We start from the raw sequence: 72,089 nt of genomic DNA, 5'->3' as shown, positions 1-72,089 counted from the left end.
ATCTACATCAACTTTTTGAACTTTTTGTTTAAATACAAATAAGGATGTCCATGGCTAATTTAGTTTTTTTTTTTCATAACAAATTCATATACATTTAGGGGCAGATTTATCAAGGGTCGAAGTGAATTTTAAGGAATTTTTGAATACTTCGGATACTTCGAATCGAATAGGATACTACGACTTCGAATTTACTTCGACTTCGATTCGAAGTAAAAATCGTTCGAATATTTGACGATTTGATAATCGAAGTACTGTCTATTTAGAAAAACTTCGACTTCAATACTTCGCCAAATTAAACCTGCCGAAGTGCTATGTTAACCTTCTAGAGCAGTTGTCGAAGTGGCAGATTTACTAAGGTTCGAGTGAATTTTCGAAGTTAAAAAAGTTCAAATTTCGAAGTAATTTTTTGAATACTTCAACCATCGAATAGGATACTACGACTTCGAATTTACTTTGACTTCGATTCGAAGTAAAAATCTTTCGAATATTCGACCATTCGATAATCGAAGTACTGTCTCTTCAAAAAAACTTCGCCAAATTAAACCTGCCGAAGGTTGTAATTTAGAAAAAGTCCTAGGTCTAGGTAGATTTTTCTACCATGCAACATTATCATGAACATTTGAGAACATTCTCTGCTGCATTATCCTGTTACATTTGTGCTTTCAAAATAATAGGTTGACACACATTTGTAAACATAAGAGCTTCATTAAGTAGTACTTGACATTTGCAGTTTGGAAACTTATTATTTGGAATTTAATGGGTTTGTTTGCTGCTTAATTTGTCAGCATGAGGTGTATCATTATGTTCCAAAAGGAAACATGGAAAAAGCTGATTCTTTTTGCATTTTGCTATAAAGAACAATCACTGGTATTAACTTGTCTCTATAATTTTTTCATTTTGAAATTATTTAATAAAATGTATGAAATAAATGCATTTAAAGGTACAAATGTTAGTCTGTGTTTTTGTTAGAAATAATATATGCAAAAGTAGGTGGAAACACAATAAATGTTAAAAAATAGTTGGGTTAACCTATTAATATTCTGTATTTATATTATACCACAGGAGTCCTGACAGGCAGATCAGTGGAGAAATGGGGTCCTTGTGATAACTTTTTTTTTAATTCTACAGGTATGGGATCCGTTATCCAGAAACCCATTAAACAGAAAGCTCTGAATTACGGAACGGCCGTCTCCCATAGACTTATTTCCTTTTTCTCTGTAAAAATAAAACATTACTTTGTACTTGGTCCAAACTAAGGTATGAGCAATCCTAATTGGAAGCAAAACCATTTTATTGGGTTTATTTAATGTTTACATGATTTTCTAGTAGACTTAGGGCTCTTACTGACGAGCGTTTTTACCTGCGCTCCCCTGCGTTCCGTTTTTCTGCGTTCAGCCGCATGGGAGCGCTGGAATAGATGCATTACATTTTTTCCAATGGGGCTGTACTCACACAGGCACGTGTAGGCGCGGAACGCAGGTTGAGACGCAACATGCTGCATTTTTCCTGCGTTCGGCGCCTACACACGCCTGTGTAAGTACAGCCCCATTGGAAAAAATGTAATGCGTCTATTCCTGCACTCCCCTGCGGCTGAACGCAGAAAAACGGAACCCAGGGGAGCGCAGGTAAAAACGCTCGTCAGTAAGAGCCCTAACACTCCTGCAGATCGGTTAGATGCAAGAGCTAATTTAGCACAGATAAACTAACTGAATAAGATAGAACTAGATGATGATAACTGATTAGAATTTGGTTGGGTAGAAAATATCACAAGCTACGACATTCACTGAAGATTATAGTTGAGAATCAGATGTAAACTCTTTTAATATTTTAAATATTACTACAGTTGCAAGTATCTATGAAATATAACAACCGTGGCTCAATAATGCTGAATAATGTTCTCAAAATAATCTTTACAAATGTTATTTCATGCATTTTCCCATTCTGGCCTAAAAAGCAAATTTATATTTTTGGAAAAACTTTGCATGTTAAAATATTTAAGCAATACATTCAAGATAATGCAAAAATATGTTTGCTAAATATTTCTATGTTCCAGTCACTATTTAGCAAAACTAAATTATTACAGAAAAGATTTTCTCTTCCAGTAATGTGACTTCCTTATATTTGTTGTGTGTGCTAAAAACTAATCATTTGGACAAAAGTTAATTGTTAAAGCTTTGATCACCATTTGACACAAATTTCATTATTTTGATCTTGTAAGTCATTCACAAATTTGCAATTATAATTAATTCTGATGAGATCATTATTTTTGTTGTAAATAATAGAGAGTATAAGGCTTATTATTAATTATATATAGGTATGGGATCTGTTATCCAGAAAGTTCCGAATTATGGAAAGACTCCCGTAGACTCCTTTTTATCCAAATAATCCAAATTTTTTAAAAAAATGATTTCCCTTTTCTCTGTAATAATAAAACAGTAGCTTGTAATTGATCCAACCTAAGATATAATTAATCCTTATTGGAAGCAAAACCAGTCTATTCTGTTTATTAAATGTTTAAATGATTGTCTAGTAGACTTAAGGTAAGAAGATCCAAATTACAGAAAGATCCATTATCCGGAAAGCCCCAGGTCCCGAGCATTCTGGATAACAGGTCCCATATCTGTACTTGTATAATTCGAAATATTAGGGTGTAAAGGGAAGGTTAAAACTAAGTAAGCTTTATCAGAAGGGTCTATATAAATACACCAGTAAATCCTCAAAGAAATGCTGACTCTGTCAAAAGAAACACTTCTGTATCAGATTTCCTTCTTTCAGCTTAAACCTCAGTCTGGAGAAAAGGTATAGGTTACATAGGAAAAGAGCTCTGTAAAATAAAATGAGGTTGTTTTCCTGTGTAATAACTACATTGTATACTACAGAGCTTATGTTATCTGGTATTTAACCTGTGCTATTCATCCCTATTTCAGCTATTTTCATGGCTACATAGTACATAAACTGTGGTATTGTTTATGAAGATAACACACCAGTTTCACCAGTGCACGGCAAAAGTGACGGCAACAGTACTTTAAATTTTAATTAATTTAAGACACTTTTAAATTTTTGATGCTACTCTTAAAAGTAACTACCTTTATAAAATAAACCCCCATATTTAGATGGCAGGTTTACAATTGCCTTTTCATACATTTTTTTTTTTTTTTTGCAATATAGCCTCTTATTCTAAAGTTTTTAATGGAGTTTACATTAAATCACAATAGTATTATAAAGGTAAAGGACCTGTTATCCAAAATGCTCGGTACATGGCTTTTTCTGATAATAGATCTTTGTGTACTTTGGATTTTTATACCTTAAGTCTACTAGAAAATCATTTAAACATTAAATAAACCCAATATGCTTTTATATATAATAATGTAATATTATACAGAGACTTACAGAAAAAAAAGGAAATTATTTGTAAAAAATTGGATTATTTGGATATGGGAGATGGCATTTCAATAATTCTGGGTTTTCTGGATAACGGGTTTACAGATGACTGAACTCATATCTGTACATACAACAGATGAAAGGTAAAAACATTTCTTATGAAAACATAGTACAGGTGTGGGACCTGTTATCCAGAATGCTTGGGACCTGGGGCTTGGCTTTTCATATATTTTGATTTTAAGGAAAGGATTAACATGGCATAACAACAAAGCAAAACAACTGAAAACTATTTTATGGCCACACAACATGGAGATTTTGGATTGCACTCTGGTTAGACACTGCATAATTGAACCATCTTTTAAAATAGTCAGCCTTTGTCAATAGATGCCAAATTGATTTAAAATATCATATAAAATGCATTCTAAAGTTTTTAAAATCTAACATTTTCTGACTGGTGCATATAGATAGATACAGTAGATAGATAGATAGATAGATAGATAAGATAGATAAGATAGATAGATAGATAGATAGATAGATAGATAGATAGATAGATAGATCTAGTAATGTTCTAGTAATCTAGTAATGAGGGAATAAAGGAGGGTCCAGAAAGTCAAGAGAGTAATTAGCCTTAGGCTCATATGTAATTTAAATGCGTTTACTATAAAAATATTACTTGCACAACAGAGCTTTAGTAAGTTAAGTGGGGAGATCCCTGTTAATTTATAAAGTAAATTGCAGGTTTCAGGGGCAGCCCCTTTATCAGGCATGCCCTGGTGTGCCCCTGAGGCATTGCAGTTTACCTAATAAATTAGCAGGGGTCTCGCCGCTAGAAAAAGTTCTGCCGTTTTTCTATACTGGCCTTGTGTAAAAGTGGAGAGTCCCAGTAGTTCCCAAACTAGACCAAATGTTAAGTTACTGAGTTGCTTGTTAGTTGCTTGCATAAGAGATATCCTAGACTCAGAGATTATATTATTGTTTACCCTCTTTAGTATTTCAGATAAAGTTGGTATGGAAGACGTTCCATTTGGCTGCAATAGCAAGCCAAGTAGATGTGATAATTTGATTAACTAGAGCTTGGCTGTTGCACAGGTTTGCCCAGAAGAAGAATAATTATTTCTTTAGCCACATAAAATTCTAGTACACAAAATCGAGTTTTATCCAATCTGTGCTAAACTTATATGTACAATTAATCAGTTTGTTCTAAGTGAACTGCAGCTCTCCCCAGTGATACTAACAAGTTCAATAAAATATCTACTATTTATAAATGTAAAGCAACTGTAAAGCCATCCAGAACTATTCTTGAGAAAGCACAAAGTGCAAAATGCATAGATGTTTGCTCTGCCCAAGTCCCGCTGGAAGATTAGGTGTGGTGACACAGGACGCGGCCTTACATGTTGTGATAGCATACCTGTAGACCCCAGCCAGGAGTTAGATTTTTAAAAGTTAAATAGATTTATTTATAGGGGGGTTCTTAATGCTATTTTGAATTGCAAAGTAAAGGATTTATAAGGACAACTCTTACGGGCAGATTTATCAAAGGTCGAAGTGAATGTTCGAAGTTAAAAACGTACTGTCTCTTTAAAACATCGACTTCGACCATTTGCCACCTAAAAGCTGCCTAAGTGCAGAAGTAGATCGAAGTAGCGCTACTTCGACCCCAAAAAACTTCGACCACCATTCGGTTGGTCTTTTTGAATTCGAAGTTCGAAGTTTTTTTAACTTCGACCTTTGATAAATCTGCCCCTAAGTAAGTGATCATATATAGATATAAAAAGTGTTTTATGCCTAAAAGTTCTATGTGCAGGAAATCCACAAAGCTGGGATTGTGCAATTGTTTTAATTCTTTCCTGATAATTTTAAGAGAAATGCTGTGACATAATCAGTTTGTATAATGGATTTCATAGTAATGTCTGATTTGTACTGTTAACTGTTCACCATGAAAATATCTTGTGAATAATTAAATAAACCTGGGAATTGACTTTTATTATAAATGTGTGGTGTTCTAATATAAAGCAGTGCTAACCTGGAAAATGGCACATAAAACTATAGTAGACAGCTTAAAAGTGTTGCTACTTTCAACCATATGGGCTGAACAAATGGGCAGTCCCCAAGAAATATTGAGTAAGGTGCAAGGAACAGTTCCTCCAACATGTTAGTGAATAGTTTGCATTAAAAAAATATCTCCCAAAGCTGCAGCTAGAGGTGCAACATTCATATAGTTACCCAGTATATTTTAAGGGAAAGTTCACCAGGAACTCCCCCCCCCCCAAAGTAAAGTTAAAATACATTTTAATAGATCTCCTGGAAGAGGGTGAATAGGGTCAGACTGTGTCCAGAAAGGACAAGTTTTGAACAAAATCAAGATATATTCCTGCGCTATCAAAATTCCCCAACATTCTGGTCTTCTTTCCATTTTATCATAATTTGACCAGATCAGAGCGATTGGCCCTCCGTGAATTACAGTCTATGAAAGGACTGGTGTTTAAACCAGCAGATAAGGAAGGCAATATAGTTGTACAAACTGAGAACCAGTATATTGGGGAAAACGTACGTCAATTATATAACCCGGCTGACTAACAAAGCTTGGGGTCCGTTTACTAAAGTGTGGTAAAAATATGTGCACAAAATATAGACAAATTTATCGCTGAATATGTTTTCTCCAGTTTGCTAACCTGGGGTTAATATAAATTTGCAAATTTGCAAGAATATGTATTCGTCAGTTATCGCATTTGCTGAAAATACCGCTACGTACACATTAACAGCCAGTTTACTTAACAGCGAAATGTGTGAAAGACAAAATTAACGCCAGAATATTCGCCAAATTTTACCGCCTTCTAGATAGTGGTGGTAAATTATTTTTTCCATCAGAAAATTCGAAAGGGAACAGGAATATCCCATAGTACTCTGTTTACCCATCATTCTTTGCTGTAGCCATTGCTGAGGATCTTTTGGCTTCTGCTTCTATTTGCTGCAACAGCAGCAGTTTCAGCTCAGAGGCGTATTATTGGCAGCGACTGTATATATTTTTTATATATTTGATTTCTGTAACTTTATGATCCTATTGGCAGTGGGTTCGGTTTCATTGTGATTGGCTGCATTAAACTGTGCATTTATATGATGCAAAGAGATTGACTGGTATGATTTCTTGTTCACATGATTCTATTGGCAGAAGGGTTTGTGACAGGATGGATGAAGTATTGGTTTATATGATGCATATATGTTTGATTGGTGTTACTCTGGTAATGTTGTTGGATGGTATAATCATCAGTCAAAGTTTATGAGTTTTGAAGATGCATTTCTGGCCATAAATGCCACAGTAAAATTTGCCATAATAACCACCATAAAACAAGAATATTTTATAGCATAAATATTCTCAGAAAATTTGCAACGCACTAAAATTACCGCTAACGTTAACCACTGATTCGTTAATGTAGCTACCGCAAGTGATCAAAATGACTTCTGAGCTCATCGCTGTTTAGTAAACTTAGTTGCTGTGAATATTTTGGTGGAAAAATATTTGCAGCGATAACATGCAGAAACATACAGTCAAATTTACCGCACTTTAGTAAACTAACCCCCTTGTGTTCTGACCACACATGTGTCTACATGAGACAATTAGACGTTCTGATCCAACAAGCACATCGGGAAGGGTTAATTACAACAAGAGAGAATCTTACCAACATTTGAACAACACCAGCAGACTATAAGTGCAGTGTAGGCACCAAAATGCAGTAATACCAATGTATGTGGGGGCAAATGGGCTGGGGTGTCCTCCAACAATTTAACATATATACACAACAAGAATGGGACTATAAGTCCCTGCCCATGTGACCCCCACCAGCTCAATTGTAAATAAATACTTTGAATATGTAAAAGGCAATATTTATTATTCAACACTATGCCATATATCAAGTTAAAACCAATTAAAACCAAACTAAGCAGCGCTGCATGTACAAAGGGATCCCTTGTAATATTATCTAAGTGTATCACAGCATGAATGGTAGTCGAATATGCTGTAATGTAGAAATGGCGTATCTGGAACCAAGCCGTAGCACTCCAATCTTATGCCACAATTTCAGTCCGTTGAGCAAGATAAACAGTCCCAGACCTCCAATATTGATGTTAAATTGGTTGTGGCCAAAGCGTAATGCTGAAGTATCCCTAGGTCTAAAATGCGCCAAAGTCACCAAATATATTTGAGGCACCCAACCAGCATGGACCACCTCGAAAAATCAACCCCGTTAGATATTGGGGGGGGGATGCACTTGCCGTGTAGCCGGAACATTCGTAAAGGCACCCAATCAGATGTGGGTGAATACAGATATTTAGAATAAGCCTCAGTGGGATGTCCACAAATGCAAATATCTCCCAGCGTGCCCGCTGAACAAATATAAAATATATTACCGACCATGCGGAAGTCCGTGAACAGTTTCACAATGAGTCCTTAAGGTGACGTGTGAAGATGTCTCCGCTGCGGTTCCGTGGTGAGCGGTGTACGGCAGTCCTGGCACTTTAGACCTATGTGAAGGGATCCTCACTTGCTTAGCGCGCGCTGCACCTCGACAGCCAAGCCAAGCTATCGAGGTGCAGCGCGCGCTAAGCAAGTGAGGATCCCTTCACATAGGTCTAAAGTGCCAGGACTGCCGTACACCGCTCACCACGGAACCGCAGCGGAGACGTCTTCACACATCACCTTAAGGACTCATTGTGAAACTGTTCACGGACTTCCGCATGGTCGGTAATATATTTTATATTTGTTGAGCGGGCACGCTGGGAGATATTTGCATTTGTGGACATCCCACTGAGGCTTATTCTAAATATCTGTATTCACCCACATCTGATTGGGTGCCTTTACGAAGGTTCCGGCTACACGGCAAGTGCATCCCCTCCCCCCAATATCTAACGGGGTTGATTTTTCGAGGTGGTCCATGCTGGAGGGGTGCCTCAAATACATTTGGTGACTTTGGCGCATTTTAGACCTAGGGATACTTCAGCATTACGCTTTGGCCACAACCAATTTAACATCAATATTGGAGGTCTGGGACTGTTTATCTTGCTCAACGGACTGAAATTGTGGCATAAGATTGGAGTGCTACGGCTTGGTTCCAGATACGCCATTTCTACATTACAGCATATTCGACTACCATTCATGCTGTGATACACTTAGATAATATTACAAGGGATCCCTTTGTACATGCAGCGCTGCTTAGTTTGGTTTTAATTGGTTTTAACTTGATATATGGCATAGTGTTGAATAATAAATATTGCCTTTTACATATTCAAAGTATTTATTTACAATTGAGCTGGTGGGGGTCACATGGGCAGGGACTTATAGTCCCATTCTTGTTGTGTATAAATCTTACCAACATTTTACACCCTTTCTAAGGTCCATAAAAGGTTACAGAATCCCACAGAGTTGGCCCATTGTAGCCACGATAGGCAGCCTTTGCGAAAAAGCCTGTATTTTCATTGATTATTTTTTACAGAACTTAGTTCTGGCATTGCCATCCCATATACGTGATTCGTCTGATTTAATATTGAAATTACAGGATTTGCAATTATGCCCTGGAGAATAGGGATGAGCAAAATTTTTCACCTTGTTTCGCTGCGGAAATGACGCCCATAGACTTGTATGGCGTCGCGTGTCAAAAAAAAATTTGCCGCACATCAAAAAATGTTGATGCCCATAGACTTTAATGGGTGTCTGCGACATTTCGGCAAACTTTTTAAGAAACAGGTCTAATTTGTTTTTTTGGGGTGGTGGGAGAGAGAATTTCAGCCATAGGGAAAACAGATCTCAGAGGACAACCCAGCTACCATTTTAGGTTGGTGGCGCTTCATTGATGACATGCTCTTTTTTTTGGCGTGGCTCAGAGGCCCAGTGCCTGAATTACATTGAAGGCTTAAATCAAAATGTTCTGCAGATCCCACTGACCCATTTTCCCCTACCTCAGTTGATTTTTTGGATGTTAGGATTCAGATTGATCAGGATGTGGGTATACAAATGGACCTTTTTTGGAAAGCAACAGCAACAAATTCCTTGCTGCCACCCAAATAAATTAAAAGTGGGAATACCAAACGGACAATCCCTCAGATTAAAACAAATCTGTAGCACCCTACAGGCTTTCAAACAAAGAGCAAATGAACTGTCAGATAGATTTCACAATCAGGGATATAGTATGTCTCTTACGGAACAGGCAAAAGCTAGGGCTGTCCAGCATGATAGAAAAGCACTACTCCAACCTAAGTATAGAACAAGGAACAATCATTCGGCTTACGTCTCATCACTTCCTTTAATGGACATTGGTCAACTGGACATACAGTTGTGTCTAAACATTGGCATGTTTTAACAAATGATTTGTCCCTGCAGAAATTTGTTGGCCCCGTACCACGTAATACTACATACTACGGGGGAAAAATATCGGGACTTATTGGTACATTTTCAGCAGGCTACTGAATCTTTAACAGCAGGAGTGAAGTTCCAGGGTACCTACCACTGTGGAAATTGCAATTTCAATTTGCCCATGGGTACAATTGGGTGATTAATTTGTGAACCCCCAAAACGGTGAGGTATTTCGCCTACGACAGTACATCAATTGTCATACACAAGGGGCTTTATATGCCATACAGTGCCCGTGTGGACTGACTTATGTGGGCTAAACATCTTGGAACATGCCGGTGACATAAGAAACTATGAGGTAAGATTGAGAACTCTTAATAAGGAAAAAGACATCTATCACTTGTAGCGTCACACTTTTTTTTACCATCATTACTCCTGGGAGGACTTGATGAGGGTCTGGGGCTTAGAAAGTTTCCTGTGGAAACAGAGGTGGAAATCTCGAACAAAAGTTATTGTGCTCTGAGTCGGTGGATTTTTAGATTGTCCACAAAGTGCCCTGGGGAGGAATTGAACTTTTCTGGGGTTTGTTATCTAATTTTAGTTGTTACATAGGATTTGATATTAATCTCTTTGTAGTAACCTTGTAACACATAAATTAGGAGAAGACATACTTCCTATATATATATATAAATATATATATATATATATATATATATATATATATATATATATATATATATATATATATATATACACACACACATACATATTTTGTTGCAGTTTATTTTTTGTGGGTTATTTTTATGCTTTATTTATATTATCCCTTTTTTTTGCATATACCTGTATATAATCTTTTTTTTTTTGTTCTATTTTTTTTTTTTTTCATTTAAATGGATTCTATGGTTATGGGTGATAGTGTATCTAGATTGCGCCAAACTTCTCCGTGATAGGTACATACCAAATATATGGGTTTAGTAACTTGAGTTATATATGAACATTGGTATTTGTGACATAGGCTCTACGGGTTGCCTTAGTGATGACTTGGGAGTTCATGATGTCCTTGTGTGCATCTGTGCAGTCCAAGCCTCATTTTGATTCAGTTACTATAACTGGGTGAATCACGTAGTAGGTGTAGTAAGATGGCGATGAATCTTTTTCGCGTTTAGTATTCACCACTTATATGGGTGTAGTAAGATGGCGCCGAACCTTTTCCCCGTTTAGCATTCACCACCTGTATGGGTGTAGTAACATTTAATTAACATCGCATTTGTGATTTCCATTTTGGTTAGTGTGCTTGGAACTGGGTGGGGGGGGCTTTGGTGAGGGTTTGGGTGTGTTTAGTGATTTCACATATAAGTGTGCAGTTCAAGCTTCGCTTTGATTTGGATCTGATGATTGGGTGCATACAAAGACAAGCGTCATTGTGATGGGATTAGTCTCAGGTGTTTTTTTATAATGGATTGAATATCTAGCCTATTTAAGGTTTCTGTAAAATAAGGACATTTATCCCCTTTGAAAAAGCTATGGGCGAAATGCGCATTGGGGTGGATTTGCAGCAATGTTAAAGTGAGGACTAAAGGATTGTGCAGTACCAGGTGGTTGCCTTAATTTCTTTCATTATAGGCTCTCAATTTTGTGAAATGATTTATTTTTGCTTATGCCGGAAGGCAACTGGGGCATTGGGCATACATTTCTGATTGAACAATACTTATCGCCTACTAGTATTATTTGCATGGGAATCTTTTTGAATCCCTAACAGTACCCGGGTACTCAATTTAAATGTGTTATTTTACCTTTAGTGAAACAAATGGATTGATGCTACACCTACCATTTTGCTGCTATGTCCAATTTTTTAATATGTATGTGTATTTTAAATTTGGAATAAATAAAGTGTGTTTTACCTAATATATTCCAAGTAGTGAGACCCCCTGTTTAAGTAATTCTCCGCTATACAGCTTATTTTCTTCTCAAGTGAATAGTTTAGAAGGAGTGTAATTTATTTGGCATATGGTACAAGTACTAGTTTTTCTTTGTCTAACACGTCATTTTTTTGGCATCATTAGATATGGATTACCAGTCAAATCAAATCTGGTGTTGTAGGATCTGGCCCAACTTGGACATATTTGGATGATAAGGTTGAGGTCCTCTGCAGGGTTTGATGTGCTAGTTAATTATATGAGAAATTCGACATTTTTGCTGAAGACAGTTCAACAATTTTATACTAATGTCTTTGTCATGGGGGGAATCATATGGAAATAACAGTAATAATGAACAAAGAGTGTAATGGATTTCACACATTCTATCTCCTATTCCTCCTGCATTTTAATGCAAATATGGTTAGGTTTAGCAATTAAGAAATGATTTGAGAAGTTTAAAATTTATCCCGTAAAATAAGGAGCATAAATATAAAAATATGTAGGTGTACAAAACAAAAACTGCTGTTATAAATGCACAGCTCCTCAGATACTGTATGCCTGTCATTAACAGAAAACAAAGAAAAATGAGGGTAATGATAAAGAATACCAGATTTCAAAAATAGGAAACAGACAAGGACAGCAATAATTGGGAAGTGGGGGTAAATTAGCGCCCCGAGGTGTCGGAATTAGCTAACTGCCATAGATATTAGGCTGGAAGACACAGGAGGTTAGTAAACAAAAGCCAAAGGCAGCAGGGTGCAGGCAGAATGAATAAATAAGCAAAATGTAATTATAGATTGGAATCTGGAGAGTTACAATTATGCAGGTGAAAGGACAGATACCACATACATTAAATAATAAAAACTTTAATATATGAGGAAGTGAGAAATCGCAGTGGGCTGTATAAAGATGATGTGAGATCAATATGAAAGTGATACCACATTGGATTTTTTAATTTTTTTAAAGGAAGTGCAATTTACCGAGCCCCGTTAAATTTAAGGCAGTGATCCCCAACCAGTGGCTCATAACCTCTTGGATGTTGCTTCCAGCGGCCATAAACAGGTGCTTCTTTTTGAATTCCTGGCTTGAAGACAAGCTGTAGTTGCATAAAAACAATGTGTATTGCAAAACAACATCTCCTGTAGGCAGCAAGTCAACATAGGGGCTACCAATCCAATCACAGCCCTTATTGTGCACCCCTAGGAACTCTGCATTATTATGAGACTCTCTAACGTACATTTAAATATGGCTCACAAGTAAAAATGTTTGGGGACCCATGATTTAAGGTTATATATAGAACATGACCCTAGGGAACTTTATTTGGAATTGGGCTAGACTGAACACCATCATTAATAAAACAAATGAAACATTACAGCTTGTATCTTCCCCATACATGTGGATCTGAAAAACTTAACACTGTTGATTAAATAATAAACAAGTGCATTTACATAATTCCCATTGTACACCATTCTCTGCCTTTATGCTAATAATAATTTGTATGTTGAAAAAAACAAAAACAAACGTTGAGTTCAAGCTTTATGTCTATGTTTGAAACCTGCTTATCTGCTATTTGATCCAGAGAAACAAAAAAAAGTCATCCAACCCTTTCTTGAAGCTGTTTAATGTTTCTTCCAGTACAGCCACTTTAGGGAGAGAATAGATTTTTCCAGGGTCGGACTGGGCTGACGGGACGCAGAGAAACAGGGTAGAGAGAAACCCTCTACCCTGATCTACCGGCCCCCATAAAAAAAAATCAATAGTCAAAAATCAATAATATGTGGCACACGTGGCACCAGTGTTCGTGCATGCACACCACACACCGGCGTTTGCGCATGCGCGGGGGCCCCTGGAAGTTAAAACCCAGTGGGACCCCAATCCTCCAGTCTGACCCTGGCTTTTTCTGATTTTAAGTTGGATCTTCCTTTCTATATTATTTTACAACAAGAATTAGAGACAAGAGAGAGTAGGGAAAGAAAGTAAGGGAAATTGGGGTGGGGGTGCCATGGTGCAGAGCTCAACCTGAGGAGAATTAACAAGCATTCTCTGGAACATTCAAATAGTATCATCAATTGCTATTGTGGTGGGGTCAGCCAGCCAGAGGCCCCATACCTTATCAAATTTATCCAGGCAACCCCTTCTTAAGTAGGTCAATTTGTATGGATTGTCTTTTATTTTATTCTAATTAGATTGTGTCTGTTAGAATGACCTACATGTTAATAAAGCAACAGAAAGTTTATTATATGCCCCAAATTTACTGTAAAATATACAGTATATACAGTATATAGTCCCAAAGAAGGAGCACTCACACAAAAATATATCGTCTGCCTGGGTGCTGGTAATAAATAATGTAATGGTCCCAAGAACTACAGCGCTCAACAGGTCTTGTGCAATTTACAAACCCAACATTTTAGTCAATATGACAACAAAACCTGTAGAGTTCTGTACTTCATGGGAATATATATATATATATATATTCATCCTGACAACGGCTCCATGTGAGTCGAAATGCGTTGATGCACCATGCACTAATAAAAGCCTTTTGCTATACATTTGAGGAGCTAATGCCGTGAGTGCTTTCACTGGACTGATGATATATATATATATATATATATATATATATATATATATATATATATAGCGATAGGACAGCCCTCTGTCTTAAATAGCAGCCCAGGTGCAAGGTAAAAAATACATATATAAAAAAAGACCAGAAACACCGGGATTTTCTTTTAGCAAAAAAAGTGTTATTGTATGCATAACTGACGTGACGTTTCACTTAGCTTTCTACAGCCAACTTTTTTAGTCAGGGGGAGCATGGGGTGCAATTGGACCAGGGCCCGGACCCCACAGGCCCCCCCCCCCGTCAGATTGCGCACCACTGATTCTTGCTGCACTCGGCTGCAGCCGCGGGAAAAAAATGGCACGGGGGGGGGGAGGCTGCATGGCACGAATCAGGGCCAGCCCCCACCTAATAGGTCCTTTTCTTTTAATGATTCACCTAACTTAGTCCCTTTCTGTGAATTTTTGTGGATAACAAATCGATTTAACTCAAGACAGTCACTCAGTGGCTAAAAAAGCAAATACAGTTCAGTCTTGCATAAAAAAGAGTTTTTTTCCCCAAAGAAAAGATCAACAAACCAGAAGTCACATGTTTAGACTTAAGGAACTGAGCTTTCATTTGTAGCACAAAGGTAGTTCTTCATGGCGAAGGCAGTCAAGTTGTGGAATGCCCTGCTCCATTCATACTGCTACATGCTCTGGTAGTTAACACTGCATTTATGAATCTAATATTAATATTTTCTACTTGTTTATCGAATGTTTAAAGGAGAAGGAAAGCTACGGAGGCATTTTATTGCCAATATATTAGCTGCAACAGTGCAAGCTAGAATGCTATATTTATTCTGTAGAATGTTTTACCATACCTGAGTAAAAAGATCTAGAAACTCTCTGTTTGTTTAGAACAGGAGCTGCAGTATTAATGTGGTGTGACATCACTTCCTGCCTGAATCTCTCCCTGCTCTGGGCTCAGATTACAGTAGAGAAGGGAGGGGTGGGGGGAGCGGAGCAAACTTAGCATGCTCTTGCCCAGGGCAATGAGGTTTAAGCTGAAGGCAGGAAGTCTGATACTGAAGCCCATGAGTACACAATAGAAGGAAAGAAATTCAGTGTTTCTTTTGACAGGGGACTCAGAGCAACATTACTTTGGGGGTTTACTGGTATATTTAGATGGACCTTTCTGATAAGGCTTACTTAGTTTTAACCTTTCCTTCTCCTTTAAGTTAGTTTTGGCAAAGTTCTTGCCAATGAAAAATTCACAGGTCTCATTTTGTACCTTCTGCATTTTCTTTAATTGGAATTGTGTAGACCATGGCCTAAGAATGAGGGTATATAACACTCTTTAATTATATTTGTTCTTTGACCTTGAGTGTGTATGTGTGTGGTTAAAAGTGGATGTACCCTATTTCAAGTATCACACTGTGCACAAAACACCTCCACAGGCCCTCCTGATTTCACTTTCAAAAATCATTTAAGGTTAGTGTATGCCAAAAAATGTAATTTGCCATATGTAAGTTCAACTACAATATACTTTGTAGATGTACATTAATTTTTTAAATATATCTCATTATTTTTTTGTTGCATTTAATACAAAGCTGTGAACAGCATTTTATAGCTTAGAAAAAATCTATATATGAGCATTCCTTTAATATAAAATGTATTATTTGACCCTAATTTCCGTCCTCATCCATCAAATGTACATTTTCTATAACCTTATGAAGTAAAACAGAAAACATTAGCTAAAGGAATTGCATTTTATAAAAAAAAATACTATCAGATCAAAGCAGCATATTTTTAATTTACTTACTGTTGACATAGATTTCTATCAGCTATCACTTTTCTCTTATCATACCGATGAAATAGAATGTGTGCAGTGAATAAAAAGGAAATTCCAAGCACAGCTATCTGTCATAGTCTGCAAATGTTCTATCTGTCATCAGCAGAAACTTTATTTACTTTCAGTGTTTTCTCAGCAACAACGGAGTGCACTTGTCTCCTGTTTTTATATTTTTTATATGTAATTTTCTGCTAACAGTGCAAACACACATCTTATCTAAAGCTTTTAATGGTTGTGTTCTAAAAATGTAAACACAAACGCATGTTTTTTTTAACCTGGGAATTTCTACTGAAATACATTTTTAACATTTAATTCAATGGGAGCCAAACTGCTCTTAGCTAGAATTGTGTCCAAACAACCCAAGGGGGATTTTCCGTAAGATCGACAGAGAGACAGTTATATGAAAACATGGATGATAATTCGATAGCATGATAAGATGTGCCCCACAGAAGAAAAAAATGGTAATATGCTGTTTGGAAGATATTTACATGCATCATAAAGAGCTTTCAATAAGCATACGCTATTATTAAATACTTTGTACTCTGTTCAAATAAAGCTGTCCTGGTTAATATCCTGATTGGACCTTATAGTTCTAGTCATGCTGAGGGTCAATTTGAGTTACTAAGTAATATATTAAAATCCAGGTAGTGACTTACTGTAGCTAAAAAGCTTATTTGCCTGGATGATTATATAGAAGAATATACAAGACTTTTCCTATCACAGATGCTAAACTGCACCAACAGCGAACAATTAAAGCAGAGATCTCAGTAGTTGCCAATAGCATCTGAACTAATGCAATTTAGCAACCATGTTAGTAACTCAGCCACACAGTGGTTATGACTTTGGTGAAAATCTGGTACTGATTGCTACTGTGGGTCCCAACAATTGAAATATTTCAAAAAGAAACAGCACGACAACAGTATAAATACTCATAGCCAGTGCGACTATCATCAGACTGGACCGGTGGTGCACATGGACCCCGCAAGCCCAGACCCACTGCTTACCCTGCTGAGAGATAGGGTTACAGTGGGTGTAAGCAGAGGCAAGGGAAAGAAGTTACATGGTGCTGCTTGGAGATATGTGCTGGAGAGGGGGGTGCAGCATGGAGGTACTTGTTGGGGGTTGCAGTTGAGAGATTCTCAACATATGGGAGGCCTCCATAACTGGGTTGGTCCCTTGAGGTGGCAGACTTTGTAGACCCCTGACACCTCAGTCTAACACTGAGTAGGATATAGCTTGATTAATAGTTATCGGTTAAATCACAAAGAATAATGTAAACCTATCTTAGTAAATTAACCCTCAGAAGTAAGAAAAGACAGAAAAGAGTAATTTTAAGCCAAGGGGAAGAAGTGCAAGAACATTAATTGCTCATTCAAGCAGTAATTCTTCCTGAAATCAAGTAGTGGAAAGCAGTGTTGGTGGTCATGAGCTGTGTTTTTTTTTTCCCCACTGCCATAGGATGCTGCCAGTGGTGGATTGATAATATGTGAGGCCCCCAGGCTACACTTTCCACAGGGCCCCCCCTGCTGCTGGACCTGGTCGGGTGCCGTGCTGCCCCTCATGCACGGCCAGTACCTGCTTTCTGGCTGGCTGGGAGAAGATTAGGCATGGTGCATCTGCCTCGACGTGCTGGTGACGTCACTGTCACTTGCCAATTTTGCCGCAGCTGATGCAGCTTTAGAGAACATCTTTATAAAGCTGTGCCTGTAGTGCCTGTGCAGAAGGGGGCAGCACAGCATCCTACTGGGCCTAGTTGAGTTTTTTTAAACAAAATAAAAACACAAACAGAAAAAACCCCATGGGCCCCTCAGCACTGTGGGACCCTAGGCTATAGCCTATGTTAGCCTATGTATTAATCTGCCCCTGGATGCTGCAGCAATTCAGGGAGAGGAAGTCAGTGTCTAAAATGGCAGTGTTTTTACACTTTGCCTGTTGCCTTCCCATAAGTAAATGGTCCCTATAATACCAACACAAAAAACACACAATAAATGAAGCACCATTGTGATGTATTAGGCACTTAGTATATATAACAGATTAAATGTAGTGCTGACTTAATGTACAGTATTATGAACATAAAACTCTGGTCACCTTAATCATTTCTGACCATAGAATGCCAATAGAATGAATGTACTGTTAACTTTATGAACTGTAATCCATGTAATCCATGGAAGAATTGATACAGTGTTAATAATACCTACATTAAAAATGCCCAAGGAATATGGTTGATTTAAAATGATGGTCAGGTTCCTTTATTTAAGTTCTTATGAACTGCAGCTCACACCAAACCCTAACAGCTAGATATATAATTGCAATGTTGACAACAATTCCCAAGGAATCTAATTACAATTGTTATCTGGTCAGATTCCTCTCTCCACTGAGTCTCACTACCTTTGGTTATATAGGCTATAGATAGGTACATGTGTCTTATATATTTCTGTAGCTAGCTGTACATCCTGAAATGTGTGCCCATCTCTGCCTCACCCTGCTTTTATTAACACATTCTCTAAAAACCAATATGACATTGCAGTATCTGTGCATTTATCAACACATACATTACATAATCCACTACTTAACCTTTACTCAATAATTCAATATAGTTTAGGGATTCTGCTATTCAACACCTAATATTCAGAAAGTTTTGCTTTCCATAGACATTTTTCCCTTTTCTCTGTAATAATAAAACAGTATATTTTACTTGATGGTAACTAAGCTGCATGAATCCATATCTGTGGCAAAACAACCCTACCGGGTTTATTTAATATTTAAATAATTTTTAGAAGAGTTAAAGGATCTTGATCCACATTATACATTATAAGATCCCTTATCCAGAAAACAACAGGTTCCAAGCATTCTTCTGAATAATAGATCTTATACTGGTACTGTGTTTTGTCTCTCCATTCAAATGTATCTCTATTGGTAGAATGAACACTCTGACATTAGTTTGTACATTGCACCCTATTTGAATTTCTACAGGTCTCTACACACTATTTTGGCACACATAGACTTTAGGCCGCTTCCTGAACACAGTGATGCCTATGACACTTCAGTTCTTTGTTGCAATTAGTATTTATTTGGTGTGCTACTACAGGAACCCTTATTCCTGTGCAGTATGTCTGGCAGATAGGATGGTGTCACAAGGTGTCGCTGCCTCGTAACTATTTGATATAGGCAGAGCCATGTGCTCACAGCCAATGCTGATTTCCATCTCACTGAGGAGAAAGTGATTAGAAGTGCTGTAACATGTAGGGGCTAAAAGAAGGAGTGGAGTGTGAGACTTTGCCTGGCAAGGAGGTGCAGATATTTACAGGGTAGTGGTCATTAATATGATGTAAATACATATTTTAATTTGCCTTTAATTTTAAATAAAGTTCTATGTTTTATTGCAAACAGTGTGTTTGATTTGTTTTTCCTAATAGAGCCACCCGCAGGTGTATTCTCAGATCCCATTAGGTGAAAGCACTGCCATGAGAGGTAATTCCCAGTACCCTTTCACTTAACAAAGGGGACCCGGGATCTGGTTTATGGTAAGTATGTACAACCTTGGCCCAGGGGGTGTCCAAGAGGGTGTTACATGATGATAAACGAAGACTGGACATCTATAGTTGCTGTGCTATAACTGCCAAAAACAGCCTTTTTGTGTACATGCTATACCTAAAGTCAAGTAAGCTGTATGTGCTCGTGTACATTCAACAAAGCTTCCCTTTACTATACAAAGATCTACATCTTATGTCTTTTACAAGTTCTGCATATTATAAACATATTGGTTTTAAGGAGGAAAAACTTTGCTGCTGTTAATCAAAATGTTCCTTACCGAGAGCAGAATGATACAGAATAACATACATATTACCACAGCATGTCGTGCTCTTTCACAGTTGCTTTTTGGAGTTCTTTTAGATCCCTTTTGTCAAGTGCTATGTATTCATTAAAAAAACACTGAAAGTTTATTAAGCCGAAACAATAAAAGCAATTAAATTGCTGCCTTAGAAATCCCCATGCTGATGGTGAAAACTTGTTTCAGGACTTTACCTTATTTTGTGGCAGATAATAAAATGTTTAAGTCAAAATGTTTGTACATGCCGATAGCTTTCCCCATGTGTTTACAAAAGTTTATTGTGCAGTTTATTTTCAATTTAGATTATTCATAAAAATAGTGCTTACACTGTATTTTGGTTTTACTGTGCACAGTTATATTGATAGCTGCCGTGGAGTGTGTTCACTATTTAATGTGTTCATATTTTTGTTTGATTTTTTCTAAAACCTCAAATAAAAAACTAAATACAGACACTCACTTGGTATTCTGTTTTTTTTAAACATTTAAACGGTCATCCCTCTAAGCTATTATCATTGCTGCTATGACTGACCAATTTTTAGTTTTACAGCACTTGCAATTGTAGATTGTCATACAATAACTAAATTCATGGGTTGTAAATTCCATCCTTCTTTATGTTTATGTTTTTTAAGTGTTCCTGCTGACTCACTGGGACTAGAACTGTTCTAAACTTTTGTAATGTCAGCCACAATAATTTGTATAGTAATAAACATGGTTAACACTGAATGTATTTTCTAAAATGACTCAATACAGCCTTGCTTTAGGATTGCCATTGCTTATGTGTGAACACAAGGATGGAGTATGAATGAACAAAGAAGCTGTCTTAAAACTCCTTGTGCAGAGTAGCTGCTTTATTCAGATTATTACTTTACTGTGTTTTCAGTTAATTATCTAATGATACCAAATGTGTGGTTTTATATATATATATATATATATATATATATATATATATATATATATATATATATATATGCTGTATATTGTTCCTATAAAGTTTCCAGGGCTTGCTGATGCTGTGAAAATAAAGAAAAATTCATTGTCAACATTTTGGTCCTGTTTTGGAGACATTGTTATGTCTGCTAATCATATGTGTGTCATATATGTTCAGTGTTCTGAACCTGTTTGCAATAAAAGTTGCACTGTAGTGGCCTAAGACTCTGTGGGGCACATTTACTTAGCTCGAGTGAAGGATTAGAATGAAAAATACTTCGAATTTCGAAGTATTTTTTTGGCTACTTCAACCTTCGACTTCGAATTTAACGATTCAAACTAAAAATCGTTTGATTATTTGACCATTCGATAATCGAAGTACTGTCTCTTTAGAAAAACTTCGACCACCTACTTCGCCACCTAAAACCTACCGAGCTTTTTTTGATTGAATGAAAATCGTTCGATCGATGGATTAAAATCCTTCGAAGGATTTAATCATTTGATCGAACGATTTTTCCTTCGATCGCTCGCTCAAAGCATTTGCGGTAAATCCGGTAAATTCGAAGTCGAAGGATTTTACTTTGTGGGTTAATTAACCCTCGATATTCGACCAATAGTAAATGTGCCCCTGTGTGTGCTTAATTTGTGCCATGGCTGAAAATCCTCTGTTGTGGCCAGTTAAGTGCTGGACCTGGATTGGGTGGGGAGGGGTGAGCCCCAATCCTGGGAGCTCGACAAGGAGGGTCTCGAGGTCAGATGCAAAAGAGATAATAGATGTGCTCACACTGCTGGGAGATGGGAGCTGTTGCATGAGAAGTAAAGGGGGTTTGTTGTGCTCGCACTATGGAGAGTACTAGGAGCTCTACCCTGATGAAAGCAGGTTTGTCATGCTCAACTAGGATAGCTTGGGAGCCCAACTTGAGGATTGAGTCGCTGTCAATGCCTGACCCACCTGTGTGAGTCCCTGGTTCTTCCTGAGGGAGGGGATTGAAATGCTCCAGCATGTGTCCCCTGTTTGTGAACAGGCATTGTTCATGTGCCTGCTACAGGGGAGCAAGTACCTCTGGTCACCAGGAGAGGTATTTGGGCAGGTAGTGCTATCTGGGGAAAGTTAAGAGCTCTTGGGGGAAAAAGGGACTGTGACTCATTATCCACCAGGAGTGGATTGTGGGACTTCACGATATCCATACACAACTTCACCTTTCATAAATAATCCCCTTAATATATATCAATAAATTATGAGCAAGATTCCTATTCTTGCTGCTTTATCTCATTATCTATAGTGTGCACTGTTATGTAATATGTATATTTAATTTTAAGTAACATCTGTTTGATTAAAGTGGAATGCCTTTCCATAACATTTTGAATGCATATTATTTTACTTAGATGGAATTTATAAAATAATACTTTTGGCCCTTAGTCTTAAATTTTCTGTTCTGTTCTTTTATTTTTGGTTTTTAATTTAAATTAAATTGCAGTAACCTGGAATTCAGCTAACAGTTCTAAGGCATAAAATCATTACTTGTAGATGTTGTTAAAGGTCAGAAGTGAAATGAATTCTTGCAGCTTCAACCAAGTTATTTTGTTTGTGCACTCTACAATCTTGTGGCGTTTGATGGTTTTACCTGATATTTTCTTTCTATTGTTTAACACCAAGGGGCCGATTCATCAAGCTCGAGTGAAGGATTCGAATGAAAAAACTTCGAATTTCGAGTGGTTTTTTGTGCTCCTCGACTATCGTATTGGCGTAAATTCGCCTGAGTAGAATGATTCGAATAGATTGAGCGCAAAAACGCTGCGACTATTCGCCCATTCGATAATCGAAGTACTGTCTCTTTTAAAAATACTTCGACTGCCTACTTCGGCACCTAAAACCTACCGAATTGCTTTAAAAGCCTATGGGAAAGTCCCATAGACTTGTTTTCCAAGTTTTTGATCGAATAAAAAGGCATTCGATTGAACGAAAATCCTTCGAGCGAATATTCGATCGGGCGCCTTTTCGCCTGGCGAATATTTGCCCGAATTGCCTATTCGATTCTATTCCCCAGGGATTTAACCCCTCGAAATTCGACCATTGATGAATTTGCCCCCAAATGTTAAAAGTAATGTAGAAAATTTCAAATGATCTGTATCAAAAATGTGGGGTATAATTTATATGGCAGTGTGTTGGAAGTTTCCTCAAATGAGAAGGAGCTTGGGGGTTTTGTAGATAACAAGTTGTCTAATTCTGGGCAGTGTCATTCTGTGGCTACTAAAGCAAATAAAGTTCTGGCATTAACTCAAGGGATGAAAACATAATTATGCCTCTTTATAGGTCCCTGATAAGGCCTCATCTGGAGTATGCAGTGCAGTTTTGGACTCCAGTCCTTAACAGGTATATAGATGAGCTGGAGAGAGTACAGAGACATGCAACTAAACTGGTTAGAGGGTTGGAAGACTTAAATTATGAGGGTAGACTGTCAAGGTTGGGGTTGTTCTCTCCTCGCATGATTACACTTTACAAGTATATTAGAGGATATTATAGACAAATAGCAGGGGACCTTTTTTACCCAAAAAGAGGATCACCATACCAGAGGCCATCCCTTTAGACTAGAAGAAAAGAACTTTAATTTGAAGCAAGGTAGGTGGTTATTTACAGTGAGGTCAGTGAGGTTGTGGAATGCACTGCCGGGTGATGTTGTGATGGCTGATTCTGTTAATGCCTTTAAGAGTGGCTTGGATGAATTCTTGGATAGACATAGGCTATTGTGATACTAAATAATTTAGTTAGTATAGATATGGGTATCTATAATTTATCTGAGAGTAGGGAGGGGTGTGTGTATGGATGCTGGGTTTTCATTTGGAGGGGTTAAACTTGATGAACTTTGTCTTTTTTCAACCCAATTAAACTATGTAACTATGTTACTGGATGGTGGGATGCAAAGTGCGCAAAACAGATACAATCTACCTTTTTTGTCTTCTATTATAAATGAATTGCCACAGGTCTTTGCACTCTATTTCAGACCACTCAATGACCACAGAACCTCCTGTGTTCATTGGCCCTGTATTCATGAGGAACAGGTGTTGGGAGAGTGACCCTCATTATACACACAAGGCAATTTTGCTTGCATCAATTCTGTGTGCCTTTGGATTACTTTCTATGGAGCATTGTATGGTGCACCAGGTATCATTAAGTTATTTGAAGTCAGGGTGTGCGAGAGCCAATGTTGTTCTTAATAACTGGGGCCCCTTAAGGGAGTGGCACTGATTGATAACTTAGTAATATGTGGTTCCTTGGTAGCTCTGTTGAGTTATATTATGTTTAACTAATTTTAGACTCAATGTACACAATGTAACAGTTAAGTAGGTTGGGAAACACCACAGGGTACTAATCCTTCTGGTCTCCTAATTGGAGTCTCTGGCTGCTCTACTAACTAATCCTTTATCATGCCTCTCATTTTAGAGTGACTTATTACAAAGCTATGTTTGCACTTACTTCCTCTATACTGGAACCTTCCTTGTCCCTTGTGTACATTTTCTTGGAAGTTGATTCATAATGGTAATTAATTTGATGCTTTAAAAACACAAACTGTATCCTAAATTGCTTTATAATATTAGAAATACAACAGACACTCAATTGCTTGTAGCTTTATGGAAGGGGAAATGCTCAATATCTTTTACAATTACAGTAAAAAAATTATAACTGCAATGCACAATACATTCAACATGGTTATTTTAAGGGGGTTGTTTATTAAAACTTTAATTTATCTCATATTATTATTAAACCAAGCTCAAGCAAACTCCCATCCATGATTTTATCTTATTTATCAATAAAATAACTAAAAAAAAATATTGGGCAGGGAAAAAACGTGATAACATCGAGCGAAAACCCAAAATGTATACATTTTTTTATTTAACTAAAATTTTTTCAAGTTATCGGACAAAACTCATAGGGGACCACAATATCTTTAAATTGTAAAAGGGACATATGCAATTTACTTTTACATGACCTTGAGATGGCGGATTTTCAGATTCTGACTTTTTGCAGCTTCAGGATATAATAAATCTTGAAAAATGTAGGTTTCTTCAATTTTTCAAATAATTCCAGCTTTTGCCCAAAAAACCTGACCAGAAAAAAATGTGGTTTAGTAAATAACCTCCTAAGTTTTTAGTTTTCCTCTTTATAGCTTTACGTAGTAAGAAAATTACTATAAGCAATTAAGAAAATCATCATTAATAATCTTCATTTAATCTAACAGAAATTTTCTGTTAATTGAATTGGAAAACTGGTGAACATTATCAACGCCAAATGTTTGAATAATGTTTATTGATTTTTCAGAATATAGTAGCTCACTGGAAACCCTGGATATACAAAATAATTATCTCTTTTATGCTCTTGGGTCAAAAGTGCTCAGCACAAAACAATAGGAGTTTTACTGAGAATCAGAGACTAGAACTATAAAATAAGAAAAATAACCAAAGGAAACAACAACCTACATCGATCAACTTCTCTTTTCCTACTGATTCAGTCAAGCCCTAGGCTTCTACCATGGTCCAAGCACAATTCTGTGGAGAGTATTAAGTCAAACATTCTGAGGGACCATCATATATCTAGTGGAAATAAAAACTTAAATTCCTGTTTCTCTGCTCCTGCTGCTATTTTGATATCCTGAGGCTTCAATACTGCTTAGTGATACAGTATCCAGTGGAGAAAACATAAAAACACAGTAAAATCCTCATCCCTGTTGAATTTCCTAACACTATGTTCATGTCTATGTTTCAGTAATTATTAAAGCCTCAAAGTAAAAGTAAACACATCAATAATTAGAAAGAAATAAATAAGATTAAAAATTGTCTGGAGTTTCATCTATTTTTTTTTCCAACAGCATGTGGTGACTTTCATGGGCTATAGACAGTGATTTTCAGTGGATGTTGTTGGTTCGTTTGTTTTGTTATTGCTTCTGTATATAAATACGGTATAAAATCACATTGAATGCGTACAATAAAAGCAGCAATTGAAAACAGATTCAAGAATTTTAACCTCTAAGCAACAGTTTGCAATGAATAATTGTAAAATATCATAATGGATTTTACTTTATGTTGACATTATTATTATAGCACTGTACTTGAATATTTAATGGAAGTTTGCTGTTAAAGAGATACTCACACCAGAAATGAAACCTTTTTTGTGCATCTATTATAACATTGTTTTTGCATGCTATTTATAATTTTAACCTAAAACTATTTCCCAGTGCTTTGACATCACCTATCTGATCCCCCATGTTCCTCTATGTGGGGTCTTTCATACTCTGGCATAATTTCTGTTGTTTGCTGTCATCATTTTCTGTTTGCCAGTAAACTGATGTCTGCAAGTATGCTGGGTCTATTGACACAGAGTGCAAAGGGAACCTTGGGGCTAACACCTGGTCAGGAGGTGACGGTTGTTGTGTGTTTACCTCCAGCCACTAGAGGGCACATTTACTATGGTTTCGAATATCGAGGGTTAATTAACCCTCGATATTCGTCCATCAAAGTAAAATCCTTTGACTTCGAATATCGAAGTCGAAGGATTTACAGCATTTCTTTCGATCGAACGATCAAAGGAAAAATCGTTAAATCAAACGATTAAATCTTTCGAATCGAACAATTCGCAGGATTTTAATCCATCGATCTAACGATTTTCCTTTGATCTGAAAATACTTATAAAGCCTATGAGGAAGGTCCCCATAGGCTAACATTGGTGCTCGGTAGGTTTTAGCTGGCGAAGTAGGTAGTCAAAGTTTTTTTTAAAGAGACAGTACTTCAACTATCGAATGGTCGAATAGTCAAACGATTTTTAGTTCGATTCAAAGTCGAAGTCGTAGTCGAAGGTCGAAGTAGCCAATTCGATGGTCGAAGTAGCAAAAAAAATTCAAAGTATTTTTTTCAAAGTATTTTTCATTCTAATCCTTCACTCAAGCAGTGTGCCCCCATGTGTTTTTTTTTATTCTTACTGTTAGCACTTTTGTTTGTTTAGGAACTAAAAAAGTTAAGTAAGTGATACGTACTATAAGCTCTCTGAATAAAAGTCTGAAGTTCCGATCAGTGTAAGTCTACAGAATAACACTCTGGGTTTTTTTTTTACTAAACTCCGAATGCAAAAATCACAAAGAATTTGTGTTTTTTTTTTTTTATAAAATCTGACTTTTAAAAAATCATGAATTTTTCAGAATTTATTAAACCCCGAGGATGGAAAAGTCCAAATCTGAAAATCCGGCATTTCAGACCTGTCGAGGTTGCACATAAGTCAATGGGTGAAGTCCCAATGATTTTTTTAAGTGCGCTGGGTTTTCGGCAATACCAGAAGTTTTCAGGCAAAATTCTGAGTTTTCTGATGAAAAGTCATGAAAATCGGATAAAAAATACGAAAAAATCAGATTTTTCACGATTTTCTCCTCACAAACAAAATTTTCAGGAAAGTGTATTAATAAATAAGCCCAAAAAACCTGTGCGGATTTGGTTTGAGTTTGTTTCAGAAAATACTGAGATAAATTCGGACTTTGATAAATAACCCCCATAGTGTCAGAAGTGCACTTGTGAACAAGCTACAGCTCCAGTCATTACAGTGTCAGGTTGGATCTCCTAAAGCAACTTCCTGAACTGAGCATGCAAGGTAACTTAGAATAGAACTGGGCAAGATTTAAGGAAAGATTTCTGCTATATCAGAGATCAATTACGGCAAATTTAGAAGAGTGTTATATATAAGTATATATAAATATGTATACAATACTTTTCAGTTTGCAGAGGTAGAGAAGGATCATTTTAATGCAGTGCTTAAAAAATTTAAGAACGTAATACATCACGTATGAGAGACTTGTATTCAGTCCTACGTTGCAGAAAGGACATGTAAGAATTGATGAATATGTGACAGACCTCAAGAGTCAGTCCTGTGATTTTGGTGCATTGACTGAATCTCTGATTAAAGAACAATTAGTTATGGGCATGCATAACATAAAAAGTAAAATTGCTCACAAAGACAGATCTCACTTTAGACCATGCTAAACAAATCTGCAAATGGAACAGCCTAGAGAAAGCTGCTCTTTTATGTAAGTGTCATCCAAGCAGCCCCCACTTAAAGGCCATTATAAGAGCAGGGTGCAGAAAACCTCTAATATTTCTGGCTTTAAAAACAAGAAAGCTCATGCATTTAAAAGTTCAAATTATCACGTGCATACATGCAATGCCCTGCATATCTAAAAACTTGTACAATAGTTGTGGCACTTTCAGAAAATGTGCAAATTGACCACTCAAATACATGCAGTACAAACTGGCACAGACAGTAATGAAGACTTTACATAGGCAGCATGCATAAAACTTATCCACGCAGAACAAAATGGTACATTACATTGTCCATTAATGGGACAGATATTTCCTTCAAAGTAGATACAGGCACTGAAGTGGACATTCTGTCAGAATCTTTATATAACATGCTCCAACCTAAGCCATTTCTGCAAGAAACCAAACTGTGCTTAAGAGCTTATGGTGGTAAATTCATTCCAAATCTGGGACAGTGCAATGTTTGTATTCAATTTAAAGGTCACCTGTATTCTGTAACCATGGTGGTTATTCCAGATCCTCATATTCCCTAATAGGCTTAATAACATGTGAGAAATTACATTAAATTAAATGAATGGAAGAAATAAATGCAGTTATAAGTTCTGGTGGGAATAATCACTTACAAATGATGCTCACAAAATATAAAAATGTTTTTGAAGGACTTGGAATGCTGCCTATAACCCACACTATCAAACTGGTGCAGGGTGCACAGCCTGTAGTGCATGCTAGGTGCAAAGAAACAATAGCTCAAACACAAAAACTTAAACCAGAGCTGCAAATCATGGAAAGAAAAGTTATTATAAAGAGAATATAAGATCCTACAAAATAGGTAAAGTCTATGTCGAGGTAAAGTCTAGGTCGAGGTGAATTTTCGAATTAAAAAAATTAGAATTTCGAGTTTTCCGAATACGGACCTATTTGATCTAAAACAGACCTATTTGACACAAAAAAACTGAGACTTTATTTTGGCTGGTCTTTTTGAATTTGAATTACAAAGTTTTTTCAAGTTGAAATTCGACCATACTGACGCATCACAGAAAGGCCTTGGAGCAGTTCTTATTCAAAAAGCGAATGACTCTTGGCTGCCAGTGGCTTATGGATCCAGAGCACTGAGTTCAACAGAACGTTTGTATGCACAAATAGAAAAAGAAATATCATGAATATATGTTTGGTTGTGAATTTAAAGCAGAAACTGATCCCAAGCCACTGATTACTATAGTACAAAAGAGCACAGGTGAGAATTCAGAGGTTATTACTGCGGCTTCAGGGACACAACTTTGTTTTATACTGTAAGCCAGGTAAGAACTTGGTTGTAGCAGACACACTATCATTTTGGTTATTTATATAACATTGTTAATAAACAAGCTGTGGTCTTTTTCACCCAAAGTATTTCATGTAGTCTGTATGTGATCTTAATACAGTAGGGGGGAGAAGCTTGATGTTGTCAAATTGACATTGTCCCATCAAGTGTGTAGACAACCTTCAGCGTGTATACTTATTTATTTTATATATTTAAATTTATATTTTATTTGTCACTGCAAATGTTATGTCACAAAATCTTTACGATGATCTTCTATTGGCAGAGCATGATACCGATAAACACATGTCCATACTATATGGAAGAAAAGTGTTGCAATGTAGGATGCATCTAATAACAATGTGTACGCCTTATCATATGGTGAAACTCCCTTAAAGGCACACTGTCATCCAAATAACTGAACAAAAATGGTTTTATTCTTCACACATCCAGATATCTCAAAAAATTCCGTTCACTTTCACTGACAGACTATGCACAGTTCACATGCGTATTCACTGTTCAGGCATACTAAATGACAAGCATGCAAGACATTCCATCAATCCCAGTTGCCATGGACACACATCCCTTTCCAGGACCTTGCATCACCCCCCCCCCCCCCCGCTCTACTCTGGGTAGGAATTTTCTTGTCCCTGCTTCAGTATATATCCACTGCCCTACAACTGCAACTTCTGCCCATTCTCCGGCTTAGCTACGGCCTCTAGGCCACTACCTCCTGACTTGGAACTGGGCTACCCATACTAGCTTTCCTGTCTGTCCTGAAGTACCCCAGCAGTCCTATTCCCTTTTCTTATATGTGATGTCAGTTCTTCCCATCATGCTTTTGTGTTCCTGCCTTCCATGAGTGAGGATCTGCTCCAAAGGTTAGGAAGGGAAATATTTCTTAGCAAAGGTGTGCTAGCATTCGTTTGCAGCTAGCCAAAAAATTCACTAGTGATCTTGCGCTTAGGTCAATTTGCATAGGGCGGGTAAAGTTGCATGGATGTCTTTATTATAAATGTTGGTGCAAATGCTTGAAGTTACCACTTTTTATTACAGATGTCCAGGGAACATTGATAAAGATAACGGAGTTAATATAATGCCCTACACATGAGCCCACTGTAAAATTAATGTCCCATATGTTCATGTTCCATATGCCTAAAGAAAACCAGTTACCCAAAAAAAGTTTGTTCTAGGAAAAGTCGCCAGCGTTTTTTGAACTTTAATTCATTTTCCGTTCACAGGATATGATGTAAGTGACAGAAGATTGAGGAAGATCTAGCTTCTTTTTAGCACTTTGCCTGGTCTGAGGTGGCGAAGTCAAATCTGGCAAAAGAGTTAACGTTCAGAAAAATCCGGCCTTTACTGAATTTGCTGAGCAACGACCTTTCGCCAGAGTGAAAAGTCACCTGGCGATAGAGTATGAACGAATGCTAGCAACAGTCTCTTTCACTAGTGAATTGCTGCCTGCGCCTGTTAATGAATAGGCGATGTCCCTACTGATGGTAACACTGGCAAATTGTCGCTAGCGTTAGCCAGTTTGTCTTTTAGTGAATCTACCCCTTAGTTTCCAGTGACATTCACAACAATTACCTGGTCTACCACCTTACAAATGACTAGAATATGTTATTATTATTACATGAAATACTTTCATTTAGACCTCACATTCAGTATTTTGTTATTATGCTGTATAAAAAGTGGAGTGAAACATTACTGAATTCCCCTTGATAAAGCCTTTTTGCCGAAACGTTGGGTGATTCTCACTTCTGGCAAGCGTGTCTGCTCACTTGTTTAACTTGGTATACCCATTGTGAATTGGTGGTATGTAAATGCTCAAAAAATGTTTTTTCTCTCTTTAATATGTAACGACTCTGGATTCAGACACTCCTAACAAAATCAAAGATGGGAAACTCCTGTGACATATTTCCTGGATCATTACTACTATAGAGATGCTAAACCTATAGGGGTAGAGTGAAATTCCGCCACTTCCCATTCATTTCTTTGGAGTTTTTAAAGGCGTATTTATCAAAGGGTGAAATTTCACTTTCACCCATTGATAAATACGCCTTTCAAAATCCCATAGAAATTATTATTATTATTATTATCATGTATTTATATAGCGCCAACATATTGCGTAGCACTGTAAAGTAAATGTGATTATACAACTAAATCACATGAATTATATACATAGAACATATGAAGTTACATACATCACAATCAATACAGGTACAAAAAGGTGAGGAAGGCCCTATGCATAGGCATACACTCTAAAGGGAAGGAGTAATACACAAGGTGTGGGAGTGGGCAAGATCGAATTAAGTGGGTGAGAAAAGTGGTATTGCATGTGGTGTTGCATTTGGTAGTTAAGCTTCTCGAGGGTAGGCTTCTCGAAAGAAGTGCGTTTTAAGAGATTTCTTGAAAGCAGAAAGGTTGGGAGAAAGTCGGACAGACCGTGGGAGAGAGTTCCAGAGGAGGGGTGCAGCCCTTGCAAAGTCTTGAATGCGAGCATGTGAGGTAATGAGAGAAGAGTTGAGTAGCAGGTCAGTAGAGGAGCGTAGTAAGCGATTGGGTGAGTATATAGAGATGAGTTCAGAGATGTAGAGTGGGGCAGAGTTATGAAGTGCTTTGAAAGTCAGTGTCATTAATTTGAATTTGATTCTGAAAGGTAACGGAAGCCAGTGCAGGGATTGACAGAATGGTGAGGCAGAGGAGGAGCGGTTGCTGAGGTATATGAGCCTTGCAGCAGTGTTCATTATGGACTGGAGAGGTGACAGTCTCTGGAGGGGAAGGCCAATTAAAAGAGAGTTACAGTAGTCTAGACGCGATATGATGAGAGAGTGAATAAGAATTTTGGCAGCGTCTTGGGTGATAAATGATCGTATTTTGGATATGTTCCTTAGGTGGAAGTGACATGATTTAATAAGTGACTGGATCTGAGGAGTTAATGACAGGGCAGAATCTAGGATAACCCCAAGGTACCGGGCCTGGGGAGAGGGGGTGAAGTGGAATTGTTAACTATGATGGATACTTCCGGGATGTTACTGGTGTTGGTTGGTGGAAAGAGAACCATTTCAGTTTTAGAGAGGTTTAATTTAAGGTAGCGTTGCGACATCCAGGTAGAGATAGCGGACAGGCAGGAGGAAACGCGAAATAGGAGTTCTGGGTTGAGATCAGGAGATGAGAGATAGATCTGAGTAATGTCAGCATAGAGGTGGTAGTGGAAACCATACGAGTTGATAGAGGGAGAGTAGTAATGGTCCCAGGACAGAGCCTTGAGGAACTCCAACAGAAAGAGGTAGGGGAGAAGATGCTACTCCATTGTAGGAGACACTGAAGGAATGATTGGTGATGTAAGAAGAGAACCAGGACAGGGCTGTGTCACGAAGGCCAAGCGAATGGAGGGACTGGAGGAGGAGAGGATGAACTACAGTATCAAATGCGGCTGAGAGATCAAGCAGTATTAGTAGTGTGAAATGATTGTTGGCTTTAGCGGTTAAAAGGTCATTAGTTAGTCGAGTCAGGGCATTTTCCGTGGAGTGTTGGGGCTTAAAACCAGATTGTAGGGGGTCCAGCAGGTTATTGTCAGAGAGGAATGAGGTTAGTCGGTTGTAGACTAGGTGCTCAAGTAGTTTAGAGATGAAAGGTAGCAGAGAGATAGGTCAGAGGTTGTCAAGATTGGAGGGATCAAGAGAGGGTTTGAGACTTCCTCATCAGTGACAGGGTTGAAGGAGCACAGGAGAGACTGGGGAGTGTGAAGGGAGGGTGGTGGAAGTCTAGGGGGGTTGAGTAGTGTAATGTCCCTTCTGATAGTGTCAATTTTGTTTTGAAGTGCTCAGCAATATCTAGAGCAGAGACAGATGTGCATGGAGGGGATGGAGAAGGGGAAAGGAGAGTGTCAAAGGTGGAGAAAAGTTGTTCTGGTTTTTTAGAAAGGGAGTTAATGAGTGAAATAAAGTATGTTTGATTGGCTTGGAAGAGGCTGGTGTTATAGGAGCGCAGGGCAGATTTGTAGCTCCAAAAGTCTGATTCTGAACGGGATTTGCATCAGCGACGCTCAAGTGCACGTGAGTGTCTTTGGAGCGCTTTTGTATGAGCGGTATGCCAAGGTTGAAGTGGTTTGGGTTTAGAACGTTTAGTTTTTATAGGAGCAAGCTCATTTAGGGCAGTGGTGAGAGTATTTTAGTAGACAGAGGTAGCCACATTAGGACATGAGATGGCTGAGATATTAGAGTGAAGGGAGTCAAAGGAAGAAGAGGGATGTGACACGTCTACAGCTTGTAAGTCGCGGTACGTACGTGTTTGGGGAATAGCAGTTATAGGGAGTTAGCGATAGTTGAAATGTGAGCATATTGTGATCAGAGAGAGGAAATGGTGAGTTAGTAAAATTGGTGGTTGAACAGAGTCTAGTAAATATGAGATCCAGAGCATTACCATTGGAGTGAGAGGGGGAGTCTGAGCACAAGGATAGGCCTAGGGAGGAGGTTAGTGAGAGAAGTTTAGAGACAGAAGAGTTGTTAATGTTGTTAACGGGTATATTAAAGTCCCCTAATATGATGGATGGGATGTTAGATGAAAGAAAGTAAGGAAGCCAGGCAGCAAAGTTGTCCAGAAATTGTGCAGTTGGTCCTGGTAGTCGATATATGACAGCAATGCAGAGTGAAACAGGAGAAAAGAGCCTAATGCAGTGATCCTCAAATGAGGAGAATGATAGAGAGGGAACAGTTGGAAGAACTTTAAAAGTACAGCGGGGAGAGAGAAGCAAACCTACCCCACCTCCAGGTCTGTTACCAGGTCTGGGAGTATGAGTAAGGTGTAGGCCCCCATAGGACAGGGCAGCAGGTGAGGCAGTGTCAGTAGAAGAAAGCCAGGTTTCAGTAAGTGCGAGTAGGTTAAAGGAATTTGCAATGAAATGGTCATGTATAGCGGTGAGTTTGTTGCAGACAGATCTGGCATTCCAGAGAGCACAGGAAAGATCAACTGGGTTTTTGGGTATAGGAGTAAGAGTTCTGTACTGTTGGAATTTGCACCGGAGAGAAGGACCTCTTGGCCGTGATATAACTGGGATGGGGTAAGGGCCAGGGTTTGGGGAAATGTTCCCAGCTGCCAGCAATAGAAAGGAAAGATAGACTAAGTGAGAGCGGGATTTTTAAGTTCTTAGTTTGTATGAAAAAGAGGAGTTTTGTGGAATAGCTAAACAGAGTACTTTATAAACTTCATGTATGGAGAGGGAAGGAGAGGAGAGTAGAGAGGCTGAAATTTATATAGAACTGGGATTTGATGGAGGAGAAAATGAATGGAGAGCTGCGGAATTTCACTCTAGTGGCGGAACTTCACTCTTTGATAAATTTACCCCTTAGTCTGGTTCAATAAGTTCAATATATAAAATATAGCATTTCTAACCATATTCATTTTTAGGGTTTAATTCTCATTTAAAAAAGCTTTGTTGAGTCTAAGCAAAGAAAACATACAAACCTTCAAAATATAAAGCAGATGAAGCCCAAACAGCCAAAGAGACAATAATGCAGCACTATTAAACACTGTGGAGAAATATTAAATTAAAGATGGTGTAGAGTAAGGGAAGCATCAATCACCATACTCTTCGGCTGAAAACAGTGATTTCAATAAAGCCAGCTGCCAATGATTTATTTAAGGAAAGACTTGTATATGCTAAAGGTAACTTGATCCTGCCATTGTAGCTTTTCAAACTTCTTGAAATGGTGTAAGTAGCAATATTATAATTATTCTAATTAAAGAGTCACACATTAATTTACAATTAAATCGAAAAGGGCATGAAAATAATTATGTTATATAGTGCACTTTGGATGATTACCACATTAATGGCAGCACAGTGGTGTGTAATTATATATGTAAATAGACTTGCACACATCATTCCATAAAAACAAATTACAATCAATAATTAGTATGTAAAAGGTACAAATATTTTTGCAAACAATATGGGGATAGTTATGTGCCTTGAGAGGGTATTTGTCATAATTAGATAAAAATGTGTAATACAAATATCTACTGCTATAGGGATGTCTAGATTGGGCATATATTGTCATTTGAACCACAAAAGATGTGGAAGAAAACAGACTCCATATACAGAATGCACCCGTACCGGAAATTCTGGAAGCTTTACAACCCAACTGAACTTAACTTTTAGGAGGTTATATATCAAAGGTTGAATTTTAGAGCTTTTTGAAGTTTTTTTATACCTCGATGAACTCACAACTCGATTCTTTACCGATTTAAGAAAAAACTTGAATGGAAAAAACTCAGTTTATTAGTAAATTCGGGATGAACAACCCAAAAACTGAAATCAAGTTATCCGCAGGATTAACACCTTCAAATGGTTCAAGGGACCTCTGCCATTGACTTCTACATGACCTCAACAGGTTTTAGCTGAAGTATTTTCAGATTTGAGCTATTTCCAGCTTTTTTACAAAAACTGTTCCTCTAAGTTTTAAGGGCGTTCAGTTGGGTCGTACAGCTTCCAGAATTTCTGGTAGGGGTACATTCTGTATATGGAGTCTTTTTTCTCCCACTTGTGATTCAAATAGCTGTGTATGTTAACTCTTACTTCATTTGCAGACTACCTTTGAGTTCCTTAAGTGATTGACTATCCAGGTGTGGGAAGTGCGACTTAATGTTCCTTATTGCTGCAGGAATGTCTAGATTGGGAAAAGATTTGCTATACATCTTTTTCCATGGGTATTGATGCAGAATTCTGTTGAAAAGATCTACAATAGAATTGTTGTACAAAAACATATTAGGCGTATTTACATTTTCCAGGGGCGTAAGTGCTAGAGCACTAAGGGGTGCAAGAATGCCCTTTAGTCCTTAATAAACAAGCACTCTGTTTTTCATGCTGGATTGAGTAGAATGCAGTGTCAGGAGGCACAGGTGAGTCTGAATGACATGCAAATTAGGGGATGGGTAAGGAGCAGGAGTGGGGACACTTCATGCCTCCTCCTTGCCCTTCTTGCATAGACCACTGCCTAAGGAAGGTATCACTATATATATGGGACTAGCCATGCATCTGCCCTTTCTGTTCTGTTTTCTGCCATTTTAGAGTTGCTGCAAGTTACTGTGTTCCATTTTAAAGCACATAGATTTGCTGCTTCCCTTTTGAGAAGAGTGTTGTCTGCATGCAGCAGAATAGTGGGCAGGTTAAGGCACACAGATGTTCTCTCTCCTATCCCGTAACTTTCTCATCATATGCAAGCTAGGTAGCATGAGCGGACACAAGCTGCCACAGGGCCCTATCCCTAGCAGTTGTAGTACAAATAACATAGATTACTTACCCTAAACATAGTTCTTTATCTTCTGGCACACAAAAATAAAGGATTATCTTATCAGTAAATCCAGGGGTGATCCTGGCCCCTCTGCTGCCTCCCCCCTCCCACGGAAATTCACTCTTAAAGTACCAGGAGCAGCATTTTTGCTGCCCCTGGTACCTAGTGGGGCACTGCTGCCTGAGGCGACAGCCTCAACTCGCCTCATTGGCAAAGCACCCCTGAGTAAATCCTTAAAAGTAACATGTTCTATAATACTTTTTAGCTCATATTAAACACAGGAAACCATTAAAAATTCTTCTGTCTAATTCAAATTGCAGTAACACATGACATTTTTTTTTTTTGGACATTTTTGACTGCTTCAGTGAAAAAGACTATGGTTTGGATCCTGTGGTGTCGGCCTTTCATAAATCTGCTCATAGGCAAGCTATTCACGTGAATAACATTGACATGCGGTCTGGTACCTTTACATCCTAGAGGAAAATGACTAAAATGAATTCTTTCATCTTAAATGAAAGAACAGAGCAGCATGACATAACTGAGGTGTTGAAATGTTAGGTTTTGTTAGTCACAGCAAGAAAAAATATTAAAAAAAACAAGTTTCAGAAAATCAAATCAAATGACTTATACTTACAGTATATTTACAAAATCCATGGGTTCCAATTAAATGACATTTCCTCTTACAAGTATATTGCCTATTTTCTTTTTTGCTTTTGTAACTCTTAAATATATATATATATCTTTTTTTTTTTTTTTTTTTTTTCTTTCAAAGTCATGTTGATTTTTCTCTCATATTTATTATTTATGGGTTTTTATAAAATCCTTCTACAACTTCAGGTCTCTTTCTATTAAAATATATGTACTGTGTATTTTGTATGAAATTACATTTTTATAAAAAAAATAGCCACTGTGAGTCTGATAGAAGTAGGTAAAGAAAATCTAGTTAGAGACAAGTGTTTATTTTTGTAAAACTTACTGCACTGGTTACAATTAAAGGATAGGCACATCCGTACATATTATGACAGAAGGTAGACGTACTGTATGATGACAGTCAAATGGAAAAACCTTTTCCATAGATCTTAGGACCAGCAAAGCTATTCTTAAAACAAAATGTGTACATCTAGAGACTTTAGCCTTAGGTCAAAACATTATGGACAGGAACATCCAAATATCTCAGTTTTGTCTGTGCACCCAGAGCTCCTAGCATACCAGCTCAAATACACATTTCAATTTAGGAGCAATCAAGCCTAACTTTCAGCATGTTGCTGTTGTTAAATCTCAGTAGGACAATATATATGACCTCTAGTGTTCTACAAAAGTGATTACATATGCAAGAGGATTTACTAGTATGCATCATGCTTACCAGCACTATGTTTGCCATCTTGCTATTGTCTATATATATACTGTGATACGAAGATAACAGTTAAAAAGCTGTATTGAGTGTGTGTACCTCTAATTGCAGGGATTTTAATTAGAGAATGGTCTGTCATTAATTGGGCAACTGTTAATAGGGAATTGGAGAAAGGTTTTGTTATGCCATGAGCTTTAAGAAAACAACCCTGCTGGGTTACATTTTCTAGCAGTGCACACAGTAATACTTTATAATGCAGTATGGTTAAATATGGTCCAGCTAAATGTGGCTATTAAATATAAAACCCCCAATAAAAATGTAGAAATAGACCAGGAATTGGCAGTACTTAGTCTGTAATCACAGACTACATTTTCATTGGTGGATTTCTATCATATCATGGATGGTGTGTGTTTGAAACAGTAGGTAAAAGAAAATTCTTAATTTTTCACTCTGCAACCTTTGTGCTATTAACTATAACTGAGAATAATCAGTTTACCCCCTTTAAAGGAGAACTAAAGCTTAACTAAAGAAGTAAGCTACAAATTTTGTACATTATGTTTTGGACTTCTGTATCAGCCCAAGGCAACCACAGTCCTTTAGCAGTAAAGATCTGTGTCTCCAAATATGCCCCAGTAGCTCCACATCTTCTTTTCTGCTACTGCACATGCTCTGTGCTGCTGTTGGTTACTGAGCTTAGGGACCCACTCACAATATACTGTTAATTCAGAATAGAAATGTCACAATATAGGGCTGATTATTACTTACTGTAATACAGATACTTACTACATGTCAGCTCAGAAATCAGCACCATTTACATTAGAATTTAATAATGAGCCCTGTAGCATCAGCTTATACTACAGACAAACCTAATTTTCTGCTTGATAACCCCTAAGCATAGCTTTTCAACAGCTGTTGAGAGCCCACTGAGCATGTGAGTTTCCAAGATGGTGACCCCCTGTGACAAGTTTGAAGTCCTGGATCAAAGCTAAGACTTTAGGCTGCTGCAAAACGTGCAGTATGTGATACATGGCATTTTTAACCATATTAATTTTTAGAGTTCAGTTCTCCTTTAATAGCACAGATAGAGCATTAAAGGTCCACTAAAGTAAGCTTTTAAATCATTTACTCACTCCTAGGTGGAGTAACTCATTTTTCAATGCCTAAGGAAACCGATAGTCTGTCATATTTGCAGTCAGATTTGGTGCTACCTGTATACTGTAGACCAGTACTATGAACATGCTCAGAGTAGCTGGAAGGGATCTGTTTGCATATAAAAGTTATATTGGCATATGGATATTACTTTGTAGAATGGCCTGTTGGCATTGTGGTGGTGATAGGAAACAGTAAAGTTTATTGTGAGTATTTATTGGAGTGGTTTTGTTTTTCTTGATTAAAAGTTTTTGTGGAGAATGTGGTAATTTATTTAAAGTATAACCACACTTTGGTTAGTAGTTTTACAAAGAGGATCAGGCCCTGATTTAGGTGTCCCTAGGCCAGCTCTGCTCATTGCCCCATCCACCCTCCTTCCTCATCTCCCCTCTGCTTTCCAGTCTCTCTCACCATCCTTGTCCCCTTCCTGTGCGTCCGGCACAGCACTGGAGACTGACTTGCAAATGTCCAATGCTCATAACTAGGCAGCTGGACAGCATGCCACTCCTGAATTTCTGCCACAAGGCCTTTGTGGCCTTGCCACATATCTGGACACAGCCAGGAAATGTTATGCCAAATTCACTTTTTTCTTATTTACTATAAATTTTTCCACACTCAAATGAGGGGTGTTATACAAAGATACCTAGGGAGTTAAGAGTAACTTGTCCAACTATAAACACTAAATACCACCAGGATGCCAAGTAGTTCCAGGAGTAGACTCTGTGGGTAAACCACTATCAAATATATAGACATAATTTGGTGGGGGGGGAGGTTTGTCAATATAATATAGTGGGCACATCCTACATTCTATAGGTCACTATTGATGTCACCGTGTAGCCACACACAGGCAGAAGCCATACAGATACAGTGGATTTCTGCTTCTCTCCGCCTCATTAAAATCCTTAGGCAGAGAGAAGCATTCAATACACTTTGGGGCAGATTTATTAAGGACTGAGTAGTTTTTTCCACAAATTTTTTTTCTGCTCAAAAATCTATTTTTCAGGTTAAAAAAATTGAATTATTAGTTGTTGTTTTTTTAAAAAAAAAAGTGAATGTTTTACGATTTATTATACTGTACCCCGACCCTAAAAAATAAAAACATTCATTTGAGGTTTAAAAAACTATAAAATTCAACCTTTGATAAATAACCCCCTTCATCTGCCCTTGCCCTATGTAAAATAGCTTGCAGTAGGTTCAGAAATTAATATTGATTAAATAAAGCTTCAGTAATATCATCCACAATAACTCATCATTATTGCAAAATAAAATATAATTTCAAAAATGGCAGAAGCTCTCCTATGTTTTATTTATAGGAATTCATGTAATTACGAGCAATGCAAATAGTGCAAAATATAAAAACTCTTACATTATGTTTATCTTTTAAAATGCTTTATCACACAATGATTTAGTTATGGCTTTCTAGTTAATGTTTTTTCTGTATATCTTAATGTTTAGCACTCACCGAAACGTAGAGGGCACCTTTACCACAAAATATTGCGGATGAAGATAAGAACATTCATTTAGTTTCTTTTGTGATCTCAAGATCAAACTGAAATTGGAATTAGGTCCTGTGGCAATTTTTCCATGGTTTACAGAGTTAAATTTATGTGTTGGCCTTATCCAAACAATCAACCTTTATCGGAATCTTGTTTGCTCACCTTTCCAGACAAGTTTTTTCTATATACTTGTTTTAACAGCAGAATACTATGCCATTTTTTGAATGTATGATTGTTTCTCTCTTTTAAATCCATTGTTTTATGAATTTAATTCTAGTTTCATAAAATGTTTCGGACATCTATTGGATAATGATCTTGCCATGGAAAATTCTGCAGCCCCTACTGTGAAGCACCTAATGAAATTTGTGAACAAGTATCACTAAATATCACATAGTAACATAGTAAGATAGGTTAAAAAAAGACACACGTCCATCAAGTTCAACTTTTCAACCTGCCTAACTGCTAGTTGATCGCAGCAGGTACAGTTTAATAACAAATGCCCATAGACTTTAATGGGTGCCGGCGTCAACTTTGATGCCGGCGCCCATTTTGACGCCGGTGAAATGCAAGAAGGGGACAGTGATAATATTGTTCAAAGACTAAAGGCAAACTTTGAAATGAAGGATCATTTTGAGAAACTGATTGAAAGAATGAATCTTGTGGAATAATCTACATACTGTTGAGAAGGGGTGTTGGAAAACAACAGACAGAGATTGTTCCAGTTACTTAATGCAGGGAGGGTCTATTTTTGCCTAGCATTGTGATGTCATGTTTGACTTGGAACCCTGTGTGATTTTCTCCTTCCTCTTCTTGTCTATGCTCTCTATGATATGTTCCTGTTGCAGACGTGTTATGCTGAAGTGTTTATGCTGAGTTCTATAAAGCAACCAAGTTACTGTTCATACAGAAGTCTGTCCTCACTTATAGAGAAGCTGCACATGCAATTCAGATCAGCTCTCTGCTAACATATCAGCCTGTACTACAGATTCAGGAAGAGAACTCCACATGTTCACAGCTCTCACTGTATAAAACCCCTTCCGAATATTTAGCCAGAACCTCTTTTCTTCTAATCAGAATGAGTGACCTTGCATCAGCTGGAAAGACCTACTGTTAAATAAAGCATTAGAGAGATTATTACATGATCCCCTTATATATTTATACATACTGTAGTTATCATTTTACCCCTGCCAGGAATCAATGCCCCTTTTAATACAGCTCAAAACTTTTTTTGCCCTGATGCTGCTGATTGGCATTGCTTGCTACAGCCAAGTTTATCATCTACAAGGATCCAAAGGTCCTTTTCCATAATGAATTTGCCTAGTGCAATCCCATTTAGGGTATAATAAGTGTCTTGGATATTTTTTGGATATTTTTACATCCCTGGTGCATGACTTTACATTTATCAACATTGAATCTCATTTGCCACTTAGCTGCCCAGATTGCCAGTTTGTCAAGATCCTGTTGCAAGGATGCCGCATCCTGGGTGTAATTAATTGGGCTGGATAGCTTTGTGTCATCTGCAAACACTGATACATTACTTACAATACCCTCCCCTAAGTCATTAATGAACAAGTTAAATAAAAGTGGACCCAATACCGAGCCCTGAGGGACCCCACTAAGAACCTTACTCCAAATAGAGAATGTACCATTAACAATCAATCACCCTTTGAACACAATCCTGTAGCTATTTTTTAATCCATGTGCAAACGACTTCATTAAGCCCAACAGACCTTATTTAGAAAGCAGTAATATGTGGGGCACAGTATGAAATGCTTTGGCAAAATCCAAATAGATCACATCTACTGCCCCCCTGCTGTCCAGCTTCTTACTTACCTTATCATAAAAAATCAATCAAATTTGTCTGACATGACCTACTGTATCCTTCATAAAGTCATGCTGATTACTGTTCATAATGCCATTCACTAGGACAAAAATTTGAATGTGATCCATTAGCAAGTCTTCCAATAATTTGCACACCACTGGTCTATAACTGCCAGGCTGAGGTCGTAATACCTTTTTAAATAGTGGAATGACATCAGCTTTTCTCCAATCCATAGGCACCATACCAGTTGAAAGCGAATCTGAGAAAATCAAAAATAGGGGCCGGTCTAAAACTGAACTAAGCTCTATTTGAACTAGAGGGTGTATGCCATCTGGCCCTGGCGCCTTGTTTACATTCATTTTTATTAAAGCTTTATGAATCCTATCCTAAGTCAGCAACTGACTAGATTTGGTGGAGGTCAATAGCAAATGAGGGTAACACACATATGGTGAAACAATTGGTCTGTTTCTCACACAAGAGGTGGCAACATCGCAAAACAATATTACCCTATTTGCCTGTTTGTCTGTCTCCCGTGCCTTTGGCGCTGGCTTTTTTATTTCAGTGACAAATTTGCGGACTTGAAGGGATACAAGTGGGAGCCGGCTGGGATTTGTGGACACAATTGAACCTTGGGCCTACCTTTCTTTTAGGATACCTTACTGACTAGATTGAGCTAAGCCATCAGTGCAAATATGAAGTGAGTCTGGGATCTCAGACGCCTTGTTTGTATCTCTTACAACCATACTAGTACCATTATTTAAAGGAGCAACACTCTCAACCTGCATCTTTTTACTACTAATACACTTATTGGGGTTAGTATTCGCCTCAGCCACAATGCGGTCCTCATTACCCTTCTTTGCCTTCCGGGTTGCTGTTTTACAACATTTATTATAGTGTTTATATTTACTAAATGCAGTTTCTGTCCCAACAGACTTATAGGGGCAAATTTACTAAAGGGCGAAGTGACTAATGCTGGCGAAAATTCGCCTGCATGACATCATTTCGGTACTTCACCGATTTACTAACGGGCACAGGCATAACTTCGCTAGCGAAGGAGTCACTAGCGCAACTTCACACTTAACAAATTAGAGGCAAGTTTTCACTCTGGCGAACAGACATAATTGCACAAATTCACTAAGATGCGGATTTTACCGCCAGACTTGCCTTCGCCAGCTCAGACCAGGCAAAGTACAATGGTTGAAAATTTTTCTTAGTCCCAAATAACGCCTCTGTCTTTTCACTTTTTCAAGGCGACAGGCTGCAAAAGTCCATAACAATTTTTTTTGGGTACCTGGATTCACCCCTACATTTCCTAACATATGGCACATAAACTATACACTGGGGCTCATGTGTAGGGCATTATATTTTTTTAAGGTTCCTTGGGCTTGTGTAATGTAATGTATTTGCTGCAACATATACGTGCATTCAATTTTCACTTCCCGCCATATGCAAATTAGCCAACGCTAGCGCAACTTTGCTTTGATTGCCGAAGTAACGCTAGCAAAAATTTACTAGCGTTCGACGACCTGGACGCAACTTTGCATTTTAGTAAATAAGCATTGTCTGAGCAAATTTTTGCCTGGCGAAGTGTAGCAATAGGTGCGAAGCCGTCGCTGGCGAATTTTCACAGGTTAGTAAATTTCCTGCATAATTTCTAAATGCCTTTCTCTTCTTTCCTATTAACTTTTTAACTTCTATATTAAGCCACATAGGGTGATTCTTTGTGCTTCTGTGTTTACTTCTTTTGGGAATAAATTGAGAACAGTAACGATTTAACATAATTTTGAATGACAACCATTTCTGTTCTGTGTTTTTAGATGAAAACATAATGCCCCAATCTATGCTCTGAATGTCAGCCCTCAAGGCACTAAAATAAGCTTTTCTGAAATTCATGATTTTGTTGTCCCAGTGTATATTTGTTTTTTGCACCAGACAATAAAAGATATCACATTTACCCAGGGTTCAATTAGAACATGGAATTTTTAGATCATGAGATAATTTTTTTTAATTTTAATTTCCATACTCACATTGACAAGTGGCCCTTGTACAAAATTCGGGGGTTGTGGAAGCACTCTTAAGGCTAAATTAAAGTATATTTAAGTATAGTGGAAGTGCTACTTACAATGCGTCATAAGTAATCAGTCCTTAAACACATGCACTTGCATTTATACTGAATTACTAATGAGGCAGGTGCCCAGGGAAGTACATTGTAAGTAGCACTTCCACTATACTTAAATATACTTTAATTTAGCCTTAAGAGTGCTTCCACAACCTCTGAATTTTGTATATAAGTGGCCCTTGTGTAAGCCTATAGTATTGTATTTTATTTATATAACACTGCAACTATATGCAGTGCTATACAAGGTGTAAGCGCAAACAGGGGTACAGTTATGGGACCCTTTACCAGGAAAATCATTATCCAGAATGTTCTGAATTATGGGAAGGCCATCTCCCATAGACTCCATTTTAATCAAGTAATTGATTTTGTTACAAATGTTTTTTTTTCTCTGTAAAATTAAAACAGTACATTGTACATGTATGGGATCCATTATTCCAACACCAGTTATCCAGAAAGCTCTGAATTATGGAAAGGCTATCTACCAATCATTAGATTTAAAAATTATTTTCTTTTTCACTATAATAATAAAATAGTACCTTGTAATTGATCCAAACTAAGATATAATTAATACTTATTGGAATCAAAACCAGCCTACTAGGTTTATTTAATGTTTACATGGTACATTCCTGTAGTTGAATTAAGATAATCCTGATTGGAGGCAAAAAAATCCTACTGGGTTAATGTTTTATGGTTCTTAGCACACAAGTTATGGACATCCAAATTATGGAAAGATCTCTTATCCAGAAAACCCCAGGTTCCAAAGGAAACAAAGCTCATCCTTTAAAGTCACCTTCTCAACATCTTCTCCTTAACTAACAAAATCACATGTATTCATGGTCAATTTTATGTTGCACTCAAAATCATTTGATTTTCTTGCCCTAACAAACACTTCACTTTCCAGGGAGGGTGTGTTTTTTCATGGTGGTCATTCTTTCTCTCACACCCTACAGAGCACTTGATATAGTGGGGGAATTTGGACAGAATCTTCCTTCAGGCTCAAAAACTCAAAAACTACTCCTTGGAGAACCAAGAGCATAACATTTGACTCAGTACAAGCACTTAGAGGGCATTTTAACTTTAGCATTTGTAACCATTTAAACCTGACTGTATAAAAAATGGTAGTAACAGAAAACAGAAGAAAAAATTAGCGTAGGAAAAGGGGGAACAAGAAGGCAAAAAATGTAGAGCAATAAAAAATGAACGAGGTTAGGAAAAAGGGGATCAGAAAGAGAAATGCGAAAAAGAAGTGAAGTGGAAAGAGAGGATAAAGAGATAGAAGAAGAAAATAGAAATAGAAAGGGGTAGAGGAATGAGGGAAGTAAAAAACAGCCGAAAAAAAAGGAGAGAATATGGAAGCTGAAGAAAGCAAGAAAGTAAATGAAAGAATAGGACAGACAATGATTTGGGGCAACAACTAAAATGTATCTGTTTACAATATTTCGGTTAATAATAGATAATATATCGGTGTCAGGGCCCGAATACTCCGCTAGGATTTGCGGACCTAAGAGGAAGCAACAAGTCCAACACAGTTCGAGGTATCCAAATGGGTTGAAGAAGAAGGATGGTCAAGTCAAGGCAAAAGGTCAATTCAGGCTGCAAGGTTCTTAGTCGATATAACAGGCCGAGGTCAAACAAAGGAATCAAGATCAATATCAGAAGTCACACCAAGGAACACAGTAAGTAGAACCTATAATTGGGCAAGGTCTGTAATGTTCTGGCGTCGTATATAGGCTGATTTTCGGGGCAAATGAGTGTGATGGTGTCATCGGTCACGTGCTGATGGTGCGCGTTTTGACGTGCCGGCGTCATGACGTTGCACGCGTTTTGACACTTTGGCGTCCTGACGTTGCACACATATTGGCGTGAGAACAAGCCACGTGGGAGGACTGGGCATTAGCTGGAATCGCCGGACAGGTAAGTATTCCTTACAATCTGACATCATACATGTGTGTAATTTTTTTTTACATTTCTTTTGAACAGACCAAACATTATAGCCCTTCACATATAGTCCCCAAGCTCTGTTTTGAGTTACTTTGCACTTTAAACATCGCAGACGTACTCTGAACTGCTTCAAGGTCTTAAATTGGCTACCAATTGTAGAACATTTTGTTTATGATTTTTAAACTTAGTCTGAAAACATATAGTATCAGACCAAATAAAGCATACATTTTGGGAACGTTTTGTTTTATTTTTATTAATGCTTATTTTATCTTCTACTCATACTTGTCAAGACAGGGAAAATAAAAAATGCAATATATAATGAACCTTAGGGAAAAAACAAGTAAATTTATCTTAGGTTATATGAAACAAAACTTCTAAATAAATGTTTCTTAACATTTTACATTCAGCTGATGTTTAAGCATTAACTTTCATTTAAGGCAAGAAGCTAAATGTGTTTTTGTGGATCATGCAGTGTGCTCCTGCATGCTTATTCAGCTGTAACTTAAAGTGAACCGATGGCTTTACTACCACTTTCCTTTTTTACACACCAGCAGTTTGTTTGCTTATCTGCTCATCTTTGCTTGGTTAAACATTATTGGCCATTTGAGAATTTCCTGTTTTATCATTTAACTGTTGTGAACTTATTTCTTTGTAGACTTTTTGATGTCAGACTTTTATACATTATTTAGTAATGACCACAGGGATTATGAGTAAAATGTAGACACAAGCAAAACTCATAATTTTAACAAGCATGAGATTCCTAAATCAGTCACTCTTAAACTTTTTGAACTATGAATAGAATTAACTTATTATGTCAAGGTCATTTGACATAGACTTTCCCATTGTTAGACTTGTAGGATATTGATCAGCATAACAATTTGTCATGATAAAAATATGTTTGTTTACTAATGAAAGTAAAACTGAATTATAATATATTTTTACTCTTTTTTTCCATGGTGGGTTAAATGAAGGACATTTAACATCTAAAATAATGCATTTTCGAATCACATTAACATAAAGCAAGCTCTTAGAGAAACAGTGTCATTATAGAGTTGCATCTATATGAAGGCAATTATGGAATTTTATAGAAGGCAGACTTAACATTCTAATTCTGAATCCTAGGCAATTTGAATTTCATCATTCTGTTAATACTTTTCTGAATTTTGAGGGAATTTGATTAACAAAAAAGTGTTTTCACATACTGACACATTTACCTAAGCATAATAATATGCCAATTGGCCACCATCATAAAAGTCAGGTTGGAACTCAGACAAGATTAATTTCTCCTGGACCAAGGGTACAGAGCAGGGCAAATTAAGTTTGGTGAACTAACCCTTAGTAACCAATTAGTCATTTGCATTCGTACTTGCAGTAGACAGTTTAAAGCTACGTGCTGATTGGTTTCTATGGGCAATTGCACTGAGGCACATTCATCAATTTAAGGTAACTCAGCTCCTGTGAGTTACATGCCATCACTATAGAAGAGAGTATGGCATCGTCATTACACCATATGACAAGTGTATTGGAAACACAGAATAAATAGATAAGCATCAACAGTAGTGATAGATGACCCCACTATAACAATGACAGATGCAACTTGCATTGCTCTTTGTTTTTGAAAAATTGGACCAGATTTAATTTGGTAAGAAAGGGGTTTATCACATGAAAAGTCACAGACCAGATTCAATTTGAGATGCAATTCAGTTCAGAAAAACGTATCTCACTGTTTATCACGTGAAAGCTCTGTTGAAGTCTATGGGGAAAAACTGGAAGGAGAAAAGTTTTTTAAATTGAATCTCGTCCATGAGTTTTCACATGATAAACCATGAGATACGTTTTTCTCACTGAATTAAACCTGGCTCATTGGATAGAACTGCAGCAGATGTGGAGCATGGCAACAATTACAATGGCATTATGGGAAAAACTGTTGTATTATAGTAATAAAACAAAGAGATTTAAATCTATAATTGCATTTTCACACTTCCAATCAGATAATTCATTTATTTGGTTTCACTTGCTTAAAAATATGTTTATTTCCTTAGTATATTATTGTGTCGCCCATATTTTGTTTGTAGGCCTGTTTTTAGCCTCTTCCATATTATGGGGCAGATTTACTAAGCTCGAGTGAATAGTTCTAATGCAAAAATATTCAAATTTCAAAGTATATTTTTGGGTACTTCGACCATCGAATTGGTCAAATTAGATTGAATTCAATCGAATCAAATGATTCGAACGATTAGAAGTAAAAAATCATTCGACTGTTCGACCATTTGATAATCGAAGTACTGTCTCTTTAAAAAAACTTCGACTTCATACTTCGCCACATTAAAGCTACCGAAGTGCAATGTTAGCCTATGGGGACCTTCCAGAGCAGTTTTCTAAGTTTTTTTTGATAGAATAAAAAAATCATTCGTTTGATCGCTTAAAACTGTTCTAATCATTCGATCAAACGATTTTTATTTGGTCAAACCTTTTGCGCTAAAATCCTTCGAATTTGATATTTTCGAAGCTGCAGGTGGTGCAAATTTGCCCAGTGTTTATAAATGAGCCCCAATTTATTTAGTTATCACATATCTCCTTACTTAATTTACCAAACAATTGGCCTTCCGACTACACAAAACTACACAATCCTGACAAGGTAGAGTTTGGATACCATTGCTACACATGGCTTGATAAAGAGCCTATGCAGGCTCGAAACGTCGCGTTTTATATGTGCACACATATGGTGATGTAATTTTTTTAAGATTTGATATAAAGAAACCTTTGAGCATTACAAGCGAGTGCTGTCCGTTACTACGTTTCTATATATATATATATATATATATATATATATATATATATATATATATATATATATATATATATATATATATATATATAGTTTTTATGAATAAATGGGAAGAAGGCATTCACTGTACAATTAACTTACCCAGATGGCAAAGAATGTGGGATACTGATGCTGAAAATCCATATGTGCTGTTAATTAAAGAGAATATTTACAAAATACAAATGGGATGGTACCACACGTCTACAATGTTGTACAAACTAGTCCCTCACAGAACTTCTTCTGTTTCCAGGAGATGCATTTAAGGAAAAGGAACCATTTTACATGTGTTTTGGAACTGTTCATCAGTAAAAACATTTTAGGATTCAGTAACAAAATAGCTAAACAAGTTGCTCCTGTCTGACACACAAGACACAATAATATGTATCCTAGGACACAGAATCCCAAAGTTCAAAACCCCAGCACAAAGATTGGTCAACTCCATTCTCTCAGCAGCGAGCTGTTGCATAGTTAGCAAATGGAAAGGGACAACCCCACCAACCCCCAACTTCTGGACCAAATTTGATATACCAGACGTATGAACATTGTGATGGCCTTACATATTGATAATACCATTGAATATTTCAACAACATCTGGAATAATCTGGCTGTTTCTCAAGAGGTGATACCTGACTCAACCGTTATCTCCCATTAAGCTACCCATCACTGAGTTGCCTTGACCCAAAAATCTTACACTATTTCCTGCAACCAGCTGCAACTTTCCATTCTTGCAACCTAGAATTGTGCAATGCCTTTCAGTTGCGTTTTTTTCTTAATTTTCTTCACAGTTTTTGTGCATAATAATGTTATGAACTTTTTATGAGCTAAGCAGGACCCTGACCAAAGATTGGACCTACACTGACTTGAACTGAAAAGCTGTGACAACCACTGCATTAGAGCCAGCTGAATCCATCATTTTAATTCATGCTATTGATTTTTGCATTGCAAAAAACACTGCTTTAACTGTGAAAGTAGTTTAATTCTAGACGAGCAGCAGGGGTTGCCGTGTGAGCAGCACTTTGAGGTTTTGTCTTTTTTTGATCCAAAAAAATTTAAGCTAAAACTGCCATGGGAGAAAAAATACGGATTGCCAATTTGTTTTAAAGGGCATCACACTGAGCACATATGCAACAGAAGTCATTTAATTGGGCTAACAGAACTTTTATACATAACAGCTTACTGTGACAGCAAAACTATTTCCTTCTAAGTGTTAAGAAAAAGTGAAAAAGAAATACATTACCTAAGAGAGCATTTATTCAGCATTTGAAATTGAAATATATTATGATTTCTATATTTATTTAACATTTGAAATTGAAAGATATTATGATTTACATCTGTTTAATTGTTTTAAGATTGTTACCATGGCTGTACTGTATCTGAATCTGACCTAAAATGGTACCATTTACAGTATACTGCACTTTGGTTTACAACTAATAAACAACTAGTATACTGTAAGAATTTCCTCTAAAACCTGAGATATTCATGTCCCTTGAAATGTCTGTATAGCTAACATTTACGTATATAAATCTGATATATTGTTTGCTTCATATAGCTCTTAACTGATGTTATTATCAAAAGAATTTTCTTTAAAAAATCTATCAGCACAATAGCCGTGAGCATTTACAATTGCTGCACAGATGTGCGGCGTCATCTAAAAAATGGGTTTGTCTTATAGATTGAATTGTCTGAAAGATCCCCTCGGGTACTCAGCAGTATTCTGTCAGCTAATGTTTCAAAAAAAACATCTTTTCCGAAGGCTGCGTAGGACTACATCTTAACAGAAATTAGACCACAATACAATATAATTTTTGGTTATGCTCAATGTGTGCCAATATACTAAACAGTTATGGATTTAGTAAAGAATATGTCCCATACAACCTATACAACAGAGTGTTCCAACAAGTTCTACCAATCGTTATTCTGCTATACAAGGTATGGAATGTTGATGTCTGTTGTGTCTGTTTTCTTAACATTTTTTCGTAGAATATTACAACTATTTCTATTAATTGTTACGATGTAAGCAATGTTATAAAAGGCAGAAAAAGAGCAGAAGATAAATCATTATGGCAGTAGTAGCTGTTAGCAAATCTCTCACTGAAGAGAGAATGGGATAAAGGGTTGGTGCTGCATGGGGCAGATGTAAAATGTACTTTAGCTAGTGAACAAAGCAATTGCCATGGGCTGGCATAGATAAATTGGACTAAATTATTTAAATGAAACCTCTAGTTTACCTTGCACATGGTTGTATTTAGCCTCACAACAGGTTTTTTCTCACTGAGCAAAAAATTAGTACATTCATCTCTGAGAAATACTTTATCGAAAAGATGTTAAAGGGTATACTGCCACTATTCACTATTTCATTAAATGAACTGTTTCTTTTAATGACCTATATACACCAGTACAACCATGTCTGATGCCAACTTTTTGAATAAACACAAATATGCAGATAAAGTAAAGCTCCCTGAGTAGAATGACCTGTACCAATTATTTTATAACATTTAAAGAAAGATAAAATAAATGTAAAACCAATAGGCTGGCTATACTTGAAGAAATAATCACTTCAGCAGTGGGGTCAGTTCTGAAATAACTAGGTCAAAACAAAAAATAATTGGCGGCAAACTCCTACTAAAACTAAATCTAATAGCAAGCACACAATTTGGCACAGAAGTTATTTGTATGCTAGTTTAAATACAAAAGTACATTGAAATCCATTCTACCTGCACAAATTAGCATAACACTTGTCATTTATACTCACTATCAGCGACTGGGGGCCTGGGCCACACCAGGACTGCTGCCTCACAGGCCTCCACATGCCCCTTGCCCAAGATGCAAAGTCCCCTACAGCCCACCCGGTTGTACCTTTTTTCTTCTCACAACTGTAACTGAGGCCAGGGAAGGAGGTTGGAGGCAGTGGCACAGTCTGGGATGGCAGGGCCCTCAGGGGTCTGAGCCCACTGTTTTTGTTCCCAGTGTCCTGCCGGCCCAGTCAGAATCTGCTCATTATTATACATTAGAATTTACTTTCTGTACCTTTGAGAAAGGGGTGGAGAGAATGGAGCCAAAATGAGACATAATAATAAAAGAGGAAGGCAAAGAGCATTGAGAGAGCATACAAAAACCAAACTGATATACAGTATGTCTGTATGAACTTGCTGTTCTCTGTGGTTGTGCCCATAACTTGCTGTTAAAAATCAAATATTTTTTCTATACAGATGATAAACAAAATAAAGATGAACAGATGAGTAACAGCAGACTGAAATGCAAGTCAATATAACAGAATTGGGGGTCAGAGCACCCAGCAATCTGAAACATACAGTACATTTGTAGTCAGGTTGAAGGTCAAAGCACTGAGCAGGAAAAGTCCATATAATTAGTAATCATTGAAGACGTTTCACTACTCATCCGAGCAGCTTCTTCAGTTCAACTGAAGAAGCTGCTAGGATAGGATTAATCCTATCACAGTAACTACACAGAATCAACACCTCTGTGAATTTCAGATGTCATCTCTCTGAAGAGTTACAATGTACAAAGTGGAAAAGTTTATATATCGAGGACATCCCCACACCAGTCAGTTGAACTGAAGAAGCTGCTCGGATGAGTAGTGAAACGTCCTGAATGATTATCTAGCTTGTTTTAGAATTAATTATATTAGATATACCATGACCTGGATCAATGAAAATCTTCATAGTGTGAGCAGGATCATACGAACAGACGGGTCTTGTACAGGGTAAAGTCCATTTATTGTTCACATATAAAGACTTTGGGAGCAAAGCAGCATATAACAAAATAAAACAAAACAAAATTCTTGCCCCACTTGGGCTCTAACTAATACACAGCATAGTTTCTCTCTCTACTACCGGTCCCCTAATGGGATTCCCTGTCAAACACAAACAGTACAACTCCCCAGAGTCACAGTACCTTTGCAAAAGTCCTCTCCCTTTGGGGAAACATAAACAACCGCTTCCAATGGCCACACTCAGCTCCCAGCTCTCCTCAGTGTGTGTCTCAATCTTTCACTCTGAGGCCCAACCCTATCTAGCAGCTTGCTGATCTAGCCTACTAATTATTCCCCAGGTGAGACTTTCTAGGGGAATTAACCCACTCAGAACTGCTGTACATATGGGAATAAGACATGAACCTAGGGGAAATATATCTTCCTTCACACTGTGCTCCAGTTACCGGTTCACATATCCCCCCCCCCTCTGCTTCAGCCCGTAGGGCTGAGTATACTGCGTCACCTGGCAATGAACGCTTGAGAGGGCATTCCCTTGCAGTGCTCCAGATCTATGTTCCACTGTAAACTTAAAGTTTTGCAGGGCCAGGAACCATCTGGTGACTTGAGCATTCTTTTCTTTATTTTCAGACATCCACCTAAGGGGAGCATGATCTGTGACCAATCTAAACTTTCGGCCCAGCAGATAGTATTTGAGGGCCTCTAATGCCCACTTAATGGCTAGGCACTCCCTTTCTACAATAGAGTACCTACTCTAAGCCGGTGTAAGCTTTCTGCTTAAGTACACTACTGGGTGTTCCTCACCATTTACCATTTGGGAGAGGACAGCCCCCAAACCCACATCTGAGGCATCCGTTTGCACAATGAATTCTTTCTGAAAAACTGGTTGCCTACAGAGGGAATTTTTAAGTTCTATGAAAGCTTTTTCAGCCTCAGCTGACCACTTAACCATTACTGAGCTCTTCCCTTTAGTAAGATCTGTAAGGGGAGCTGCAATAGAAGCAAAGTTAGGCACAAACCTACGATAGTAGCCTACTATCCCATGGAAGGCTCTGACTTGTTTCTTTGTGACAGGTTGGGGCCACTTTTGTATTGCCTCCACTTTATTTATTTGGGGTTGTACTGCACCTCTCCCAATTACATAACCTAAGTATTTGGCTTCTTCCATTCCAACCGCACACTTTTTAGGGTTTGCAGTAAGCCCCGCCTCACGTATAGAGACTGGCACTGCCTGTACCTTTGGTAAGTGAGACTCCCAATCAGAGCTAAAGATAACCACATCATCCAAATAGGCTGAGGCATAGGGATTATGTGGTTTAAGAATATGGTCCATTAGTCTTTGAAAAGTAGCTGGGGCCCCGTGTAAACCAAAAGGTAGTACATTGTATTGGAAAAGACCCTCATGAGTAGAAAAGGCTGTCTTTTCCTTAGCCCCTTCCGCTAGTGGTACCTGCCATTACCCTTTTGTAAGATCTAGAGTTGTGAGGTACCTCGCATGGCCTAGCCTTTCGATGAGTTCATCTACCCTAGGCATGGGATAGGGATCAAACTTTGAGACTTCATTCAGTTTTCGGAAGTCATTACAAAACCTTAGAGTCCCATCAGGTTTAGGGATCAAAACAATTGGGCTAGACCAATCACTGTGGGACTCCTCAATTACTCCTAGATCCAACATTTTCCTTACCTCCTCAGAGACCGCCTGTCTCCGTGCCTCAGGTATTCTATATGGCTTAACCTTGACTTTTATCTGAGGTCCCGTAACCACGTCATGTTCAATTAGCTGAGTTCTTCCAGGCATATCAGAGAAAACATCCCTATTTCTCATCAAGAATTCTTTCACTTCCTGTTTCTGTGTTACTGAAAGAGTTTCGGTTATTTTGAATGAGACTAGCAGAATGGACCAGTGGGCCCGGTTCTGATACCAGCACCTCCTGAGGTCTCCAGAAAATTCACATGATAAAGTTGCACCTGTTTTCTCTTATCAGGTTGCCGTACCTTATAGTTCACCTCACCAACTTTTTCAATAATTTCGTAAGGCCCCTGCCAATTGGCCAGGAACTTACTTTCAACTGTGGGGATAAGTACCAAGACTCTATCCCCAGGATTAAAGGTCCTTACTTTTGCAGACCTATTATAGATCCTGCTTTGGGCCTCCTGCGCTTGGGCCATGTACTCCTTTACAATAGGTAACACCGTTGTAATCCGCTCCTGCATTGGAGCAATGTGTTCTACCACTGTTTTATAGGGGGTAGCCTTCTGTTCCCAAGTTTCCTTAGCTATATCTAGCAGACCCCTGGGGTGTCTACCATAGAGTAACTCAAATGGGGCGAACCCAGTAGAAGCTTGTGGCACCTCCCGGATTGAGAACAACAAAAACGGCAATAAGCAGTCCCAATTTTTCCCATCTTTATCTACCACCTTTTTCAACATGGCTTTCAGGGTCTTATTAAACCTTTCCACCAAGCCATCAGTTTGAGGGTGGTACACTGAGGTACGTAAGTGTTTGATACCTAAGAGGCGACATAACTCTTTGGTTACTTTGGACATAAAGGGTGTGCCTTGATCTGTCAGTATTTCTTTAGGTATTCCCACCATAGAAAACAAATGGACCAGCTCTTTGGCTATACATTTTGCTGAAGTATTCCTTAAAGGCACTGCTTCTGGATACCTGGTTGCATAATCCAATATAACAAGGATATGTTGGTGCCCTCTAGCAGATTTTGGCAGGGGACCGACCAAATCCATGGCAACCCTCTCAAATGGGACCTCAATGATTGGAAGGGAAACAAGGGACCTCTGTAATGGGGTCTTGGTGCTGCTAACTGACAATCTGGGCAGTAGATACAATATCGCTTTACATCTCCAACCACCCCAGGCCAAAAGAACCTCTGAAGAATTCTTTCTGTAGTTTTATCGACTCCCAGGTGGCCGCCAAGTACATGTCTATGTGCCATATCTAATACCACCTTTCTATATTGCTGGGGTACCACCAGCTGTTCTATAATTTCACCCCTTATTTTGCTCACATGATATAACAGATCCTGGTTCAGGGCCAATTGGGGAAACACTGTTTCTGCCCCTGGATATTGAGGTTCTCCATTTATAACTTTTATATTTTCTCTATCATGGCTCAGAGTGGGGTCCCTCATTTGGGCAGTTCCAAAGTTCTCTTTGGAAACCTCTAAATCACCTCTTCAAGTCCTGCCAACACTTCTAGGGGTGAGGGAACATCAGGGGTCACCCCTACTTTATCATCATTCTCAGGGTATGTAAAGGGTTCTGTGGACAATAGGGATGTAGCGAACTGTTCGCCCGCGAACTAGTTCGCGCGAACTTCGACCGTTCGCGTCCGCCGAATGTTCGCGAACGTTCGCATTTTGAGTTCGCGTTCGATCGTTCGACCATTCGACCATTCGAATTCCTTCGACTGCTAAAAATCGAACGATTTCCATTCGTTCGAACGATTGTAAGCATTCGATCGAATGAAAATCATTCGATCGAATGGCTTCGATCGTTCGATTCGAATGAAAATCCTTCGATCGAACGATTAAAATCCTTCGATCGTTCGAATCGAACGATTTTAGCGGGTGTTCGAAGTTCGCGAACTGTTCGCGAACGTTCGCATTTTTTGCCGGTGTTCGCGAACGGCGTTCGCGAACACCAAATCGGCAGTTCGCTACATCCCTAGTGGACAAGCATGTTTCCTCTGCCTTGCATGAAGAACCCTTTTCAGAATTACTTACCCCACCCCACAGTTGCCAGAACAAGGGAAAATCTCTTCCCAATATAACAGCATGCATTAAGGTTTTTACCACCCCCACTTGATACTTTACAGTTCCCGACTGAGTTTCAAACAGAACCAAAGCAGTTGGGTAGTCTTTAGTGTCCCCATGAATGCACACTACCCCGACCCGTGGGTGGTTAGAGTCAACGATGTCCACCAAACTAGTGTCAACTAATGTTACCAAACTCCCCGAATCCAGGAGAGCGGTCACCCAGTGTCCTTCTATGACTACTGGGCAAAACTGTTTACCAGTCTCTTCTTGTAGAGAGGCCAGACATGCTGGCAGAGCATACAGGGATTCTTGTTTCCCCCAACTACAATCCATAGGCTCTGACGTTAGGGGGCAGTTAGCAGCGAAATGGCCAAACTCTCTACACCTCCAGCATTGTAACCCCTTTTTATCTCTGTCAGAGGCCTCTTGACCCCGACTGGTGGCCACCCTATCTTTGGCTCCAGTACTCAGTCCCAAAGTCATATTAGAGGTTTTGTCCCGGTTACCTTGGGAAACCACCCCTTTAATAAATGGAACAGTCTTACCAGGATTTCCTTGCAATCTCTGAAGCTTGATAGGGCGCTGGACATAGCTTCCCTCTCCTAGGTAGCTCTCAGTAGTCATGTACCTCTCCACAAGTTCCACCATCTGGGTCATATCTTGGGGGTCTGCCTGTCCAACCCATCGTTGTATATCCCAGGGAAGACCTTTCCGGTACCGGTCTACGACGATCCTTTCCACCACTTGATCAGCTGTGTTGACGTCTGGTTGCAGCCACTTTCCTGTGTGACCCAGGAGGTCATGCATTTGCGCACGTGCAGGCTTGCCTTTGCTGTAAACCCAGTCATTGAACTTTTTGGCGTGAACCGCCGAAGTGATTCCAAGGTGGGCCAGGATTTCCTCTTTTAACTTATTATAGTTATGAGAGTCCTGTTCTTTTAGATCAAAGTACACCTTTTGGGGTTCCCCTGTTAAGTAAGGTGCTATCACTTCAGCCCAGTCCTCTGGGGATAACTTTTCCCGTGTTGCCACTCTTTCAAACATGGCCAGGTATGCTTCGACATCATCTGCTGGAGTCATCTTTTGCAGACTTTTTTGTACCGCTTTGCGGATATTTAAAGGTACTTGCCCCAGGGCTGTACTACCCTGTAATTTCTCAGCCAGTGCTTGGATCTCCTGCTGCAAATGCATGGTAACACTATGTTGTTGTGCTAAGGTAACTTTACTGGATTCCGCTTGGGCGTTAATTTGTGTAATTAGCAGCTGATTGGTTTCCTGTTGGGCCCTTAAGGACTCCTGATGGGTTAGCTGTTGGGCCCTTAAAGCTTCCTGGTGATTTGCATTAGCTTGCTGCTGGGTTTGCAGCATCGCCTTCAATATCTCCTCCATTTTAATATCTGTTGAAGACTTCCCCTTAAAACTGTCTGTCCCTTTAAACTTTGGTCTTTGCTATTTTCAAATGAAATTTCTGCCCATTGCATACCTCCACCAATTGTGAGCAGGATCATACAAACAGACGGGTCTTGTACAGGGTAAAGTCCATTTATTGTTCACATATAAAGACTTTGGGAGCAAAGCAGCATAAAACAAAATAAAACAAAACAAAATCCTTGCCCCACTTGGGCTCTAACTAATACACAGAGTAGTTTCCCTCTCTGCTACCGGTCTCCTACTGGGATTTCCGGTCAAACACATACAGTACAACTCCCCAGAGTCACAGTACCTTTGCAAAGTCCTTTCCCTTTGGGGAAACATAAACAGCCGCTTCCAATGGCCACACTCAGCTCTCAGCTCTCCTCAGTGTGTCTCAATCTTTCACACTGAGCCCCAACCCTCTCTAGCAGCTAGCTGTTCTAGCCTGCTAATTATTCCCTAGGTGAGACTTTCTAGGGGAATTAACCCACTCAGAACTGCTGTACATATGGGAGTAAGACATGAACCTAGGGGAAATATATCTTCCTTCACACTGTGTTCCAGTTACCGGTTCACAATAGTCATCCATATAATCTGGTTGACAATGACCAGCAAACTCTGGCTAACTGTATAATCGGAAGCTAACACTTTGCTATTACACAAGGCTTCTTCAAGGCTTTTTCAAATTTTGATTTTGATTGAGTGGAAAATTCCATTGACTGAAGAGATCACCAGTTGTCAGTCACTTACTGATTATACTGCATATGGTACACTATAGAAATTTAAGCTCAAGAAGACAGGACAACCCGCTTGAGATTTTCCCATTGAATAGAATGGGATGCAGTTACTACAGATTTCAAGAATTTGCTTGGTGCCTCATAGGACTGCAGCAATTAAAATCTATTGTTTTGTCTCTATTCATTGTACAGGTATAAGACTTGTTATCTAGAGTGCTTGGGACATGGGCTTTACCAGATAAAGGGTCTTTCCGTAATTTGGATCTTTTAAAAATTAGATTTTTGAAATTTATCATACTCTGATCCTTTAATTCAAATTCAACTATGCGCCACCTAAAACCTGCAGATTTAGTGTATAAGTCAATGGGAAAGTTGTTTGCAGCCTTCCTGACATTCAAGTTTTTTTTCGGAGAAAAAACTTGAATCGAATTTTGTCGAATTTGAATTGAATTTGATTCAAGTTTTTGGGTCTGTAAAATTTGTCCCAGTTTGAAAAATTACATTTTTTTTAATAAATTTCCCCCAATCGCATTTCGAGTAAAATCAAATTCATGTGAGTTAAAAAAAACTCATATGAATTCAAAATTTGAATGTTGATAAATGTGCCTCTAAATAAACTCAATAGGCTGGCTTTGCTTTCAATATGGATGAATTATATCTTAGTTTGGATCAAGTACACGGTACTGTTTTATTATTACAGAGAAAAAGGTAATCATTCTTTAAAATTTGGATTATTTGGATAAAACTGAGTCTATTGATTCTACTGTTGCTTTACCCACTACTAAATGTGAATCAAGCTGTATATGAAAAACACTAGCATGTTTTGATCAAATCTGCCCTTTAGTAAATCTAGTATTTTTTCAAGCACATTTTCTCATGGTGATTACCACTAGCATTAGAAGATGTCTTGTCTTGGCCAAAGTACAACCTCCCTTTTCTTATCATCTGACATGTAAACACCATTTACACTATGGGAGGTATTTACTAAAATTTTAACTCATTTATCAAATAATCAGTTTGAAAAAGTCAGGGCAGGAAAAGTCTCAACATAATTGTCCGAACATTCATATGACTTTTTTGGATTTGAGGCTCACTAACAAATTTTCAATTTGTCCTCCAAAAACCCCAATTTTTTGATGATCATACAAAACCCAGCCCAGGTCATGACCTCGTCAAAGGGACATCTGACTTTAACTTCTACATGACCTTGACAGATTTTAGCTGGAGTATTTTCAGATTTGGATTTTTAGCAGCTTTTGGGTATAATACATCTCTAAAAAAATTTAGTTTTTTTTCCACCAAAATTTTTTTTTCCCCTTTAAAAACTCTAGAAAAAAATTAGGTATAATAAATAGGCTCCTATATGCATGCAAGGCTGTTGCATCCCCAGTGAATGGCCTGCTAGCCTACCTGCCCAAGGTGTTTTGACAACTTCGTTTACTCCAGTACTCCTTTCCTGCCAGTGCAGAGCAAGTGCAGATTTTAAAAGAAAAGCAACAAAGAACTTCTGCCAATTGTAAATGTTTTTATTTCTCTCTCTCTCGCTCTCTCTTTCTCTCTCTTCTCTCTCTCTCTCTCTCTCTCGAACCATTTGAAGATATTTTTAGCCATCATGAGGGTTCTGATGCTTTTTTCAGGGTTTGCACTTTAATACTCGATAAATTCGAGCCAGTTTTTTAAAATTGCAGTCATTTCATAAATAAGCAAACATTCGAGTTGTGAGTTTATTTGAGGTACTGTATAAAAAAACTCACAAACTCAACCTTTGATAAATAACCCCCTAAATGTATCTCTGTCTCTTGATATTTATATATGTTATTAGTTTTATTGACTGTTTTTCTTTTTAGATATTCGTCTGCTTGCATTTTATCTCTATCTGAAATGGCAGAAACTAATGGCCTAAAAGTACACCATTCAAAGATAAATTAGCATTTCACTGATCTACTTCACCAAGTATAAATTCCCTATGCTCCCATTAAAAGCCTTAGAGCAGTAGAAAAGTGCTAGTTAACTAAAATTGTGTTTCTTTTCTTAGCCCATAAATTTTTCATTTATTCTGTCTGGAATACCCCAGTGTAAATATAGTAATTCTGAAGCATTTCAGTACTATGTGATACACACTTTGGCATTGTTGCATATCTGGATTTCTTCCATATTACTTTAATTTTGTGGTTCAGCGAGCAGAACTAAGAGTTTTCCATTGGGACGGATACTAAAACAACCCACAATTCAGAGCTCTGTGCAACATTCAGATTTTGAAGATTGCGGCGATATAACCGTTTCATATAAATTATTCCCTGTTGCATTTGTTGTTTATTCTTAACTATAAATGCTAATTAAAATTGCTATTTTTAGCTAGTCCTCATTTTTTGGAAGATTAATTATCCTTAGCAGGTTTCTGTTCATCTTATGATGTCATTTGAAAAATGAAGTAACCGTGAAACAAACAAAGCAGGCATTTTGGAAGCCAGTTCTATAAGCACTGGAGACCCACGGAGGGGTCATGTATCGAAATGCTACTATTTTCCCTCTGTAGGATAAAAACATTTGAGCTATAATGGGTATGGTGAGATATCGGGACTAGTTCATCCTCAAAATGACCTGTTGCAAGTTGGGTAATCACATATATAATATATATAATATATATAAAACACTGAGTATTGTTATATGTAGTGTGATCCTGATACCACAATGCCATTTCAGTGTTAGTCCAACAGCTATTGGCCAATGGTGCCTAGACTGAATTCAAAATTGCACATCTGAATCAAAGTGCTGATTTTTACAGGCACTATTTTATAAACAAAAAAATGCAATGTACATACAGTAAAACAAAAATCTCACTGTTTGTGGTAATTAAATTTTGCAATTTAATTTCTCCCTTAATAGCCCAAGTCCACCTGGGGGTTGTTGTATAAAAGCTGTTAAGAACATCAACAGCAGCAGATGAACAGCTAAATGCTTAAATATTGACCTTCCCCATAGGCATGACAGGGAGAAACATATTAATAACAAGCACTGTGCTACAAATAAATAAGTACACATTATAAAGATTTAGTTTGGGGGGTTATATAGAATTGTTCTACTAGGAGTATTCATTTGCTTTCTGAACAGCAGAAATTTGCTTGCAGAGACATAAAGACACTCTATTATATATGTTTACTACATTGATATGGTATAACCAAAAGCGAAGTTGCGCAAGTGTTGGCTAATTTGCATACGGCGGGAAGTTAAAGTTAAATGGACGTATTTGTTGCAGCAAATACATTACACTACACAAGGGAACCTTAATAAAATAAGTTGTTATAATGCCCTCCACATGTGCCCACTGTATAGTTTATGTGCCATATGTTAGGAAATGTAGGGGGGAAGCTGGGTACCCCAAAAAAAATGTACGATCTTTTGCAGGCTATCACCCTGTAAAAAGTAAAAGATGCCAGCATTTTTTGAGACTTAGAAAAAATGTAAACTGTTTTTTGACCAAGTCCTATCTACTCTATTGAACTTCGCCTGGTCTGAACTGGCGAAGGCAAGTCTGGCGCAAGAGGTAACATTCAGTCAAATCTCAGTGAATTAGCGTAGTTACGTTTGTTTGCCAGAGCGTAGATGACAATTCGCTAGCAAAAGAGACCGTCACTAGCACATATGACTATGAAGATTTTCATTCACCCGGGTCATGGTATATCTAGTAAAGGTAAATCTAAAAAGAACTGGACTTGCTGAGTAATCAATGAAGATGTTTCACTACTCATCCGAGTATGTTTGTTGCTAGATTTGTGCCTTAACACCACATACTTCAAGTACAAGAACCTTTTTTATAGACAGAAACATGGCTGTGCAATGGGTTCTCCAGTCTCTCCCATTGTAGCAAACTTGTACATGGAGAAAGTGGAAAGGAGGGCCTTACTTACTTTCCAGGGAACTACAGCGAGTCACTGGTTCAGGTATGTGGATGACACTTGGGTTAAAATCAGATCCAATGTGGCGGCCTTTACAGAACACATTAACTCAGTGGACAATAACATCAAGTTCACAAGGGAAGATGTCTACGAGAACAAACTTGCCTTTTTGGACTGTTTGATATGTATCCAAGAGGGGGGTAAATTGAAGACGGAAGTATACAGGAAACCCACTCATACGGATCAATATCTGTTGTTTGATTCCCACCATCCACTGGAACACAAACTGGGTGCCATTAGAACCCTGCACCACAGGGCGGAATGTGTGGCAACTGATTCAGACTCCAAAGACAAAGAGCAAAAACATCTCAGATTAGCTTTGAAAGCATCTGGCTACACAGTCTGGGCCTTTGTCAAAACAGCAGCAACCAAGCCCAACAGGAACACCAATAGAAATAACCTCCCGGAGACACATAGTAGGTGAAACATAGTCATCCCATATGTAGCTGTTGTGTCAGAGAAACTCAGCAGGATTTTCGACAAACACCACGTCCCTGTGTTTTTCAAACCTAGCAACACACTGAGACAAAAAACTGGTACACCCAAAGGATCGAACACCAAAAGAAAAACAAAGCAATGTGGTATACAGAGTCCAGTGTAGCGAGGAGTGCACAGATCTATACATTGGGGAGACAAAACAACTGCTCTCCAAGCGAATGGCTCAGCATAGGAGGGTGAACTCTACAGGGCAAAACTCAGCTGTCTTTCTACACCTAAAAGATAAGGGACACTCCTTTAAAGATAGCAAGGTCCAAATCTTGGATAAAGAAGGCTGGTTTGAACGAAGTATGAAAGAGGCGATTCATGTCAAGGTGGAGAAACTATCCCTGAACAGAGGTGGGGGCCTTCAACACCACCTGTCTGCTACATACAATGCTGTTCTAACTTCTGTACCCCGGCGGTTTCAGAACACTTTACACATCCATTCATGCAACTCTCACAAGTAACACCTGTTTCTAGGAGTTGCATGACACATTGGATAATCCTATCACAGTACCTACACAGAACCAACACCTCTGTGAATTTCTTCAGATGTCACCTCTTTGAAGAGTTACAATGTGCGATTGGATTAGTGGAAGAGTTTATATGCCGAGAATTTCCCACACCAGTCAGTTGAACTGAAGTCTTCACTGATTACTCAGCAAGTCCAGTTGTTTTTACCTATACTAGATATGTCACTAGCACAGTTTCGTGCCCTATCGCTAGTTGAACAATCGTTACTCCGCAAATTCACTGAAGTGCGAATTTGACAGAACGTTACGTTTTTCGCCAGAGTTTCCTTCACCGCTTCAGACCAAGCGAACTGATAAGATGAAGTTTCATCCTCCTCAATCTTATATCAGTGATATCATATCCTGTATGCCAGGAAACTCATAAAAGTTGTAAAGAACGCTGGCGTTTTTTCAGTTTTTAAAACGGAATTGTCTTCAAAAGTCCTAACTATAAAAGGTTTTTTGTTAAAAATGTTTTTATCTGATGATCTGATCTGATGAGCATGCCACATTTATTTTAGGACGAGCTCATGTCTTTGGCATTAGAGAATCTCTTTATTTTGCTTCCTTGGATATGTGTAATAAGTGGCCACTTCAAGCATTTTAACCAACATCTCTAATAAAGATGTCCTAAGCATGAGTACTAACGAAGTTACGCTACCGAAAGACTGCTAAGAAATGCATGTGCTGATGAACTAACGCTAGCAAAATTCCACCAACGTTTGGCTGCTGAGGCCCAACTTCGCATTTTAGTGAAGTAGCGTAGTGAATTGACACCTGACGAAGTGGTGCGAAGTGTGCCAGAGCATCCGCTTGCGAAAATTTGCCGTATAGTGAATTTGCCCCATAGTGTTCTACAAATGCTAGGCTTTCCTTGTAAATCTGCCAAATTTCCAATCAATTAAGCTTTTTAGTGATAGAAGTCAACCAAAAAGGCCAGCATAAAAATAACTGCTTGAAAAATGCTAGGTGTCAAATGCTAGATTTATCAAATATAAAAACTGAGGAATGCTTTTTTGCTTGCAAATAGTAATTTCTCATCTTACCTTACTCCAGACATGTGGACATCTGCTGTATATGGCCAGCATAGAATATGATATGTGTTTTTTTGTTTTTTTTTATATCAGTTCTATAAAAGTATACACTTCTCTCTTTTGGGTCCTCTAGACTTGAATATGTGAGTTACTGATATCAGCATTTCATGCTGCCTGCTATTTGTTTTTCCAAACACCAACAAATATTGTAACTGCTGGATGCATATGAAGATTTCATTTCGTGTGTGTTGCATATGTTTGAAGAGTGCTGTGTATGCAGTTTTGCACTAGAACCAGCATTTATTCTTGGGAAAAGAGAGCACTAGAAAAAGAAGAAATAGAGTTCACGAATAAATAAAGAATGAAATGTTGACCTACTTTAATCTTCACTCCCAGTAAGAAACATATCATTGCTTTACACTGATATAAATAAGTAAATGAAAAAGTGTTTTTGACCTAGATTTAAATTTTTACAACTCAACAACTTTTATATACATGCACTGCTTTGAAATTGCAGAATTTTGAACTGCAAAAGTTGTTGCTCAGCATGCTATTTTGTTACATTTCTCCTCTTATATGACACTTTCTCATACACGTTTCTACACTTATGGCATTTCTACGTCTGCTTCTTTGTGACAATATATTTGTTAAGCCTTTACATTCAAATGCCTTAGGTTTCTAAGTCTGACCCAGTGTTCTCACTCTGGGTGTTCTCACTCTTGTTTATCCAAGTTAGGGAGCAAATAAGCAAAAAAAAAAATGTAGTTATAATATTTAGACTAGATAACAACTTTAGGTAATACATTTTCACCAACCAGATATCAATTTAAATTATTTTATTTTTCTCTTGGGCCATGGCCTGATGGTTGAATTATAAATTTCTGCAGAGTCCCTCTGTAGCAGTGGTTGTCAGTTCAAGCTCCTCTTGCAGGTCCATCAGATCCAGTAAATCTATGGACCTGTAAATATTTGTGTATAAATTACTCAGCTTAAATTCATAGAAATCTAGGACAGCAAACAAGGTTTGCCCCCAAATCTCAACCTAACTTTCAAGTTGGGTTTTAGATGTATTTTAGATTCTTCCCAACGCAGCCCAACTGGAGAGCCAGCCACACAGTTTGGGAAACCCCTACTCTATGGTGATGGTGATAGGAAATTGGCAGCTGGATGTGCAAATTTTAACAAGACCTGTAGAGCAACATTTTAGTTAGCATTGCCTGCATGACACCTACTAAACACATATCTTGTGAACACCAAACATACCTTAAAATAACATCAGAGCTACATTTTAAGCACACAAGAAAAAACAAGATACATGGAGATGAGCCAATCACTATCATATAATGCGTATTTATTGTGCACTACATTCACTTGACACTGTGTAAGTAGAGTGATTCCTAACCAGAAAATGTTATTTGCATAGGACCACACTCCATGACTTAAGCATTATTTTGGCACCTGTCTTAAACAGGACATACATTCCACAACAATATTTATCCAACCAAACCAAATGATAACTCCAAGCCTAATAAACTGGCACCCCCATTGTATTTCTTTTCTTCTAGGAAATCTGTAGTAAAGGTGTCAGTTTCATATGCAAAAATTGTTTCTGTGAAGGCATGAGCAAATATTTCTACCCAATACAGTTTTGCGGCGATATCTTTCTTAGAGACATTGAAACAATAACTATGTGATATGTCAGTTTTACATAAAAATTTCTGTTTTACTACAACACTTTTTGGCTGAAAAGCAAAAGTATTGGAACTGTTTCAGTGTTCCTATTCAACTCAATGGAATGCGGCAGGGAAGCAGCTGAAAACACCCCATGTGCCTTTAACCTAAAGGATTATGTTTAATACTAACTCCTTACAGTCACAGGATTACAGTTGCCTGTATAATACAAACCTAGTCGTGATCACTGGCCCTTATCTAAATTACTAAAAATTTCTTTAAAGCCTGGGAAGATAAGAAAAGGCAAAGTTATTCTATAATAATATTTGCTTTGTTTTCTTTCTTAAGTTTCCTACATATAGAACAAGATATTCGATAACAAAAGAAAATAGTGGATATGGCCTGGCAATCCATAAAGTATTGTAGCAGATACTGAATTATTTTTTTTAATTATTCATAGGCTTTGATGACAGCATCCTTTCAAACAGGATTGTTTTTTCTCTCTTTTGTTAACAGAATATTGGTCGGTAAAACTTGCTTTCAGATACTGGTGCACTTTATTTTCCTTTCAAATTCATAAAGCCTTCTTGAAGACAGTGAAGTAGCTACATCATTCCATATATAGTCCCTCCCTCCGCCCTTTGTTGTTATGGTTTTGTTAGCAGAAGTCTGTTATCTTCAGAGATTATCTGTGCACTGCTAATCTAAGGATCTGCTTTGCAAGGATCAATCATGGACTAGTTTCAATTTCAAATTCATGTGATTATTCAAATGCAAACCTGTAGTTCACTTCCACTGCACTAGTGGTGTTGGTCCTCCATTGACCTGGCCAGGTCCCTTAGCTTGATTCCCATATCATTTATTCAATGACGTAATCCTTCTAGCCCTTGGGTAATATGGGTAATGCTGACAAAAGGTCTTTTTGGATTTGGCAACTTAAAACACTTTTTCCCAAGGGCCTCAAAGAAAATTTTAGTTATACATGTTTTCTATAAAAAGCTGTTTTTAGACTTTGATTGTTCTCCTTCTTTTTTTTCTCCACAGATAAGAAATGCTGGGGTGATTTTATATGATGTTAAGGTATAAAGAACCCCATTGGCAGTGAGTAAAAGATTTTGTAATTTTGATGCTAATGTTTTATGGACTATTCATTGATGTTTGACTACACAGGAACATTCTAAATTGGACAATTGACATTCAGGTCTGGACTTTATGATATTATTGGGTTTATTGTAGGTATAAAAGGTGAATGTGCAGTTGATTCTGTATCCTGATGACCCCCCGAAACATTGATACTGTTGGTAGCAAAGTAAAAGGGGTAAGCTCCCCGACTGCAAACAATTGCGTGTGTGCGGATCCGTTCGAATACATTTGTAGTTCCAATTTCCCCATCTTTGGCTAGATTAACTCAATAAATACCAAAAAACATAGATTTTACTAGATTAAAATAAAAAGTATGTTCTGCCCAAGTCCTATTCATTAAACAAGCGTTATACTGCCCCTCTAAAGTTTTAACATGTTTTTTTATGCATTTATAGCATTTCACTTTAAGTCTAAGATTGCATCAAATTGTTATTCTTGGTTTAGTTCCCTAGAATGACAAAACTGGCTTAATCTAGATATAACAGAATTAAATTTGATATGTAATTGATATATAATTTTTGAGATGGTCATATGGACATTTTTTTTATACTATATACTATGAAAGCTCTGATTGCTGTGGAACTACGTGTAGTTGAATAGCATGTTAGGAAATCTTCCTAAATCCTGTTCATAATGATGATTTTATGTTATATTATTTAGCTTTTTTAAATCCCAGTTGTATGTATAGATATGTTTCTTTTTGACAGACACCTCCTTCCTCTTTTTTTTCATTTGTTCACAATGGATGAGTAAAAAGATTCATGTGGGCATGACCCTTTCCCGCTGTTATTTAATCATTGCTTCATTTGGAGGGGTATTGTTACATTCTTTCTCAAAAATGTTTTCCAAAGGTTAAAACAGCATGTTATCAACACTAAGGCAATTACCAGCTAGAAGCCTGCTAATTAAAGAATGGAAAACTTCAAGTGAAATACAACATTTTTTTGTGCCAACATATACATTTGTAGACAGTCTTCTAATGAGCTTGTGCTAGACATCAGTGGTTAGTTGGCTTGACCAGAAAAATCATCTAGTAACCCTGTTATGCACTAAACAAAATGTGCATCTGATCTATCGGTCATAGTGTGCATGGATAAAGCAAAGTTGAGATGTGATTGTGATTGATTTGCACTTTCTATATATATATATATATGAGTTACCGTTTTAAAAGTATCTAAACAGATATACAGAATACCGCTAGCAATAATACTATAAGAGGACAAAGGGATTTATTATCATCTTTTATTTTGAACTGTATGTTGCCAACATATGCACCTCTTCACAAAAACCTGTTTAATCACTGACATCAGTCCCTGTTTTTCTGGAGCTTCCAGCTAACTTTACTAATGATACGTGCACCAATCCTATCCCATTAGAAGCCAATGGAGTGGAAGGAACCTGGAACATAATGTGCAAACTCCCTTGATAATCTGTTTTGTGAACGGTTTCAGATACAAGAAATGCCAATTCATTAGAATATGACTAATATTTAGAATAGAGTCAAAACATTCGTTTATTTGTATTAATCCAAATGTTAGGGCTTATCTGTCTAAGATACTGGAACATTGATTTGCCCAGTTAGCTAGATGTTTAACTAGCCATTCCCATACCTTATCTGAATTTTTACCAATTCCTTTTGTAGTATGGTTCTACAGAATACTGCAAATACTTATTTTGGAAACCCATTATCCAGAAAGTTCTGAATTACAGAATGGCTGTCTCCCAAAGACTCCATTTTATCCAAATAATGCAAATTTTAAAAAAAGATTTCCTTTTTCACTGTAATAATAAAACAGTACATTGTACATGATCCCAAACTAAGATATAATTAATCCTTATTGGATGTAAAACCATTCTATTGGGTTTATTTAATGTTTACATGATTTTCTAGTAGATCTAAAGTATGAGGATCCAAAATTCTGGAGAGATCAATTATCCCGGAAAACCCCAGGTCCAGAGCATTCTGGATAATAGGTCTCAAACCCACAGTATGATGTTCAGAATTGACTTCAAACTCAAGCTGATGTCAAACCAATGTTTTCTATGCATTCTGAATTATGTTGACTTGTATCAAATCCCATCTATTTAGGTTTTGTTGTTGAATGCCACAGCCAGATTCTAAAAACATTATTATTTTTCTTTCCTAAATATATTCAGTTTGATCAATGGTTAACGTGCTTCTAACTGTAGCTATAAAGCTTGACTTACATTTATACATATAGAACTTTGTTTGCCATTTCTCTGCCCTCTCTGCTAAAGTCGTTAAGCTTTTCTATAATGAGCAAAAATGTCAGGGTCTGTCCCCACAACACATTACAATTTGTTATCTGTATATAGGAACGTCTTACTTTAAGCCATCTACTATATCGTTCATTTGAAAATGTGCTGACTGGATATGTTGTACTACAATTACAAATCTGGCTGAATATATCCTTTATAACACTCTCAGCTAGTTTTCTAACTGTCAAAAACAAGCCCTTTCACCTAGTCACAGTGCCTTCCAAGAAAGTTTAATGATTTTATTACAATCCCTTAAAATAACAGATATTTCAATTAATGCAGTAAACAAGTAAATACATGTGTTGCGTATTTGTCTGTGACTTTACCACTGGAGTAATATAGAGGGCGCTGTGCAGCACATGCAGCACATGCAGCAGTTTATCTCCAGTGCCTGTGCTGCTATCTCTCTCTCTCTCTCTCTCTCTCTCTCTCTCTCTCGTATAGCACGAATCTACAGTAAGTGCACATGTAATAGCACTAATATTGTGTGTGAAACACTGCATTATGAGTAAAAAAAAAGCTAATTGTATAAAATTATATCCTCTGGAAATCCAACTGGTCTACTGCTCCACTGCCTGCTTTTTACAGCAGGGGCCAATCAGGGATGAACACTCATGACACCTAGCTGTGACATCACTCTCCTTTAACATGTTTGCAAAAAAAGTAATATATTTATACTAAAAAATGTGTTTTTACAAGTATATTTTTGCATTTCCAATTGCAAAAGGGGAAGCAGAATTCACATGTATTCTGTCTGTGCACGGTGGCCTAAGACACTTGCAATATGTGAATCTCACACTTTGGGACCTGCAGTATACCTTATGCACTATACCCTGTAAAGCTTAATAACTGTGTCTTAGGGAGAACAGAGCTAATTATTTCGAAATTACTCTGAATGTGTCTTCAACATTTTTGGGTTTTTTTCAATTTGTGTATATAATGAACTGTTCATTGTATTATAAGTCTGCTTTCTTCTGTGACTAGCATGCTTTTAGCATCTCACTTTCTTTTTAGGTAAATCTTTCTGTCTGATTTTGAGTTTGTATAGGTTTGATTTTGCTTGGTACAGGTATGGGATCTGTTCTCTGGAAACCCGCTATCCAGAAAGCTCCGAATTATGGAAACACTGTTTCCCATTGAATCCATTCAATCCAAATAATGCAAATTTTTTAAAAAAGATTGTCTTTTCTCTATAATAATAAAACAGTACCTTGTACTTGATCCAAACTAAGATATAATTAATCATTATTGGAAGCAAAACCAGCCAATTGGGTTTATTTAATGTTTACGTGATTTTCTGGTAGACTTAAGGCATGAAAAAAATCTGGAAAACGCTGGTCCCAAGCATTCTGGAGAACAGGTCCCATACCTGTACATGTAAACATCCTGCCATGGTAAATGTTGGGGGGAACAAGTGAGGTCAGAAATATTAAAGCAAACAACTGTCTTACATAGCTGGACAAAGCAATGACAGTTGATCACTGCAGTTCTGCTTTTGACTACCATTTTTGTTAAAATGCCATGTGTACTAAGGATCTATGCTTTGTTTAAGTGGAAATACTGGGATTTCCTCTTACTTAGTGAGAGAAAAATAATTCATATTGTTTTTTCTTGTGTTAAAAAAAATGATCTGAAATATGTGCAAGGATTTATTTCTACTATTATGCCAGTTCTAAAATGGTAAAACCCAGTATTGTACATTGACAAAGAAGAAACAATAGGAAGTACAGGTATGGGACCTGTTATCCAGAATGCTCAAGACCTGCGGTTTCCAAGATAACATATCTTTCCATAATCTGTATATTTATACCTTAAATCTATTATAAAATCATGTAAACTTTAAATAAACCAAATAGGCTGGTTTTGCTTCCAATAAGGATTAATTATTTCTTAAACAAATGCTGTCCCATACAATTACCTCCCAGCAAGGCTTTTTCTTTCATATCCTGTTCAAACATCCAATACAAATATAATCTTTTTGTAGGATAGGAAAAAGCCACGTCAGTTATAATTGCAAAGTGCGTTTATTAGCACTTGTAATACATGTAATACAGTTATATCTGCCGTGGCTTTTTCCTACCCTACAACAAGGTTACAATTAATTATACCTTAGATCAAGTACAAGGTGCTGTTTTCTCATTACAGAGAAAAAGGAAATCATTTTTAAAATTTTGGATTATTTGGATAAAATGGAGACTAT

Source organism: Xenopus laevis, chromosome 5L (assembly GCF_017654675.1).
Source record: "Xenopus laevis strain J_2021 chromosome 5L, Xenopus_laevis_v10.1, whole genome shotgun sequence".
NCBI lineage: Eukaryota > Metazoa > Chordata > Amphibia > Anura > Pipidae > Xenopus > Xenopus laevis.
Note: the sequence above shows the minus strand (reverse complement) of the source record.